The 72,089-nt window shown below is 53.0% G+C and overlaps 1 protein-coding gene across 3 annotated transcripts; it reads left to right on the top strand.

The window, feature by feature from the left end:
* The first annotated feature begins 14,771 nt into the window (after window positions 1–14,771).
* LOC133356662 (plasma membrane calcium-transporting ATPase 2-like) lies at window positions 14,772–64,574 on the top strand. Of its 3 annotated transcripts, none has more exons than XM_061574296.1 (22): window positions 14,772–15,225; window positions 15,464–15,661; window positions 20,681–20,938; window positions 21,665–21,790; window positions 25,245–25,379; window positions 26,797–26,847; window positions 30,328–30,504; window positions 31,536–31,750; window positions 32,119–32,241; window positions 33,359–33,478; window positions 34,061–34,302; window positions 36,112–36,346; window positions 36,604–36,783; window positions 37,515–37,602; window positions 37,906–38,012; window positions 39,376–39,567; window positions 40,049–40,262; window positions 41,843–42,054; window positions 42,688–42,795; window positions 43,150–43,326; window positions 53,558–53,677; window positions 55,845–64,574. In XM_061574296.1, the coding sequence occupies exons 1-22, from the start codon at window positions 15,015–15,017 to the stop codon at window positions 56,130–56,132; spliced, it is 3,777 nt and encodes a 1,258-aa protein (XP_061430280.1). In that variant the 5' UTR covers window positions 14,772–15,014; the 3' UTR covers window positions 56,133–64,574. The 3 variants fall into 3 exon arrangements, with proteins under 3 accessions (XP_061430280.1, XP_061430279.1, XP_061430278.1); XM_061574295.1 differs by having other exon boundaries at window positions 14,773–15,225; window positions 53,558–53,699; window positions 55,845–56,043; XM_061574294.1 differs by lacking the exon at window positions 53,558–53,677 and having other exon boundaries at window positions 14,775–15,225.
* The last annotated feature ends 7,515 nt before the right edge of the window (window positions 64,575–72,089 follow it).

The raw sequence follows: 72,089 nt of genomic DNA, 5'->3' as shown, positions 1-72,089 counted from the left end.
TGGCAGCGATTTCAGCCGCATCACTTCTACATAACAAAAGGCTCAGTCCCATTTGCACGCACCTTTACATCATCCGCATCTAGTTTACACAACAAAGGCTTATTCCTAACAGCGTGCTTCAGCCGCACCGAACCTCACAAAAATAATATTCAGGGCCTACCTTGGCTCCTCCCACCCTCAACCAGTATATATACAAGGATTGTTTGCTTGGAATTTCTCTCACTTGATACAGCTATTGTGCTGTGACGGTTCCACCTGAAGATGGAAGCTTGTGTTACCTCCGAAACGTCGTGATTTTTATTTTATTTTACTTTTATTAATTTTAATTTTTTACCTACGTAACTTTACCGAAAAAACCTAGGAACACATGATTCCATAATTAGTGTTTAATCTTAACTGTAAACTACTGGAACTAAATAAATGCATGTGCCCAGCTGAGACACCAAATAGTCCCCGCGAGTGTTCTCGGGTGCCACGAGGTCACCACGGGAACTGAAAGTTGCCCCATCGACGACGTCGGGGCAGCGCTGGGTACGAGACCGCCTGTCAACCACCACCGCCTGTGCCGTCCTCGAGGGAGGAGAGGAGGGAGGAGGAGGAAGGAGTAGGAGGGAGAAGGGAGAAGGGAGGAGGAGTAGGAGGAGGGAGGAGGAGGGAGTGGGAAGGAGGAGGCGCTCCCTAACGAGCACTTGGCCCGCAACACCCCGTGTATCCCAATCGTGGGGGGGGGGGGGGTCTTTTATCTTTTGTGTGCACATCAGTGGAGGAAGGGGAAGGAGTGGTGGGGGTGGCTGGGTGAGGGTTGCGCAAGTCGCATGGAAGACTTCACTCGTCCCACCGCCCCGCGTAGCCCCTCCTAGTGGACTCACGACGTCAAGTGATTGCGACACGAGGGGGGGGGGGGGGAGTGGGGGCTGGGGGGAGGTGTCTCTGTGTGTTACGTCACTTGGTGGCTGTGTAGGTATGGGGGGGCGGTGGTGGAACGGTTAGCGCGAGTCACCGTGTTCATAGCGTGCTGCGCTATGAACACGGTGACTCGCGTTCGATTCCCGCTCACGGCCAACACCGGTGACGATTATCTGAACCGGTCCTGGGCCTCCCATAGGTCGATTCAGCCTCAAACGAGTACCTGTTGCGGTGTATAAACATTGCCACTGGGGAGACAAAGGCAGTCGGGCGTGGCGCTGGCTACCCACCCCCTCGTGTGCCGTGCCAGCCTTTATAGGTGCTCGCTAACATAACTTGCCCCGACAGTCTGTTAATGCGATACACGGGGGCTCTTTGTGTAGGTATGCCACTGTGGGTGTGTGGGGGTGTGTAGGTATGACACTGGGGGTGTGTGTGTGGGTGTGGTATGTGTGGATGTGGGTGTGTGTGTGGATGTGGGTGTGGGTGTGTGTGTGGATGTGGGTGTGTGTGTGGATGTGGGTGTGGATGTGGTGTGTCGATGTGGGTGTGGTGTGTGGGTGTGGTGTGTGGGTGTGGGTGTGGTATGTATGGGTGTGGATGTGTGGGTGGGTGTTGGTGTGGTGTGTGGATGTGTGGGTGTGGTATGTGTGGATGTGTGTGGATATGTGTGTGTGTGGATGTGGGTGTGGGTGTCGATGTGGGTGTCGATGTGGATGTGGTATGTGTGTGGTGTTTGGGTGGGGTGTGTGGGGTGTGGGTGGGTGTGGTGTGGTGTGTGTGGATGTGGGTGTAGATGTGTGTGTGGATGTGGGTGTGGTGTGTGTGGGTTTGTGGTGTGTGGGTGTGGTATGTGTGGATGTGTGTGTGAAGCGGTTGCGCAGTGGTTAGCGCCCTGCACGACGAACCCAACAATCCGAGTAGATTGCCGCTCATGGCCGACACTAGTGGCAACTATCTAAGCCGGCCCTGGTCTTGGGCCTCCCTTAAGTCGGCTCTGCCTCAAATGAGTACCGAGTGCGGTGTGTGAACATCGTCACTGGGGAGACAAAGGCGGCCTGGCGTAGTGCTGGCCACCGACCCCTTCATGTGCCGTGCCGGCCTTCACAGGTGCCACTCGCTCACAGCAGTTGCCACAAAAGTTTTTTCGGCTTTAAGGGGGATCTTTGGTGGGATGTGTGTAGGGAATAGGTTCTGGGACTTCCCTAGGTCGACTCAGCGTCAAATGAGTACCTGGTGTCTTTGCATCACTAACTCAGCAGCGGTGTTGTGGGTGACTCAAACCCTGGTCGTGGGGGCAGGCTGAGGCTGACTCAGCCCATCATCCCTGCATAGGTGCTGCTCGCTAACAGTACTTGCCCCAAAAATATGTTGAGGCTATACGGTGGGTCTTTGTCTTTGCATTGGTGGCAGAGGGGGAGTGGTGACGCAATGGTTAGCACACTGCTTTTATTGATCGTATCTGAATCGGGGGGTATAGTAAACACCATATTTGGGGAGACAAAGGTGGCCGGGCTTGGTTCTAACCACAATGGCCCTTCGTTGGTGCTACTCGTGAGCAGCACTTGACCCAACAACGTGTGTAGGCTACACGGGGCGTCTTTGTCTGTGTGTCTTCCTAGGTTTATTGAAGTCTACACGGGATCGTTATCTGTGTAGGTTACGCTGTGTGTGTGTAGGTTGTGTGTAGACTGTGTGTGAGAGTTGTGTGTGTATGTTATGTGTAGGCTGTGTGTGTGAGAGTTGTGTGTGTAGGTTATGTGTAGGCTGTGTGTGTGAGTGAGAGTTGTGTGTGTGAGAGTTGTGTGTAGGCTGTGCGTGTGTGAGAGTTGTGTGTGTGTGTAGGTTGTGTGTAGGCTGTGTGTGTAGGGATTTTGTGTGTGTACGTGTTAGTCCATGTGTGTGAGTGCGTGTGGGGGGGGGAGCAGTTCGATTAACCCGAGTTCGATTTTCGATTACGGTGACGAATATCTGAACCGGTCTTCGGCCGACTCAATCCGCGTACCTGTGGTACTGGCCACTGCACTTTCCCCAACAGTCTTTAGAAGGCTACACGGGGGATCTTTGTCGTTATTGGTGTGTGGGGGGGTTGTGGTACGAGTGTGTGTGTGTATTGGTGTGTGAGTGTATCTGTGTGTGTGGGGGGGTTGTGGTATGGGAGTGTATGTGTGTGTATTGGGGCATGAGTGTATCTGTGTGTGTGGGGGTTGTGGTATGGGAGTGTATGTGTGTGTATTTGTGTGAGTGTATCTGTGTGTGGGGGGGGGGTTGTGATTTGAGAGTGTGTGTGTGTTGGTGTGTTGGTGTGTGAGTGTATCTCTGTGTGTGTGGATGTTGTGGCGTGTGAGTGTGTGTGTATTGGTGTATGAGTGTATCTCTGTGTGTGGATGTTGTAGTGTGTGTGTGGATGTTGTGGTGTGTGAGTGTGTGTGTATTGGTGTGTGAGTATATCTCTGTGTGTGGGGGTTGTGGTGTGTGTGTGTCTCTGTGTGGATGTTGTGGTGTGTGAGTGTGTGTGTCTTGGTGTGTGAGTGTGTGTGTATGTTGTGGTGTGTGAGTGTGTGTGTATGTCTTGGTGTGTGTGGATGTTGTGGTGTGTGAGTGTGTGTGTATCTCTGTGTGTGGATGTTGTGGTGTGTGAGTGTATCTCTGTGTGTGGATGTTGTGGTGTGTGAGTGTGTGTGTGTGTCTTGGTGTGTGAGTGTGTGTATGTCTTGGTGTGTGGATGTTGTGGTGTGTGAGTGTGTGTGTATTGGTGTGAGTATATCTCTGTGTGTGGGGGTTGCGGTGTGTGAGAGATTAGGAGACAGGGTTATGAGTGTGTGCATTGCGTGTGTGCTTACTGTACGAGTGACTGAGAGGTGAGTGTGTGTGTGTGCATACTGTCTGTTGAGTGTGTGTGTGAGTGCGACTGTGTATTTGCCTTTGTGTGCATGGGGAGCAGTGGTGTAGTGGTTAGCATGCTGCACAATGAACCGGGCGGCCCAAACCGGTCCTGAGACCAGGACCTCCGCTAGATCGACTCAGCTGCAAGTGAGAACTTTGTGCGGTGTGTAAACATCGCCACTGGGGAGACAAAGGCGGCCGCACATGGCGCTGACGACCCACCTCGTGTGCTCGCTAACAGCACATGCCCCAACAGTCTGTTAAGGCTATGATGGGATCTTTGTTTTGTGTGTGTGTACATTTAAGTGTACTTGTGTGTCTCTGTGTATTTGTTTAGCATTGTGCAACGAACAGCAATAAACAGCACTCTCTAAAGTGTCATTGAATAAGAGTTGGCACCGTTCTTGGGTTGAGCGAAGTTATTGGGAGGGACGAGGCAGAGAGAGGGGTGACCTCTGCAGTGCTGCGGGTGAGTGGTTGGGTGTGTGAGTGGGGCGTCACCCACCCACCTATTCACCCACCCACCCACCGACTCACCCACTCACTCACTCACCCACTCATCCACTCACGCGCCCACCCACCTACCCACTCATTCACTCACCCACCCACTCATCCACCCACCCACCCACTCACGTGCCCACCCACCTACCCACTCACCCACTCACTCACTCACCCACCCACCCATCCACTCACCCACCCATCCACTCACCCACCCACAAACCCATCCACCCACCCACTCACCCACTCACTCACTCACCCACTTACCCACTGAACTCATCCACTCACCCACCCACAAAACCATCCACCCACTCACTCACTCACAACTTACCCACCCACCCATCCACTTACCCATCCACTCACCCACTCACCCACCCACTCACTCACCTACCCACCCACCCACTCACCCACCCACCCACCCACCCACCCACCCACCAACTCACTCACTCACCCACTTACCCACCCATCCACTCACCCGCCCACTTACCCACCCACTCACCCACCCACTCACCCACCTACCCACCACCCACTCACTCACCTACCCACCCACCCACCCACTCACTCACTCACCTACCCACCCACTCACCAACTCACTCACCCACTCACTCACCCACTTACCCACCCATCCACTCATCCACCCACTAACCCATCCACTCACCCACCCACTTACCCACCCACTCACCCATCCACTCACTCACCCACCCACCTACCCACTCACCCACTCACTCACCCACTCACTCACCCACTTACCCACCCATCCACTCACCCACCCACTCACCCATCCACTCACTCACCCACCCACTCACTCACCTACCCACCCACTCACCTACCCACCAACTCACTCACCCACTCACTCACCCACTTACCCACCCATCCACTCACCCACCCACTAACCCATCCACCCATTTACTCACCCACCCACTTACCCACCCACCCACTCACCCACCTACCCACCACCCACTCACTCACCTACCCACCCACCCACCCACTCACTCACTCACCTACCCACCCACTCACCAACTCACTCACCCACTCACTCACCCACTTACCCACCCATCCACTCATCCACCCACTAACCCATCCACTCACCCACCCACTTACCCACCCACTCACCCATCCACTCACTCACCCACCCACCTACCCACTCACCCACTCACTCACCCACTCACTCACCCACTTACCCACCCATCCACTCACCCACCCACTCACCCATCCACTCACTCACCCACCCACTCACTCACCTACCCACCCACTCACCTACCCACCAACTCACTCACCCACTCACTCACCCACTTACCCACCCATCCACTCACCCACCCACTAACCCATCCACCCATTTACTCACCCACCCACTTACCCACCCACTCACCCACCCACTCACCCACCCACTCACCCACCCACTCATCCACCCACTCACCCACCCACCCACTCACGCAGCCAGCCACCCACTCACTCACCCAGGCACCCAACGACTTACCCACGCACCCAATCACCATGGGTTGGTTCGAGAGCGACCCTCACAGTAGATCGACGCGTATGTTGTGTACGTGCGACAATTCGTTTGGGCTCAGCCGGGTGGTGGAGGGCATAATGACATAGATTTGAAGAGCGGGTTTTGCGGAAATCCGGCTTCGCCCAAAAAGGGAAGGATCTGGAAATCTGGGCAGAACCAACTCGCGCCCTGCTGGTCAGTTACATGACCCATAGACTCGCACAGAGACCCGTAGACTAGCACAGAGACCCGTAGACTCGCACAGAGACCCGTAGACTCGCACAGAGACCCACACTCCACACACACACACACACCCACACATACCTACACACCCAGAATCAGATCCCCCGTGTATCCTGTGAGTGTGCAACACCTATGAGGGCAGGCATGGCGCACTGACAACTGCATTACCGCTCCCCGCGCCACACACACATTCCACACCCTAAACTAAACTATTTTTACGTCACCAGATAAGGCCTACCACTGAGCTATATGGCTTTTGTTCAGAAGCGACCTGGCTGCCATAAATGATAGTTCAGCGAAGTGGCTTATTATCATCACGTGGAATTTTATAGCACTTTTAGAACACTCACACTCCACACACTCCACATTGTACACCCTTTCACTCCACGCACACACTCCACACACCCACACTTCACACATTCCACACACCACGCACTCCATGCACAACAACAACAACCGCCATGACGTCACCACGACGCTTGTGCCAGGCTATGTGCACCTTGAAGCCATGTGAAGTGTCAAACGCCCGCTGGCAGGAGGTCACGGGGCAGACCCAGGTGCCACAGTCGACTGACTGAGATGACTGAGATGACTGGCTGATGCACCACCTGTGCCCCCTACTGTGCCAACTTGTTGTGCTTTAGCCACCTGGCGCTCCGCTCATTGTTGTGAGCGTCACTCCTCCGCCCTTCGTTGTTGTTGGAGGGCGACTGCCTCCAACTGCCCAGTAGCGTCCTTCACGAGCATCCTTCACAAAGGCCGATCTTGACATCGCTGGTACCAGTCATCGGCAAATCCACTCAGCTCCACGTCCTCCTCTACCACATTACTCCATCTCTTCTCTAGTCCGTGCCGCGCCCGTTTAGCCCCTTCGATCCGGCCGAAAAAAAGCTGTTTAGGCATACGGTGGCTGGGCATGCGGGCTACATGGCCCAGCCAATGCAGCCTTGCCTGCCGTAGGAGCTCACCGATGGGACTTTGTCCAGATCTTTCAAGGATGTGTGAGCTCCTCACACAATCCAGCCTAGTTAAACCCAGGATGGATCGTAGGCAGGCCAGCCTAAATGTTTCTAACCGGCGACGATGTTCCATTAGGGGGGTCCACATTTCGCAAGCGTAGAGAAGGGAGGGAATGTGGCCGAGAAGACCTGAAGCTTCGTGCGGAGCGACAGACCAGGTAGCTTCCACACAGCGTTACGCAACCGATGAAAAAATAATGCCGCTCGACTGATTCGGAGTGAGACCTCTGCTGTTAAAGCGGAGCCGTTCATGAGCACACTGCCCAGGTATGGGAAACTCTCCACTCTGTCCACAACTGTCCCATCACCAATTGAGAATTGTGGGGGTGGAGTGTCCGATGGTACAAAATACCCAGGCAGGTGCTTAGTTTTGGTGGGGCTGATGGTAAGGCCCCACCTCTTAGTGGCAAGCTCCAGGTTCAGTAGCAGTGCCTCCAACTCCTCCTCTGAGTGAGCATAAATAACCAGATCATGGGCATGGTTGAGCAATAGGGAGCCATCCCTTGACCGCACCTGGGCATCGATCAGCCTCCCATTGTATCTGTACCAGATGGAAATTCCTCCGGTACAGCTATTGAAGGCTTCATAAACTACGTGGCCAAAATAGATGTTAAATAATGTGGGAGCAAGAGGACATCCCTGTCGCACCCCAAGGTGTACAGGGAATGGCTCTGACTCCCGGGCACGTAGTTTTACCTGGGCCCGCTCAACATCATGAAGGTCCTTAATGATCATGAGCAGAGGGTCAGGGACTCTGAAAGCACGAAGAACAACCCAGAGCCCAGGCCTACTGATGGTTTCATAGGCCTTAACCAGGTCAATAAAACAGAGATGTAGATCTTGTTGGAATTCCCTACACCTTTGCTGTAGCAGACGGACAGAAAATATGGCATCTGTGCAGGACCGCCCCTTTCCTGAAACCGCATTGGGGTTCTGCAAGCCTCTCCTCAGCGTGCCTAGCAAGGCGATGTTGAATAATCCTTGCCAGGACCTTTCCCGGCACACTTAGGAGTGAGATGCCTCTGTAGTTGTTACAGTCTGTGCGGTCCCCCTTTGTAAAGAGGGGGACCACCAGGGCATCCTTCCAATCATGCGGAATCCGTCCAGTGGTCCAGACTGTTATGATGTCATGTAGGGCAGTCTGTGCACAAACGCCACCCTTCCTCAGCATTTCGCTTGGGAGATCATCTCTGTCTGGTGCCTTTCCTGGTCTCAGACTCTGGATTACCTTCAGTACTTCCTCAACAGATGGCACCTCAGCCATACATCCACACACTCCAACATGCTCCACACGCCCCCATACACCCCATGCACACGCATACCCACACACACCCACACACTCCACACACACCCACACACTCCACACATACCCACACACTCCACATACTCCACATACACAACCACACACTCGATACACCCACACACACTCCACCCACACACACTCCACCCACACACACTCCACACACTCCACACACACACTCACGTGTCCCCACATACACACACGGGTCCTCATACACACACGTGTCACCACACACTCCACACACTCACGTGTCACCACACACACTCACTCACGTGCCCTCACACACACTCACTCACGTGTCCTCACACACACTCACGTGTCCCCACACACTCGTTCTCTTTTATGGGCCAACTGCCGACGTGTGTGGTCACTGCCTGTCACCCCCCCACACCCCCCCCCCCTGTGAACCCGTGGGAGGGGGGAAGGTCGGGAGTGATAACAGCACTTGCCCTAAAAGTCAGGAATGGGCCCATCCATTTAGTAGGTACGCTAAAATCTATCAAAACTTGACCCCTCCCCCCCCTCCCTGTACGCACACGTACTTTTTACACCCCTCCCCCTGAATCCTATAGAACGGCCGATATTTAATCCACGCAGAAACGATGAAGGATTGATAATATTCACGTGTTTAAGCAAACAGTCCACCGTGGGACTAACTCATTTGAAGGGCAATGTCGACATTATTATCGAGGCTTCACCCCCCCCCCCACCCGTTTCCTATGTGTACGTACATTGTCAGTAGACCCCCATACGCAAGCGTACACATTTGGGTTAACCCCCCTCCTCCCCCCTCCATGCGTACTTACCAAAAGCTTTACAAGGGGAGGCTGATCGATGCCCGGGTGCGGTCAAGGGATGCCTCCCTATTGGTCAACCATGTTATGCATGCTGATTGTCTGGTGATTGCTGCTCACTCAGAGGAGGAGTTGGAGGCACTGCTGTTGAACCTGGAGCGTGCCACTCAGAGGTGGGGGCCTTACCATCAGCCTCTCCAAAACTAAGCACCTGCCTGGCTATTTTGAGTCACACAACACCTCGCCCCCTGCACTCCCCATTGGTGACGGGGCAGTTGGAGAGAGAGTGGAGAGGCTTCAGTACCGAGGCCGTGTGCTCATAACTAGCTCCGATTTTGCAGCCGCGATTTCACTGTCTCAGTCGAGCTGCATTATCTTTTCATTGGCTGCGTTTGGCTGTGTGGAAGCTGCCTGGTCCATCACTCCACATGAAGCTTCGAGTCTTCTCGGCCATAGTTATGCCCTCCCTTCTCTTTGGTTGTGAAACGTGGAGCCCTCTAGAGATACATCTGTGCCAGTTTGAAAGATTCATGGCTTGCCTGCCTACAGTTAATCTTGGGTTTAACCAGGCTGGATTTTTTGAGAAGCTCACAGATCCTTCAACATCTGGACAGAGTCCCATCGGTGAGCTCGTTCGGCAGACGAGGCTGCGTTGGTTGGGTCATATAGCCCGCATGACCAGCCACCGCATGCCCAAGCAACTCCTGTTTGGCCAGATAGAGGAGGCTAAACGGGCGTGGCACGGGCTGAAGAAGAGATGGGTTGATGCAGCACGGGAGGATGTGGAGCTGGGTGGACTTGCTGACGACTGGTACCGGCGATGTCAAGATCAGCCTATGTGGAGGCTCGAGAAGGACGCTGGGCAGTTGGAGGCAATCGCCCTTCACCAACAATGGAGGGCAGAGGAGCGACGCTCACAAAAACGGAGCGCCGGGTGGCTAAAATGCAGTTGGCACAGTGGGGGGCACAGGTGGTGCATCGGTCAGTCATCTCAGTCGGTTAATCCATGGCACCTCGGTCTATTCCATGACTTCCTGCCAGGTGTGCTCCGTGGCCTCGGAGCACACCTGGCCTGGCACAAGCGCTGTAGTGACATTACCGCCACTTAGTGGCGAATGGCGGTTGTTGTGTGTGTGTATCTGTGTGTGTATCTGTCTGTGTATCTGTGTATTTGTGTGTGTATATGTGTGTGTATCTGTCTGTATCTGTGTATATCTGTGTGTGTGTCTGTGTATCTGTCTGTGTGCGCAAAGATGAAATGCCCTTTTCATCTCCGCGCTGTTCCCTTTCCATGGCATTTATTTATTTATTCCACTGAATCGTTTTCTCCTGTTTCCTGCTGCTATCCACTGACCCACACACCTGCCTGCCTGCTTCTACGCACCTGAAGATAAACAGTTTTTTTTATTTTACCAGGTTAGGCCCACTGAGCTACGTAGCTCTTCTTCAGAAGCCACCCAGCTATCGCAAATGGTCGCTCAACAAAAGTGGCTTATCATCATCACCACGTGGACATTTATAGCAGCCAAATACTCCGCCCCCCACCTGCCCACCCACACACCAACCTACCTACCTACGTGCCTATCTACACACCTATCCACAGACCCACCCACCTGCACACACACTTCCCCACGGGCATGTCTGCCCACGTGCCTCCCGAGGTACTTGCCCGGCCCTGTCGCGTGGCACGTGAGCGGGGTGCGTGCTGGCCATGGAGGGCTCGAAGCGGCGGTTACCCGTGCCCCCCACGTGCTCCCCGTGCCCCCCACGTGCTCCCCGTGCCCCCCACGTGCCCCCCACGTGCCCCCTACGTGCCCCCCACGTGCCCCCCACGTGCTCCCCGTGCTCCCCATGACCCCCACGTGCCCCCACGTGCCCCCCCCCAAGTGCCATGCTGGGCACCCTCAGCTGATTGGGCACTGATTCAGCACTCGGGGCTCCTTACCAGGGCTCTGGGGGAGGGGCGGCGGGCAGTGACGGGGGGAGGGGTCGTAGTTGGGGTCTCTGACAGTATCCGTGTGTACCTCCACGCCTGCCTCCCTGCCTACCTGCCTACCTGCCTGCCTACCTGCCTACCTGTCTGATTACCTAGTCACACGCCTACCCACCTACATAGCGACTCACCCACCTATCCAATCGCGTACATACCACTCGCCTGGCTCCCCACCCTTCTAACCACTCACCCACCCATCCACCCGCCCTTCTCGCCCACCAATTCAATCACTTACCTACCCAATCCCCTATTTTAGCCCCCCCCCCCCCCCACTCGTGCCTGGTCGCCGTAGTGGCGGGGCTATTGCGCTGTAGAGAGCAAAGGTTGCTTGTCCAATGCAATGGCAAAGATCCCTCGTACAGCCTTTAACAGACTGTTGGGGCAAGTGCTGTGCGGAGCGAGTAGCAGCGGCCCATGAAGGCCGGCACGGCACACGAGGAGGGTTGATGGCCACCACCACGCCCCGACCGCCTTCGTCTGGCCAGTGTAGATATTTACAGCGCACCGCACCTGGTACTACTCATTTAAGGCTGAGTCGACCTAGGAGAGGCCCAGGGCCGGTTCAGGTAATTGTTAGCGGTGTTGACCGTGAGCGGAAATCGAACTCTGGTAGCCCGGTTCGTAGCACACGACACTAACCGCTGCGCCACCGCTCCCAGCACACGCGCACACACACACAGGTACACACACACAGGTACACACACACCCACACAGGTACACACACCCACACAGGTACACACACACGTACACACACACACAGGTACACACACACACAGGTACACACCCACACACACACACACAGGTACACACACACAGGTACACACACACACACACAGGTACACACACACACGTACAGACACCCACACATGTACACACACACACACACACGTACAGACACCCACACAGGTACACACACCAGCACGCAGGTACCCACACCCACACACGTACACACACCCACACACATGTACACACACCCACACACGTACACACACACACACAGGTACACACACCCACACACACAGGTGCACACACCCACACACACACAGGTACATACACACAGGTACACACACACAGGTACACACACACAGGTACACACACCCACAGGTACACACACCCACACAGGTACACACACCCACACAGGTACACACACACACACGTACACACACACGTATACACACACAGGTACACACACACAGGTGTGTGCAGGTGGGGGTGGGGGGATGGTGGCGGTTTGGGGGGGCGTGGCGTGGCGTGGCGGTTACATCATGGAAACTACACGCTTGTGTGTGTTTGTGTGTGCGCGCGCGCGTGTGTGTGTGCGCGCGTGTGGTGGTGGGGAGCGGTGGTGTAGCAGTTAGCGCTGCGCTCCGAACCCGACGGCTCGAGTTCAATTCCCGCTCACGGCCAACACCGGTGACGATTATCTGAACCGGTCACGGGCCTCCTCTCGGTCGACTCAGCCTCAATTGAGTACCTGGTGCGGTGTGTAAACATCGCCGCTGGGGAGACAAAGGCGGCCGGGCGTGGTGTTGGCCACCCACTCCATTGTGTGCCATGCCGGCCTTCATAGGTGCTCGCTAACAGCAATTTCCCTAACAGTCTGTTCAGGCTATACGGGGGATATTTTTCTTGTTGTTGTGCACATGTGTGCGTGTGTGGGCACTCGCTATGGTGGAAAGATGTTAACTACCTCGCTCGGTATACAGAAGGTCGTGGGTTCGATCCCGACCCTGACGCTTGTTGTCTATTTGGAGTTTGCGCGTCTCTCTCTCAGTGGTCACATGGATTTTTTTCTCCGGCTCCTCCGATTTTCCCCTGCACGTTTAGAAAGAACACCGACGCGTTTAGAGAGTGTGGCTTCTGCTATAAATTTCCACGTGATGAGAAGCCACTTCGTTGAGCTATAAATTTGTGGCCCGGTCGCTTCTGAACATGAGCTATATAGCTCCGTGAGCCTTACCTGGTAAAATAAAAAATAGTTTATTGTGCGTGTGTGCGTGTGTGTGTACGTATTTGGGGAGCGGTGGCACAATGGTTAGCACACTGCGCTACAAATCCGGTGGCACAAGTTCGATTCCTGCTCACGGCCAACACCGGTAAAGACTTCCTGAACCGGTCCTGGGCCTCCCCTAGGTCGACTCAGCCTTAAATGAGTACCTGGTGTGCGGTGTGTAAACATCGCCACTAGGGAGACAAAGGCGGTCGGGCGTGGTGCTGGCCACCCACCCCCTCGTGTACCGTTCCGGCCTTCATAGGTGCTCGCTAACAGCACTTGCCCCTACAGTCTGTTCAGGCTATACGGGGGATCTTTGTCTTTGTATGTGCACGTGTGTGTGTGTGTGTACGTGTGTGTATGTGCACGTGTGTGTGTGTGTACGTGTGTGTATGTACATGTGTGTGTGTGTGCATGCGCGCGTCTCCAATTTCCTTGCCACTGGTTCGGTCCGCGCCGGTTTTACCTCCTCAGCCACAGAGGCATCGCATATCACGGCCTGAGTGGGGGGGTCGTAGGGGGGGAGTTGAACCAAACGCCCCCGCCCTGTCTCTGTGTCCCTGTGTCTCTGTGTCCCTGTGTCTCTGTGGCACCGTGCCTCTGTGTCTCCGTGTCACTGTGTCTCTGTATCTCCGTGGCCCTGTGGCCCTGTGTCTTTGTGGCCCCGTGTCTCTGTGGCCCCGTGTCTTTGTGGCCCCGTGTCTTTGTGTCTCTGTGGCCCTGTGTCTCCATGTCCCTGTGTCTCTGTATCTCCGTGGCCCTGTGGCCCCGTGTCTTTGTGGCCCCGTGTCTCTGTGGCCCTGTGTCTCTGTGGCCCTGTGGCCCTGTGTCTTTGTGGCCCTGTGTCTCCATGGCCCCGTGTCTCTGTATCCCTGTGGCACCGTGTCTCTGTGGCTCCGTGTCTCTGTGGCCCTGTGTCTTTGTGGCCTCGTGTCTCTGTGTCTTTGTGTCTCCATGTCTCTGTGGCCCGTGTCTCTGTGTCTCTGTGGCCCTGTGTCTTTGTGGCCCCGTGTCTCTGTGGCCCTGTGTCTCCATGTCCCCTCTGTCCCGTATCTCCGTGTCTCCATGTCTTTGTGTTCCTGGCACTGCGAGAGATGGCGATGGCTCACGAATGCTTCATCCAGCAGTGGATTGATCCTGACTCGGCCTATCATCCATCGTTCCCTCTGGGGGTCGATAAAACGAGCACCACTTCGTGGAGAAGATTGACAACAACAACAGTGGTTGTCCTTTGAGTCAACTCGCCTCCACCATAGGAATGTGGAATTTCCAGTCGTGCCTGTAACCAGGAGATGGGCTTGCAAGCGGTTGATAGGTTAATGACCACCACGATGTTGTTGCACGTGTTCCGACCGTAGCGGTTAACTCGCTCCATTCTCCCCCCCACTCCGTCCACCCCCCCAGGGCCGCTGCGCTCGCCTCACGGGGCCCGACGATGGCCGCTCGCCCCTCGGCCGCCGAAGTTGCCCGCGGCTAGCGGCCGCGTCACTCGCCCGGCGTCGTTGCGCCACCGACTCCTGCTGCACCTCCTGCTCCTTGTGGCCTCATCAGCAGCAGCAGCAGCCAAGGGGGGAACAGCCAGGGGGGAGCACATAGGGGGAGCAGCAGGACGGAGGAGACGGGAGGAGGAGGGGGGGGAGGAGGAGGAGAGGAGGGGTGGGCGGGGGGGAGCAGGAGGGAGTAGAAGGGAGCAGGAGGGAGTAGGGTGGAAGAGCAGCAGCAGCTGCCAGCCCAGTTAGCCGCAGTTGGCAAATTCATTCCACGTCTACGTCCACCACCGCTGACTGCTGCGACTGGCCGGCGACGTGAGGCTGCGATCGGGAACGGGACGACGAGAGATCTACGGGAGCTCATCGATCGCTGGGGGCAGGCGACACCACGCCTGCCGACATGGCGGACGGGAACAGCACCACCGTGGACTTCCTGCCGAAGGGCGGGGGGGCGGCGCTGGGGCCGCCGGGGGGGGGGCCCTTTGGTTGCTCGCTGCAGGAGCTACGCGACCTCATGGAGGTGCGCGGCACGGAGGCCATCGCCAAGGTGGCGGAGGCCTACGGTGGCGTACACGGCCTGTGCCACAGGCTCGGCACCTCGCCCACCGACGGTGAGCGGGGGGAGGGGGGGAGGGAGGGGCGCGGGCCTTTGCTTACACGGGGGTGGGTGCGTGTGCAGCGTGTTGCGTGTAAAACGTGCGTGCGTGCATCCGGATGCTGCGTGTGCAGACTTGCACATGCGTGCACATGCCGTGCGTGCGCGTACTTGTGTACGTGCTTGTTGCGCGTACAGGTTGCGCGTACACGTGCGCGCGTGTACATGGTGCGCGTGCGTGCGTGCTTGGGCAGGGCTGAGTGGGAGCCAGGCGGACCTGGAGCAGCGGCGTGCGGTGTTCGGAGCGAACCTCATCCCCCCCAAGAAGCCCAAGTCGTTCCTGGCACTCGTGTGGGAGGCGCTGCAAGACGTGACGCTCATCATCCTTGAGGTGGCGGCCCTCGTGTCGCTGGGACTCTCCTTCTACCACCCGCCCGAGGGCAACGACGAGTGTGAGGGGGGGTACACGCGGGGGGGGGGTACACATGGGAGACACGGGGGAGACATGGGGACGCGGGGGAGACACGGGGACATGGGGGAGGATACACGGGGACATGTGGATGCAGGGGAACACGTGGGGACGCTTGCGCTCGGATAGAGATGTGATATCACCTGACCAATAACGCAGTAAGAGTATTCTTTGGTTCTTTCGGTAAAGTCACGACGATAAAAATATAATAAAAAATAAAGTTAATAAAAATAAAAAATAAATAAAAAATAATAAAAACAAAAAAACATTAATGTACTGGACAGTCTATAATGTAGACTTATACTGGTAGGAGCGAAGTGGACCAGACCACCAATAGATTAATGTGTCCGTCCGTCCGTCCGACTGTCCATCCGTCCATCCGTCCGTCCGTCCGTGTATCAACATCGCCCCCTACTGCAAACACTTGGCATGACCCTGTCCGACAAGATAGCCGCCCGCTCCCCCTGCGATCTGTGAATTAAACAAGATGGCCGTCGCTTCCGGCGCATCACGGCAAAACTTTAAACTTCGCTTCAAAATTACTTTACTGAAACGCAGCACGTTTTAAAAAAAAATTACTTTACTGAAACGCAGCACGTTTTTTTAACACAGAGACAAGAAACATTTATTAACACAGAGACGACATACATTTAATTGCCTTATTTGTGCACGAAAAGCACGGCGCGAGGCCTAGTGCGGCAGGCTTCGCGAGGCCTAGTGCGGCAGGCTTATTAACACAGAGATGAAACGCAGCACGTTTATTAAAAAAAAAAATTACTTTACTGAAACGCAGCACGTTTATTTAAAAAAAAATACTTTACTGATACGCAGCACGTTTTTTTTAACACAGAGACAAGAAACATTTATTAACACAGAGACGAGATACATTTAATCACCTTATTTGTGCACGAAAAGCATGGCGCGAGGCCTAGTGCAGCAGGCTTTGCGAGGTCTAGTGCGGCAGGCTTCGCGAGGCCTAGTGCAGAAGGTGGTGGTGGTGGGGTGGTGGTGGTGGGGTGGTGGTGGTGGGGGGTGGTGAGGGGTGGTGTTGAGGGTGGTGTTGGGGGGTCTTTAAATCTCACAGCGTTTCTTGTCAAAACAAACACTTTTAATTAACGTTACACTAGAATACAGTATTTTTTTCTTTAACTCCTCTATACCCGGTCGATATCCCTGTACCGGTACTAAGTATTATTCCTACCAGCCCACCCCGCAGGGTCCTGTTTATTGGTTCTTTCAGTAATAAAAATAAAATAAACAAAACCACGACGTTTCGATCGCAACACAAGTGTGCTGCATGCTGCTGACACACTGGGGCTACGCCCATCCCGAAACCTTTTCAACAGTTTGCCTTTAGAGGCTAACCCCCCTTTTCCTGATGACGACCGCTTGTGTTGCAATCAAAACGTCGTGGTTTTTGTTTTTTATTTAACATTTATTTTATTTTTATTACTGAAAGAACCAATAATAAGTCTACATGAAAACTCACTCAGCTTAATAACCAGGTTAAAGTCTACATTATAGACTGTCAGTACACTCACTCAGCTTAACAACCAGGTTAAAGTCTACATTATAGACTGCCAGTACACTCACTCAGCTTAATAACCAGGTTAAATACTACATTATAGACTGCCAGTACACTCACTCAGGTTAACAACCAAGTTAAAGTCTACATTATAGACTGCCAGTACACTCACTCAGCTTAATAACCAGGTTAAAGTCTACATTATAGACTGTCAGTACACTCACTCAGCCTAATAACCAGGTTAAAGTCTACATTATCGACTGCCAGTACACTCACTCAGCTTGACAACCAGGTTAAAGTCTACATTATCGACTGCCAGTACACTCACTCAGCTTAATAACCAGGCTACAGTCTACATTATAGACTGTCAATACACTCGCTCAGCTTAATAACCAGGCTACAGTCTACATTATCGACTGCCAGTACACTCACTCAGCTTAATAACCAGGCTACAGTCTACATTACAGACTGCCAGTACACTCACTCAGCTTAATAACCAGGCTACAGTCTACATTATCGACTGCCAGTACACTCACTCAGCTTAATAACCAGGCTACAGTCTACATTATAGACTGCCAGTACACTCACTCAGCTTAACAACCAGGTTAAAGTCTACATTATAGACTGCCAGTACACTCACTCAGCTTAACAACCAGGCTACAGTCTACATTATAGACTGCCAGTACACTCACTCAGTTTAATAACCAGGCTACAGTCTGCATTATAGACTGCCAGTACACTCACTCAACTTAATAACCAGGCTACAGTCTACATTATCGACTGCCTGTACACTCACCAGCTTAATAACCAGGCTACAGTCTACATTATAGACTGCCAGTATACTCACTCAGCTTAATAACCAGGCTACAGTCTACATTATCGACTGCCAGTACACTCACCAGCTTAATAACCAGGCTACAGTCTACATTATAGACTGCCAGTATACTCACTCAGCTTAACAACCAGGTTAAAGTCTACATTATATACTGTCAGTACACTCACTCAGCTTAACAACCAGGTTAAAGTCTACATTATAGACTGCCAGTACACTCAGCTTAACAACCAGGTTAAAGTCTACATTATAGACTGCCAGTACACTCACTCAGCTTAACAACCAGGCTACACTCTACATTATAGACTGCCAGTACACTCACTCAGCTTAATAACCAGGCTCCAGTCTACATTATAGACTGCCAGCACACTCACCAGCTTAATAACCAGGCTACAGTCTACATTATAGACTGTCAATACACTCACTCAGCTTAATAACCAGTTTAAAGCCTACATTATAGACTGCCAGTACACTCACTCAGCTTAACAACCAGGCTACAGTCTACATTATAGACTGCCAGTACACTCACTCAGCTTAATAACCAGGTTAAAGTCTACATTATAGACTGCCAGTACACTCACCCAGCTTAATAACCAGGCTACAGTCTACATTATCGACTGCCAGTACACTCACCAGCTTAATAACCAGGCTACAGTCTACATTATAGACTGCCAGTACACTCACTCAGCTTAATTATCAGGTTAAAGTCTACATTATCGACTGCCAGTACACTCACCAGCTTAATAACCAGGCTACAGTCTACATTATAGACTGCCAGTACACTCACTCAGCTTAATAACCAGGATACAGTCTACATTATAGACTGCCAGTACACTCAGCTTAATAACCAGGCTACAGTCTATATTATAGACTGTCAGTACACTCACCCAGCTTAATAACCAGGCTAAAGTCTGCATTATAGACTGTCAGTACACTCACCAGCTTAATAACCAGGCTACAGTCTACATTATTGACTGCCAGTACACTCACCAGCTTAATAACCTCGCTACAGTCTACATTATAGACTGCCAGTACACTCAGCTTAACAACCAGGTTAAAGTCTACATTATAGACTGCCAGTACACTCACTCAGCTTAACAACCAGGCTACACTCTACATTATAGACTGCCAGTACACTCACTCAGCTTAATAACCAGGCTCCAGTCTACATTATAGACTGCCAGCACACTCACCAGCTTAATAACCAGGCTACAGTCTACATTATAGACTGTCAATACACTCACTCAGCTTAATAACCAGTTTAAAGCCTACATTATAGACTGCCAGTACACTCACTCAGCTTAACAACCAGGCTACAGTCTACATTATAGACTGCCAGTACACTCACTCAGCTTAATAACCAGGTTAAAGTCTACATTATAGACTGCCAGTACACTCACCCAGCTTAATAACCAGGCTACAGTCTACATTATCGACTGCCAGTACACTCACCAGCTTAATAACCAGGCTACAGTCTACATTATAGACTGCCAGTACACTCACTCAGCTTAATTATCAGGTTAAAGTCTACATTATCGACTGCCAGTACACTCACCAGCTTAATAACCAGGCTACAGTCTACATTATAGACTGCCAGTACACTCAGCTTAATAACCAGGCTACAGTCTATATTATAGACTGTCAGTACACTCACCCAGCTTAATAACCAGGCTAAAGTCTGCATTATAGACTGTCAGTACACTCACCAGCTTAATAACCAGGCTACAGTCTACATTATTGACTGCCAGTACACTCACCAGCTTAATAACCTCGCTACAGTCTACATTATCGACTGCCAGTACACTCGCCAGCTTAATAACCAGGCTACAGTCTACATTATAGACTGCCAGTACACTCACCAGCTTAATAACCAGGTTAAAGTCTACATTAGTATTTTTCTTGTTTATTCTTTTTATTTGATTTCTATTAACTTATTTTGGTATTATTATTATTATTATTTTTCTATCTACGAGACTTTACCGAAAGAACCAAAGAATATTAATTCCTGCAGTCACGAAAGTTTTAAGTCAAAATGTAACGCAGTAAAAGGTGCAGTAAAGTATCTACCAGGACGGGATGGGACACGGGGCGGGGGGGCAGGTGGGGGGGACACTGACGTCACTGGGACAACGATGGAGACCCGGAGAGATGGGGACGTGGAGACGTGGGGTTGCGGGGACATGAGGACATGGGGAGACATGAGGGGAGACGAAAGCGGAGACGGGAGGGGGGAGGGGATGATGGGAGGGGTGACGGGAGGGGGACAGTGACGAGGGGAGACGTTTGAAGGCGGCGGTGGCTTTGAAGTGGCAGCTGCAGTAAAGGGAGGCGCCGAGTCGTCGGCCGTTAGCGCACGGGGTGAGCTCGGGACTGGTACGGGGCCATGACGGGGGTGGGGACGGCTCTGTTAATAACCGTGGTGGTGTTTGTGTCCGTGTGTTTGTCTGTGTATGTCCTTGTTTCTGTGTGTCCCCTTGTGTCTCGGTGCCTCCCCATGTGCCCCCCCCCATGTCTCCCCCCGGGCGTCCCCCCGTGTGTGTGTCCCCCGTGTGTCCCCCCCCTTCCCCGTATCACCCCGTCCCCGTGCGTGTCCCACTGTCCCCATGTCTCCCCTTTTCTCCCCGTCTCTGTGTCCCCGTGCGCAGCGTGCGGGAATGCGGCGGGCAGCGGCGGCGAGGAGGGCGAGGCGGAGGCCGGCTGGATCGAAGGAGCGGCCATCCTCCTCTCCGTCATCGTCGTGGTGCTTGTCACGGCCTTCAACGACTGGAGCAAGGAGCGACAATTCCGAGGCCTGCAGAACCGCATTGAGCAGGAGCAGAAGTTCACCGTTATCCGCCAGGGCCAGGTCATCCAGATCCCCGTGGCTGACATTGTGGTGGGGGATGTGGCACAGGTCAAGTACGGTGAGAGGGGGCGGGTGTAGGGTTGGGGGGGGTGCGGCGGTCACTTCACCACCGCAGTCACCGCCACCACCACCATCATCATCATTATCAACAACATAATGACCATCATCATCACCACCACCAACATCATTGCTACCATCAGCACCACCATCACTACTACCACCATCACCTTCACCACCACCCTCGCCACCACCATCATCATTGCTACCAACACCATCACCACCAACATAATTTCTACCTTCCATCGTCACCATCGCAACCATCGCAACTATCACAAAAACCACAACCATCACCACTACCATCACCACTACCATCAACCATGACCATCGTCATCACTACTCCTACAACCACCACCACCACGATCTGGACATCTGTGAAAAAGAGCTTAATAGCTCATCGTTTTTCATCCAGCCAAAATAAAGATTATGATATTGATTTTGATCATCGCAGCCACAACCACCACCATCGCTGCCACCACCACCACCATCGCTGCCACCATGATCATTACCACCACCATCGCTACCACCATCGTTGCTACCACCCATCGTTGCTACCACCATCCACACCATCATTGGTACCAATACCATTATCACCACCAACACCCACCATCATCATCATCGCTACCAACACCATCGCCATAGCGACCACCACCACCATCTCATTAATGCCACCACTAACGTTACCTCCTCCCCACTCCGGTGCTATACCTGTTGCCGTGGTTGCTAGGCGACCTGCTCCCGGCTGACGGCGTGGTCATCCAGAGCAACGACTTGAAGATCGATGAGAGTTCTCTCACCGGGGAGTCGGACCACGTGCGCAAGGCCGTCGACCGCGACCCCATGCTGCTCTCTGGTATGCACACACACACGGAGACCAGCACTGGCGAGACTTGGACACACAGACACACACACCCACACTGGGGAGACTCACAGACAACAACAACCGCCATTCGCCACTAAATGGTGGTGACGTCACCACGACACTTGTAGCCAGGCCATATGCACCTTGAAGCCACGTGAAGTGTCGAACGCCGACTGGCAGGAGGTCACGGGGCAGACCCAGGTGCCACGGGTCGACTGACTGAGATGACCGAGATGACTGGCTGATGCACCACCTGTGCCGCCTACTGTGCCAACTTGCTGTGCTTTAACCACCCGGCGCTCCGCTCATTGTTGTGAGCGTCGCTCCTCCGCCCTCCGTTGTTGTTGGAGGGCGATTGCCTCCAACTGCCCAGTAGCGTTCTTCACGAGCCTCCTCCACAGAGGCCGATCTTGACACCGCTGGTACTGGTCATCGGAAAGTCCACTTAGCTCCACGTCCTCCTGCACCACACCATCTCTTCTCTAGCCCATGCTGCGCCCGTTTAGCCCCCTCGATCCGGCCGGACAAAAGCTATTTTGGCATGCGGTGGCTAGGCATGCGGGCTACATGACCCAGCCAACACAGCCTTGCCTGCTGCACACAATCCAGCCTGGTTAATTCTAGATTTTAAGCTTTCGTGACTGAAAGGATTCATACTCTTAGGTTTGGTTAAACCCAGGATGGATCGTAGGCAGGCCAGCCTAAATTTTTCTAACTGGTGAATATGTTCCATTAGGGGGGTCCACGTTTCGCAAGCGTAGAGAAGGGAGGGAATGTCCGTTGCCGAAAAGACCTAAAGCTTCGTGCGGAGTGATAGACCAGGTAGCTTCCACATAGCGTTACGCAACAGATGAAAAGATAATGCCTCTCGACTGATTTGGAGTGAGACCTATGGAGCCGGTCATGAGCACACCGCCAAGGTATGGGAAACTCTCCACTCTCTTCACAACTGCCCCATCACCAATTGGGAGTTGTGGGGGTGGAGTGTCCGATGGTACAAAATGCGCAGGCAGATGCTTAGTTTTGGTGAGACTGATGGTAAGGCCCCACCTCTTAGTGGTACGCTTCAGGTTCAGCAGCAGCGCCTCCAACTCCTCCTCTGAGTGAGCGGCAATTACCAGATCATCGGCATACATAACGTGGTTGAGCAATAGGGAGCCATCCCTTGACCGCACCCGGGCATCGATCAGCCTCCCATTATATCTATACCAGATGGAAATTCCTCCGGTACAGCCATCAAAGTCTTAACGAACTACGTGGTCGAAAAAGATGTAAAGTAATGTGGGAGCCAGAGGACATCCCTGTCACTCCCCAAGGTGAACAGGGAATGGCTCCAACTCCCGGCCAGGTAGTTTTTAGCCGAGCCCGCTCATGATCATTAAGGAAGGTCCTTAATGATCATGAGCAGAGGGTCAGGGACTCCGAAAGCACGAAGAATAACCCAGAGCCCAGGCCTACTGATGGTATCATAGGCCTTGACCAGGTCAATAAAGCAGAGATGTAGGTCTTTTTGCAATTTTCTACACCTCTGTTGTAGGAGACGGACGGAAAATATGGCATATGTGCAGGACCGTCCTTTCCTGAAACCGCATTAGGGCTCCGCAAGCCTCTCCTCAGCGTGCCTGGCAGGGCGATGTTGAATAATCCTTGCCAGGACCTTTCCCGGCACACTGAGGAGTGAGATTCCCCTGTAGTTGTTACAGTCTGTGCAGTTCCCCTTCTTAAAGAGGGGGACCACCAGGGCATCCTTCCAGTCCTGCGGAACCCGTCCAGTGGTCCAGACTGTTGTTATGATGTCATGTAGGGCATTTTGTGCACAAACGCCACCCTCCCTCAGCATTTCGCTTGGGAGATCATCTCTGCGCGGTGCCTTTCCTGGTCTCAGACTCTGGATCGCCTTTAGTACTTCCTCAACAGATGGCATCTCAGCCAGCCCCTCACAGGAGGTGACTTCTTCAAATATTTGAGACACCGCTGCCTCAGCAGGGTCATCCCCACTTGGTCCCACGATGTTTTCTATGCCGAGTGATTTCCCCTCCCCCAGGACTTTATGGAAATGCTCAGCAAATCTGCAAACCTGTTCCTGGGGGTCGGATATTGGATCACCGTTTTTCCCCTAGTGATGGTAATAGGTGTGATGCTGCAGGTTACTTTTTTGATGGAGTTAAATAAAGATTTGTGATCGCTGGCCATTGAGGCAGACTCCATCTCCTCAGCAACCCGCGACCACCACTTAACCTTGCAGCGCCTCACGTCTCTCCGAACCTCCTCATTCTCTGACGTTGGATGCTGTAGACTATGCGAGTGGGCCTGTCGCTTTTTCTCAGCCAGCCTGAATGAACACCTCCTCTGTCAGCCAGGATCTCTGGGGGGGTCTGGACAGTGTACCCAAAGCAGCCATTGCAGCTGCATGAGCCACAGTCCTAAACCTCGCCCATTTCCCCTCGACATTTGGAGGAGTGGGGGATGATGCCAACCCCAGCCGCAAGCGATGATTCAATTCTTGCTTGCAACTTTCATCAGCTAGCTGAGACCAGGCCACTAAGGGTTTGAATGGGGTCCTGGGTGTCCACCCACCACCGGAATGGAAGAATGGCAGGCGCATCTTACAGATGACAAGTCGATGGTCAGTGGGCAGATCAGCTCCACGGTAGGTCCCGGTGTCAAGGACATGGGTCCGCATCCGCTGTGTAGTCCAGTATACGTTCACGCTTGGACCCGGCATGCATCCATGATGTTGTGTGGATGCGCCGATGCAGGAACAGTGTGTTGGTAATTACAAGCACATGGGCTACATAAAAATATTGCAGCCTCCTACCGTTGGTATTGAGCTGATGTGGCCCATGCCTTCTGATTACTCCAGACCAGGTGCCAGCATCATGACCAACTCGGACATTGAAGTCGCCCAACAGGATGACTTTATCCCGAGGGGCCACTTTAGCTAGCACCTGTGACAAGAGGTCATTAAAGCCATCTGACTCTCATCAACCTTGCCTGCATCCCTCCACGTATGTTCGTCTTCGGTAGGGGCATAGGTAACCACAACCACAACTCCTCGATTCCGGTTTAAGGGAAGGCGAGCCCAAAGTAGTCTGGGACTTGCCGCTTCCCACACCTCACCGCCTCGCTCCCACGCCCCCTTCACTCAAACACACAGACACCGACACACGCACACAGAGATCTACACTGAGACCCGCACAGGGACCCGTAGACTCACACAGAGACCAGTAGACTCACACTGACCTCTTTATATGTGTACGCATCGCGTTGACTGGGACGTGCCGAGCGCTCCTCTCGCCCGGCGGGGCTGGGCAAGTGCTGCCCCCTGCCGTATGTGCGACGTCACCCGACGAAGGCGAGACGACGTTTGTGGTGACCTCGGAGGTTGCTCCGCGGTGTCCAAGGTGACGAGGTAACAACGTCACGGTGACTGCCGGCCCCGCAGGCACGCACGTGATGGAGGGGTCGGGCAAGATGCTGGTGTCGGCCGTGGGCGTCAACTCCCAGACTGGCATCATATTCACGCTGCTGGGCGCCAGCAGCGAGGAGGAGAGCAAGAGCAAGGAGAAGGACAAGAAGGGTGGGCACAGGGGATGTGGGCACGGGGGGGGGGCACCATGCACGCCTCCACTACACACCACCACGACACACCACCACACACACCACCACGCACCACCACACCCCACCACACACCACTACACACCACTACACACCACTACACACCACCACACACCACGACACACCACCACACACCACCACACCACCACACACCACCACAAACCATCACACACACCACCACACACACCACCACGCCACCACCACGCCACCACCACGCCACCACACGCCACCACACGCCACCACACGCCACCACACGCCACCACACGCCACCACACGCCACCACACGCCACCACACATCACCACACACCACGACACACCACCACACACCACCAGACTTCGCTACACGCCGCCATACACCACCACACACCACCACACACCACCACACACCACCACACACCACCACAGACCACTACACACCACCAGACTTCACTACACGCCGCCACAAGCCGCCACATGCCGCCACACGCCGCCACAGACCACTATACACCACCACACACCACCACACACCACCACACACCACCACAGATCACTACACACCACCACAGATCACTACACACCACCACAGATCACTACACACCACCACAGATTACTACACACCACCACAGATCACCACACACCACCACAGATCACTACACACCACCACAGATCACCACACACCACCACAGATCACTACACACCACCACACACCACCACACACCACCACACACCACCACAGATCACCACACACCACCACAGATCACCACACACCACCACAGATCACTACACACCACCAGACTTCACGACACACCACCAGACTTCACGACACACCACCACACACCACCACACACCACCACACACCACCACACACCACCACAGATCACTACACACCACCAGACTTCACGACACACCGCCACACACCACCACACACCACCACACACCGCCACACACCACCACACACCACGACACACCACGACACACCACTACACACCACTACACACCACCACACACCGCCACACACCGCCACACACCGCCACACACCACGACACACCACGACACACCACGACACACCACTACACACCACTACACACCACCACACACCACTATACACCACTATACATAGGAGCACTGCACATGGCACCACTACACACCGCATCTAGCCTGGCAAAAGCGGTGACATCAGCTCCACTTAGTGCTAATCAGCGGTTGTGGGCGTGTGTATGGGGGTTCATGTGTGCGTGCCTCTGTAGGGTGCGCAGTAGCAAAGCGGTTAGCGAACTATACTGTGGCCCGAGTTCGATTCGCGCTCACAGCCAATATATAAACGCTACCATGATCCCCACACATCCTCCCACCCTCTCCTCTTGACCTTGATCTCCATATCCTAACCCTCTGTCCTCCAGGCAAGAAGCAGGATGCATCAGCTGCAGCGGCCGAGGCAGGCCGCATCAAAGGTACTCACACCCCTGTCGCACTACTGGTAGCGAGCAGCGCTCGTAAAGGCCGGCACGGCACACAAGGGGCTGGATGGGCAGCACCACACCCGACCGCCTTTGTCTCCCCAGTCGCGATGTTTACACGCTGCAACAGGTACACATTTTAGGCTTAGTCGACCTTGGGGAGGCCCAGGACCAGTTCAGATAATCGTCACTGGTGTTGGCCGTGAGCGGGATTCGAGCTTGGGTTGCGGGTTTGTAGCGCAACGCGCTACCCGCTACACCACCACATCTACACTACCACTTCTACACCACCACTTCTACACCACCACTTCCACACTACCACTTCCACACTACCACTTCCACACTACCACTTCTACACCACCACTTCTACACTACCACTTCTACGCTACCACTTCTACACCACCACTTCCACACTACCACTTCCACACTACCACTTCCACACTGCCACTTCTACACCACCACTTCTACACTACCACTTCTACGCTACCACTTCTACACCACCACTTCTACACTACCACTTCTACGCTACCACTTCTACGCTACCACTTCTACGCTACCACTTCTACACCGCCACTTCTACGCTACCACTTCTACACCACCACTTCTACACTACCACTTCTACACCACCACTTCCACACTACCACTTCCACACTACCACTTCCACACTGCCACTTCTACACCACCACTTCTACGCTACCACTTCTACACCGCCACTTCTACACTACCACTTCTACACTACCACTTCTACACCGCCACTTCTACACCACCACTTCTACACTACCACTTCTACACCGCCACTTCTACACTACCACTTCTACACTACCACTTCTACACTACCACTTCCACACTACCACTTCCACACTACCACTTCCACACTACCACTTCCACACTACCACTTCTACACCACCACTTCTACACTACCACTTCTACACCGCCACTTCTACACTACCACTTCTACACTACCACTTCTACACTACCACTTCTACACTACCACTTCCACACTACCACTTCCACACTACCACTTCCACACTACCACTTCCACACTACCACTTCCACACTGCCACTTCTACACCACCACTTCTACACTACCACTTCCACACTACCACTTCCACACTACCACTTCCACACTACCACTTCCACACTACCACTTCCACACTACCACTTCCACACTGCCACTTCTACACCACCACTTCTACACTACCACTTCTACACTACCACTTCCACACTACCACTTCCACACCGCCACTTCTACACTACCACTTCCACACTGCCACTTCTACACCACCACTTCTACACCGCCACTTCTACACCGCCACTTCTACACCACCACTTCTACACTACCACTTCTACACCACCACTTCCACACTACCACTTCCACACTACCACTTCCACACTGCCACTTCCACACTGCCACTTCTACACTACCACTTCCACACTACCACTTCCACACTGCCACTTCTACACCACCACTTCTACACTGCCACTTCTACACCACCACTTCTACACCGCCACTTCTACACTACCACTTCTACACTACCACTTCTACACCACCACTTCTACACTACCACTTCCACACTACCACTTCCACACTACCACTTCCACACTACCACTTCCACACTACCACTTCCACACTACCACTTCCACACTGCCACTTCTACACCACCACTTCTACACTGCCACTTCTACACCACCACTTCTACACCACCACTTCTACACTACCACTTCCACACTACCACTTCCACACTACCACTTCCACACTACCACTTCCACACTACCACTTCCACACTACCACTTCCACACTGCCACTTCTACGCCGCCACTTCTACGCCGCCACTTCTACGCCGCCACTTCTACACTACCACTTCTACACTACCACTTCTACACTACCACTTCTACACTACCACTTCTACACCGCCACTTCTACACCGCCACTTCTACACCGCCACTTCGACACCACCACTTCTACACTACCACTTCTACACTACCACTTCTACACTACACTTCTACACCACCACTTCTACACCACCACTTCTACACCGCCACTTCTACACCGCCACTTCTACACCGCCACTTCTACACCGCCACTTCTACACTGCCACTTCTAAACTACCACTTCTACACTACCACTTCTACACCACCACTTCTACACCGCCACTTCTACACCACCACTTCTACACCGCCACTTCTACACTACCACTTCTACACCGCCACTTCTACACCGCCACTTCTACACCGCCACTTCTACACCGCCACTTCTACACTACCACTTCTACACCGCCACTTCTACACTGCCACTTCTACACTACCACTTCTACACTGCCACTTCTACACCGCCACTTCTACACCGCCACTTCTACACTGCCACTTCTACACTACCACTTCTACACTACCACTTCTACACCACCACTTCTACACCACCACTTCTACACTACCACTTCTACACTACCACTTTTACACTGCCACTTCTACACTACCACTTCTACACTACCACTTCTACACCGCCACTTCTACACCGCCACTTCTACACTGCCACTTCTACACTACCACTTCTACACTACCACTTCTACACCACCACTTCTACACCGCCACTTCTACACCGCCACTTCTACACTACCACTTTTACACCGCCACTTCTACACCGCCACTTCTACACCACCACTTCTACACCGCCACTTCTACACTACCACTTCTACACTACCACTTCTACACCGCCACTTCTACACCGCCACTTCTACACCGCCACTTCTACACCGCCACTTCTACACCGCCACTTCTACACTACCACTTCTACACCGCCACTTCTACACTACCACTTCTACACTACCACTTCTACACCACCACTTCTACACTACCACTTCTACACCACCACTTCTACACCACCACTTCTACACTACCACTTCTACACCGCCACTTCTACACCACCACTTCCACACTACCACTTCCACACTGCCACTTCTACACCGCCACTTCCACACCACCACTTCTACACCGCCACTTCTACACCACCACTTCTACACCACCACTTCTACACTACCACTTCTACACCACCACTTCTACACAACCACTTCTACACCACCACTTCTACACTACCACTTCTACACTGCCACTTCTACACCACCACTTCTACACAACCACTTCTACACCACCACTTCTACACTACCACTTCTACACTGCCACTTCTACACCACCACTTCTACACTACCACTTCTACACTACCACTTCTACACTACCACTTCTACACTGCCACTTCTACACCACCACTTTTACACTACCACTTCCCAGTAACTTTCCAACCAGCACCACGGTAATTCACTCAGCATCACCACGGTAACTCACTCAGCATCACCACGGTAATTCACTCAGCATCACCATGGTAACTCACTCAGCATCACCACGGTAACTCACTGGCCAGTACCACGGTAACCGACCGGCACCGCGGTAACCGACCGTCACTCACCGAGCGGGGCTGTGCAGGCAGGGCGGACGGCGTGGACGGCATGGAGATGGAGATGGAGCCGCTGAAGGGGGCGGAGAAGGGGGAGGGGGAGGGGGAGGAGGCGGCTCGCAAGAAGAAGCCATCGCCACCCAAGAAGGAGAAGTCGGTGCTGCAGGGGAAGCTCACCAAGCTCGCGGTGCAGATTGGCAAGGCCGGTGAGATCGGGGGGGAAGGGGGAGGCTGGGCGATATGGAGAGAGACTGGGAGAGATGGAGAGGGATGGGGGGATTTGGAGATTTACTGGGGGAGATGGGGAGAGATGGAGGGAGATGTAGAGAGACCAGGAGAAATTGTGAGATACTGGAAGAGACTGTGAGAGACTGTGAGAGATGGGGGGAGATGGGGAGGAGATGTAGAGAGACCAGGAGAGATTGTGAGAGACTGTGAGAGACTGTGAGAGATGGGGGGAGATGTAGAGAGACCAGGAGAAATTGTGAGATACTGGAAGAGACTGTGAGAGACTTACAGATGGGGGGAGATGGGGGAGATGTAGAGAGACCAGGAGAGATTGTGAGAGACTGTGAGAGATGGGGGAGGGGGGAGATGTCGAGAGACCAGGAGAGATTGTGAGATACTGGAAGAGACTGTGAGAGACTGAGAGATGGGGGGGGGGGAGATGGAGGGAGATGTAGAGAGATCAGGAGAGATTGTGAGATACTGGAAGAGACTGTGAGAGACTGTGAGAGATGGGGGGGGGGGGGAGATGGAGGGAGATGTAGAGAGATCAGGAGAGATTGTGAGATACTGGAAGAGACTGTGAGAGACTGTGAGAGATGGGGGGAGATGTAGAGAGACCGGGAGAGATGGGGGGAGGGGGTAGGGGCGATAGAGAGAAGTCGGTGCTGCAGGGGAAGCTCACCAAGCTCGCGGTACAGATCGGCCGGGGGGAGAGACAAGGAGACGTGGAGAGAGACTGGTGGAGATGGAGGAAGATGGGCGGGAGATGGGGGGAGTTGGAGGGAGGCAGGGGGGAGAGGGGTTGGGGAGAGGGGTTGGGGAGAGGGGGGAGATGGGGGGGGAGAGGGGAGTAGGGGGAGATGCCCGCCACAGTGAGCGGTGCGTTGGAGCCACGGGTGACTTGCCGGGGGCTGTGCGACGGCTGCGTCGTGAACCGCTCCCCACCGCCACGTAACCCCCCGACCCCCCACCACCGACCCCCACCACCGACCCCCACCACCGCACGCAGGTCTGGTGATGTCGGCCATCACCGTGGTGATCCTGGTGCTCTACTTCGTGATCGACACCTTCTGGGTGCAGGGCCTGCCCTGGCTGGCCGAGTGCACGCCGGTCTACGTGCAGTACTTCGTCAAGTTCTTCATCATCGGCGTCACCGTGCTCGTCGTGGCCGTGCCCGAGGGGCTGCCCCTTGCTGTCACCATTGCCCTCGCCTACTCCGTCAAGGTGCATTGTGGGAACCCGCAAAATATTGGGGGTGGGGGGGGGGGGGTTTGGCGCTCGTGGTAAGGTGCATTGTGGGAGACGGAGAGGGGGCGGCATTGAGGTGCGTGGTGGGAGACGGGGTGCCGTACGCGTTGAGGTGTATTGTGGGAGACAGAGAGGGGGGTGGCGGTGCTAGCGGTGAGGTGCATTGTGGGAGAGGGAGGGCTGCTCTAGCGGTGAGGTGCATTGTGGGAGAGGGAGGGCTGCTCTAGCGGTGAGGTGTATTGTGGGAGGATGTGAGGGGAAGGTATGAGTGGGCCGTTCTCTGCGCATCGCCGTGACGACCGTCCCGTTTGCGCTGCTGCTCCTCCGCGTTGCTGTAACGACAGAAAATGATGAAGGACAACAACCTGGTGCGGCACCTGGACGCGTGCGAGACGATGGGCAATGCCACGGCCATTTGCTCTGACAAGACGGGGACGCTCACCACCAACCGCATGACGGCCGTGCAGGTCAGCCGCTAACCACCTCGTTCACCACCAAGCTCGTCACCACCACGCTCACCACCACGCTCATCACCACCACCACGCTCACCACCACCACCACGCTCACCACCACCACGCTTACCACCACGCTCACCACCACCACACTCACCACTAATCATAGGATGGCCATGCAGGCGAGCCTCGCTGACCACTATGCTCACCAATAACAACGACCGCCATGAAGTGATGGTGACGTCGCTACGGCGCTTGCGCCAGGCTGAGGCTATGTGACGTGTCGAAAGCTCACTGGCAGAAGGTCACGGGACAGACCCAGGTGCCATGGGTTGACTGACTGAGATGACTGGAAAATGCACCAGCGGTGCCCCCTACTGTGGCAACTGCATTTTATCCAGCCTGCGCTCCGCTCGTTGTTGTGAACGTCGCTCCTTTACCCTCCGCTGTTGCTGGAGGTCGACTGCCTTCAACTGCCCAGTAGCGTCCTTCACGAGCCTCCTCCATAGAGGCCAATCTTTACACCGCTGGTACCAGCCATCGGCAAGTCCACTCAGCTCCACATCCTCCTGTACCGCATCACTCCATCTCTTCTCGAGATCATGCCATGCCCATTTAGCTCCCTCTATCCAGCCAAACAGAAGCTGCTTGGGCATGCGGGCTACATGACCCAGCCAACGCAGCATCGTCTACCAGGGTAGCTTACTGATGGAGCTGTAAGCTCCTCACACAATCCAATTTGGTTAAACCTAGGATGGATCATAGGCAGACCAGCCTGAAGGTTTCAAACCAGCGCAGATGTCCCTTTAGGGGGTACCACGTTTTGCACGCATAGAGAAGGGAGGGGCATGACTGTGACCGAGAAGACACGAAGCTTTGTGCGGAACGACAGACCAGGCAGCTTCCACATAGCAGCGTTATGCAGCCGATTAACAAATAATGCCGCTCGACTGATTCAGAGTGAGACCTTGGCTGCCAAACCGGAGCTGGTCATAAGCACGTTGCCCAGGTACCGAAGCTTCTCCACTCTCTCCACAACTGCGCCATAACTCGTACATGTGGGCGTGCTTGTGTGTGTGTGTACGTGTCTGTGCGTGCTTGTGTGTGTGTACGTGTCTGTACGTGCGTGCAGCTGTTTATTGGGGGCAAGCACCACAAGAAGATCCCCGCTGCGGAGGAGGTGGCGGCGTCCACGCTGGACACGCTGACCACCGGCGTGGCCGTCAACTCGGCCTACACCACCAAGATCCTGGTGCTGTTGCTGCTGCTGCCCCTCGCTCGCTCACTCCACCTCCACATCCCTCATTCACTCACTCACTCACTCCCTCACGCATTCACTTGCTCGCTCACTTGCTCACTCACTCCATTTCTCACTCACTCACTCACTCCCGACATCACTCCCTCACTCACTCAGTTACTCACTCCATCCCTCACTCGCTCACTTGCTCACTCACTCCATGCCTCACCTACTCACTCACTCCCTCGCTCACTCCCTCACTCACTCACTCCCTCCCGACATCACTCCCTCCCGACATCACTCTCTCACTCACTCAGTTACTCCCTCACTCACTCACTCCCACATTCACTCACTCCCACATTCACTCGCTCCCTCCCGACATCACTCCCTCCTGACATCACTCCCTCACGCACTCAGTTACTCCCTCACTCCGTCACTCACTCCATCCCTCACTCGCTCACTTGCTCACTCACTCCATGCCTCACTCACTCCCTCACTCACTCTGTATGACAACACCCACCCATTTTTCCATCGCTTCGACTCCCTCCATCCAATCTCCCCTCCTTCACTCTCCCCCAAATCCCTCTCCCCCCTCAGCCCCCCGAGCGCGAGGGGGGGCTGCCGCGTCAGGTGGGGAACAAGACGGAGTGCTCGCTGCTGGGGCTGCTGCTGGAGCTGAAGCGAGACTACCAGGCAGTGCGGGATGAGGTGACGGAGGAGCACCTCTTCAAGGTCTACACCTTCAACTCGGCGCGCAAGTCCATGAGCACCGTCCTGCGCACGCCCGAAGGGGGATACCGTCTCTACAGCAAGGGGGCTTCCGAGATCCTCCTCAAGAAGTGAGCCTCCTCCTGCTCCTGCTCCTCCTCCTGCTGCTGCTCTTCACACCTCCTCCACACACCCCCACCATCACCCACGCCTTCTCTATCAGCGTCTAATACAGCGGTTCCCAACAGGGTTGCGATTTCCGCATGGAAAATGCGGAAGGAGGGTTCAAATTTTCCCGCATTTTTGCTAAAGTCAACCGCAAACGGTGGAAAGACTACTCCTATGACCGCGCGCTTTTAACAACACGTTAATGCGTTCTATTGGAAAGGATACATGCAAGGCTCAGCATCACGTAGGGCTTTGAGTTACTGATTGGAATGAATATATGATTTCCGCATTTCCGCACAAGAACCACATACTTTATTCAAATGCGGAGCCGTGATTACGAGCACATGTACTTTCACTTCTTCGCATTCTTCCAGCGCTTCATGTCGTCTTCGGCGTGAAAGATGCTGAGTTTTGGCTTGTCGCGGGCGCAAACTATAAGCGCGTTCAACTGCTTGCACGAGAGGAGCAACCACTCCTCGGGCTTGATGTTGTTTTGCAGAGAGAAAGCCCTCTCGCAGCCGACCGACCTGTGCGCCAAAGTTTTAATCGTTAGCAGTAAAGTGTATATATTCGCAGGAGGTATAAAGTAGCTACGACAGAGGCAAATGAGCGTACGCTGGACGAGGATATTACCTGAGCGGAAACGCGTGTGTATCCGAGCGTATCGAAAACAGCGTGGGTATCTGAGCGCTTGGCCAAAATTACCAGTGGATTTCCCAACGCGCTGCAATCTGAGCGACGATGAATAGTTTTGCATATCGACAGAATATGAATAAAGAAAATGCTACAGTTTTTTTGTTTTTCCTTTGTCGCTACGAGTACTGCGAGGGCTCCGAATGGCAGACGCTAGGAGACATCATGGGGCTGGGCAAAAGGGCCTGAGCACAGCGCCGGGGGTTGCGTCGATCCGGAAAGATGCAACCGTAGGGATTCCTATCGGCGACAAACATGTCAACGGTGGCGTCGTGTACTTGTGGCAAGTGTGCTTCATCGACGGCATCGACAAGTACTTCGACGCACAAGAGCTCGCGGCTCTCATTGATTTTTTCACAGTTCGTGCGCACCAACAACGCTGTCTGAATGCAGGAATCCATAGTTCATATATACATATCGTTTTTTCCAGAAGTCAGCAGAGCCAAATGGGCATACGCAAGATATGTGCGCCAACCGCGCGAGTACGGCACCGAGAAAGGCGGGAATCGAAGTCACGATTTGCGGAAGTCTTCACAGGAATCACCGCAAATTGCGGAAATTTGTGCGGAAGAGGGTCACAGAAACTACCGCAAAATGCGGTCGAAAACAGCATGTTTGCGGAAATTGGTGCGGAAATCGCAACCCTGGTTCCCAAACATTTTTGGCACCAGGGACCGGTTTCGTGGAAGACATTTTTTTCATGGACCCGGGGGGGGGGGGTCATCATTGGGTCTTTCCCCCTTTTCAAAGAAGCTCTCCAGCGACGTTTGTTTTTTACTCATTTTGGCTCGGGGTTAGCAGCTTGTGGGCTCACCAAAACGGTGACGGAGACAAGTGCGCAGTGCGGGAAGGAGGCCCGGACGGAAGTGGTGAATAATGAAACAATAGAGGGGGCGGGGGCCACAATCGGACTCGGCGCTCGCCTCCTGCCGTGTGGCCAGGTTCCTAACAGGCCGCGGGCCGGTACCGGTGCTCGGCAAGATGCACGCAGATTGCCATCATCGCGCTCCCATCACCATCGCCTCCACCGTCACCTAACCACTCTCCCCCGTTTCCTCTCGGCGGCGGTGCCCGGCTAGGTGCACGCAGATCCTGGACGCGAGTGGCTCCCCGGGCCCGTTCAAGGCGCGCGAGCGTGAGGAGATGGCTCGCCGCGTCATCGAGCCCATGGCCAACGACGGCCTGCGCACCATCTGCCTGGCGCTCCGTGACTTCCCGCAGGGTACCGAGCCCAGCTGGGAAGACGAGGCGTCCATCGTCTGCGAGCTCACCTGCGTGGCCGTCGTCGGCATCGAGGACCCCGTGCGCCCGGAGGTGACTGCCGCAGAAGCCGCCGCAACCCCCACCTCTCCGCGACCCGCCCATTGTCGACCATCCCCACACACCCTACCGCCCGCTCGCCCGCTCCACCCGCTCGCTCGCCCGCCCATCCGCTCGCCCATCCACCCTCTCGCCTACCCACCCGCCCACTCGCACACCCACCTGCCCACCCACTAAGTCTCGCTCGCCCACCCACCCGCTGATCCGCTTACCGATCCACCGACCCACCTGCCCCCTCCGTCCCATGCCAGGTGCCGGACGCGATCCGGATGTGCCAGCGTGCGGGCATCACGGTGCGCATGGTGACGGGCGACAACATCAACACGGCGCGCGCCATCGCCATCAAGTGCGGCATCTTGGCGCCCGGCGAGGACTTCCTGTGTATCGAGGGCAAGGACTTCAACCGGCGAATCCGCAACGAACGCGGGGAGGTGGGCGGGGGGGCGGGGGGTGGGGGGTAAGGCTGAAGGGCGGGCAGGGGGGGGAGACAGGAGCTCGCTGGGGTGCTAGGGGTGGTGTATGACGAGCAGGCCGGATTGTGTGAGGAGCTCACAGATCCTTGAAAGATCTGGACACTGTCCCATCGGTGAGCTCCTCCGGCAGACGAGGCTGCGTTGGCTGGGTCACGGAGCCCACATGCCCAGTCAGGCGAGTTGATGCCAAGTAGCTATTGTTTGGCCGGATAGAGGGGGCTAAACGGGCGTGACACAGCCTAGAGAAGAGATGGAGCTGATGTGGTACAGGAGGATGTGGTTTTGAGTGGACTTGCCGATGACCGGTATCAGCAGTGTCAAGATCGGCCTCTGTGGAGGAGGAGGAGGCTCATGAAGGACGCTATCGGGTAGTTGGAGGCAGTCGCCCTCTAGCAACAATGGAGAGCGGAGGAGTGGCGCTCGCAACAACGAGCGGAGCGCCGGGTGGCTAAGATGCGGCAAGTTGACACAGTAGGGGGCACAGGTGGTGCATCGGTCAGTCATCTCAGTCGGTTAACCCATAGCACCTGGGTCTGCCCCGTGACCTCCTGCGAGCGAGCCTTCGACACTTCATGTGGCCTCAAGGTGCTCCTAGCATAATCGAATGGCGGCTGCTGTGAGCGTGAGGGTGTGGGGTGCCCCAACAGACTGTGAAGTCCATACGGGGGATCTTTGTCTTTGTGTCTCAGATTGAACAGGAGCGATTGGACAAGGTGTGGCCCAAGTTGCGCGTTCTGGCGCGGTCCTCGCCCACGGACAAACACACACTCGTCAAGGGTACGCAGCTACACACACACACACACACGGCTACACACACACGGCTACACACACACGGCTACACACACGCGGCGACACACAGCTACACACACACAGCTACACACACAGACTCACACACACAGCTACACACACACACAGCTACACACACACAGCTACACACACACACAGCTACACACACACAGCTACACACACAGCTACACACACAGACTCACACACACAGCTGTCCGTTATACTCACGCTGTGTGTAGCGCTGATGCGGTTGTGTTGGCACCGGTTATGGTGGTGCGGTTGCCGTGGCGACAGGGATCATCGACAGCCAGACCGCGGAGCAGCGCCAGGTGGTGGCGGTGACCGGGGATGGCACCAACGACGGCCCCGCACTCAAGAAGGCCGACGTCGGCTTCGCCATGGTGACCACTGCACACACGCACATACATACACACAGATACACAACAACGACAACCGCCATTCGCAACTAAGTGGCAGTGACGTCACCACGCCCGCTGGCAGGAGGTCACGGGGCAGACCCAGATGCAATGGGTCGACTGACTGAGATGATTGGCCGATGCACCACCTGTGCCCCCTACTGTGCCAACTTGCCGTACACACACTTACACACGCACACCGCACAACCGCACCCCACACCCACACCACACCCACCCCTGCACACCCACACCGCACACCCACACCATACCACACCCCGCTTACCCACACGGCACCACCACCACACAAACACCGCACCGCCCATTGATCCACTCACTCATTTGTAATGCGAGCAAGGAAAGAGGGGGCGGAGTCTGGGTCACGTGAGGAGAAGGAGGAGTCAGGGTCACGTGAGATAGAGGATTTAGGGGGAGAACCGGAAGCGATCTGGGAGTTGGGAAGGAGCGGAAATAGGGGGAGGCCACGCTGGGCAGTGGCGAGAGGGTGGCGCCATTTGCCACGTGGTGGGAGGCCACGGCACCGTCGGCCAGCGGTGTACGTGGGGCACAGCAGAGCTAGTGGGATAGAGTTAGTGGAGTCGAGCTAGGGGAGGAGAGCTAGTGGAGTGTGGGAAGCTAGCCGGGCGTAAAGAGCTAGCAGAGTTTCCGGGGCACACGGAGCAGCGGTGTGGCTGCAGAGCGGAGCAGCGGTGTGGCTGCAGAGTGCACGGTGGAGGAGGTGCGGGTCTGAGCGAGGACGCCGCAGGGGCGAGAGAGACATGAACCTGAATAAAGGACAACGGAGACCTACACCGTCTGAAGAGTCCTTTATTACACATTCACCCACTCATTAACTTGCTCACTCACATGTCTGTATACAAACTCGCTCACTTGCTCATGCACTCACTCACTCACCCACTCACGCACACACTCACTCAATCACCCACTCACTCAATAGCCTACTCGGTCATCCACTGACTCATTCACCCATTTACCCAATGAATCACGTACCATGCTCACTCCCTCATTTATAAACAACCTCACTCTCCCTTTCGCTCACTCGCATGTCTGTCTACCAACTCACTCGCTTGCTCAATCATTCACGCAATCGCCCACTCAATCACCCCCTCGCTCGCGCTCTTACCCACCCACTCACTCACTCACTCGCTCATCTACTCACTCACCCACTCACTCGCCCACCCACCCACTCACTTGCTCCCTCTCACCCATTCACCTGCTCGCCCACTCACTCACTCACGCATCCACTCGCTCACCCATTCGCTCGCCTACTGACCCACTCATCCACTCACTTGTTCGTTCTCACCCACTCGCCGGCCCGCCCACTCCGCAGGGCATCGCGGGCACGGATGTGGCCAAGGAGGCGTCGGACATCATCCTGACGGACGACAACTTCAGCTCTATCGTGAAGGCGGTGATGTGGGGGCGCAACGTCTACGACAGCATCTCCAAGTTCCTGCAGTTCCAGCTCACGGTCAACGTGGTGGCCGTCATCGTCGCCTTCACCGGGGCCTGCATCACGCAGGTGGGGGCGGGGGGGGGGGGGCTCCGTGCTGCACTCACGACAACTGCTGCTACTGCTGCTAAAGAGACCACTGCTGCGGCTGCTACAGACTCCTACTGCTGCTGCAGATACCACGACTACTGCTACTACAGATACTACTACTACTGTTGTGACTGCTACAGATACCACGACAACTCCTGCTACAGGGACTACTACTACTGCTGCTTCTGCTACAGATACCATCCTGCTACAGAGACTACTACTGCTACAGATACCACTGCTGCTACTGCTACAGATACTACTACTCCTGCTGCTACAGATACCACTACTTCTGCTGCTACAGAGACTACTACTACTACTACTGCTGCTACAGATACTACTACTTCTGCTGCTACAGATACTACTTCTGCTGCTAATACCGCTGCTGCTGCAACTTGTACCCCCCTCTCTGCTCTCTGCCCACTGCCCCTCTCCCCCCCACCGTCCCGGTGTGCGTGCCCAGGACTCCCCGCTAAAGGCGGTGCAGATGCTGTGGGTGAACCTCATCATGGACACGCTGGCATCGTTAGCGCTCGCCACGGAGCCGCCCACCGAGGCGCTGCTCCTGCGCCGGCCGTACGGCCGCAACAAGCCGCTCATCTCGCGCACCATGATGAAGAACATCCTGGGCCACGCCGTTTACCAGCTCACCGTCATCTTCACGCTGCTCTTTGCCGGTGAGGCGGCCAGGCCTGGAGAGAGCGGTGGCAATAGTAGAGGCAGTAGTAGTTTTAGCAGTGGTAGTAGTAGCGGTAGTAGCGGTAGTAGTCGCGGTAGTAGCAGTTGTAGCGGTGGTAGTAGTAGCGGTAGTAGCAGCGGTAGTAGTAGCGGTTGTAGTAGTAGTTGTAGCAGTGGTAGTAGTAGTTGCAGTAGTTGTAGCAGTGGTAGTAGTAGTTGCAGTAGTTGTTGTAGCAGTGGTAGTAGTAGTTGCAGTAGTTGTAGTAGCAGTGGTAGTAGTAGCGGTAGTAGCAGTAGTAGTAGTAGCGGTTGTAGTAGTAGTTGCAGTAGTAGATGTAGCAGTGGTAGTAGTAGTTGCAGTAGTTGTTGTAGCAGTGGTAGTAGTAGTTGCAGTAGTTGTAGTAGCAGTGGTAGTAGTAGCGGTAGTAGCAGTAGTAGTAGTAGCGGTTGTAGTAGTAGTTGCAGTAGTAGATGTAGCAGTGGTAGTAGTAGTTGCAGTAGTTGTTGTAGCAGTGGTAGTAGTTGTAGTAGCAGTGATAGTAGTAGCGGTAGTAGTAGCGGTAGTAGCAGTTGTAGCAGTGGTAGTAGTAGCGGTAGTAGCAGTTGTAGCAGTGGTATTAGTAGCGGTAGTAGCATTGGTAGTAGTCGCGGTTGTAGTAGTAGTAGCGGTGGTAGTAGCAGTTGTAGTAGCAGTGGTAGTAGCAGTTGTAGCGGTGGTAGAAGCAGTTCTAGTCGTAGCGATAGTAGTAGTAGCGGTGGTAGTAGTCGCTGTAGTAGCAGCAGTAGCAGCAGTAGCAGTAACGGTGGTAGCAGCAATAGTAGTAATAGTGGCAGTCGTAGTAGTAGCTGTATTGGCAGTAGTAGTAATATCAGTCGTAGTAGTGACAGTAGCAGTCGTAGTAGTAGTGTCGGCAGTAGTAGTGGTGGTAGTAGTAGAGGCGGTAGTTGTAGCAATAGTAGCAGCGGTCGTAGTAATGGTGGTAGCGCTAGTAGTAGTAGCGGCAGTAGTAGTAGTGGCGGTAGGAGTAGAAGTGGCGGTCGTAGTAGTAGCGGCAGTAGTAGTAGCGCCAATAGTAGCAGTAGTAGGAGCGGTAGTAGTAGCGGCAGTAGTAGTAGCGGCAATGGTAGCAGTAGTAGTAGCGGCAGTAGTAGTAGCGGTAGTAGGAGCGGTAGTAGTAGCGACAATAGTAGTAGAAGTAGCGGCAGTAGTAGCATCGGTAGTAGTACTAGTAGAGTAGTGGGTTGGGGGAGAGAGTGGGTTGGGGGGAGAGAGTGGGGGGGGGGGGTGAGAGTGGGGGGGGGGGCAGAGTGTGGGGGGGGTGAGTGTGGGGGGGGGCAGAGTGTGGGGGCGGGCAGAGTGTGGGGGGGGTGAGAGTGGGGGGAGGGCAGAGTGTGGGGGGGGGTGAGTGTGGGGGGGGTGAGAGTGGGGGGGGTGAGAGTGTGGGGGGGGGCAGAGTGGGGGGTGGGTGAGTGTGGTAGCAGCAGAGCAGACGGAGCGACTTCTGGCCACGCGAGGGTCCACGACCGTCACTCGTCCCCCGTGGCAACCTCCCCCCCCCCCCCCCCGCGTGCCCCCCAGGCGAGTTGATAATGGACGTGGACAACGGGCGCAACGCCCCGCTGCACGCGCCGCCCTCGGAGCACTACACCGTGGTGTTCAACACTTTCGTCATGATGCAGCTCTTCAACGAAATCAACGCGCGCAAGATCCACGGCGAGCGCAACGTCTTCCACGGAGTCTTCCGCAACCCCATCTTCTGCTCCATCGTGCTGGGGACATTCATCCTGCAGGTAGACGCCCCCTGTAGGGGGGTTGGGGGGGGGGGTCGGGGAGGGGGTGGGCCCGAGGGGGAGTGTCGGGGTACCCCCCTCCTCCCGTCTCCACCCTTACAAAAGTTCGGCTGGTGGAAGGGCCTGGCCCCGGTTAACGCTGCGGGGGCGCCACGCTAGGAGATGTTGACTTCCTCGCCTGGTAGGCAGGAGGTCGTGGGTTCGATCTCCGACCGTGACGATGCCCGTTTTATATTTGGAGTTTGCATCTTTCTCTCTCTCTCTCATCATCATCATGGTGGCTAGGAGATGTCGACTTTCTCGCCTGGTAGGCAGGAGGTCGTGGGTTCGATCCCGACCCTCACGCCTGCTGCCGTATATTTGGAGTTTGCGTCTCTCTCCCTGTGATCGCGTGTATTTCTCTCTGGGTCCTCTGGTTTTTCACTCCACATTTAGAATCAACATCAAGCGTTTCGAGTATTTGGCTAACCGCTATACATGTCACCGTGATGATAATGATGAAGATGATAAACCAGCGCTTCATTCACCTGTCATTTGTGATAGCCAGGTCGCTTCTGAACAAGAGCTACGCAGCAGCTCATTTGTGTTGTGGTTATTTTAACACTTGTGTTGGTGGTTGTGGCAATTGTGCAGATAATGATCGTGCAGTTTGGGGGGAAGCCGTTTAGCTGCACGGGCCTGTCGCTGGAGCACTGGCTCTGGTGCGTCTTCCTGGGCCTCGGGGAGCTGCTCTGGGGACAGGTGAGCTCTGCACGCCGCCTCCCCCCCTCGACTCCCCGTGTCTCTCCGTGTGTCTCTCCGTGTGTCTCTCCGCGTGTCTCCCCGCGTGTCTCTCCGTGTGTCTCCCCGCGTGTCTCTCTCCGTGTCTCTCCGCGTGTCTCTCCGCGTGTCTCCCCCGTGTCTCTCCGTGTCTCTCCACGTGTCTCACCGCGTCTCTCCTCGTGCGTCTCCCCATGACTTCCCGTGCCTCCCAATATCTCCCCATATCTCCCTCATCCCCTCCCCCTCGGTCCTCCAATTCCTCTCTACTACCCTCTCCACCACTACTCCCCACCCATGTAGTCCACTCTGTGCATCTCCCCCATGGTGGTACAGCTGATCGCGTCGGTCCCGTCTCACCGCCTCAAGTTCCTGCGCGAGGCTGGTAAGGGCTCCACGGAGGAGGAGCAGCGGCCGGGAGAGGAGGATGAGGAGGAGATCGACCACGCGGAGCGCGAGCTGCGGCGCGGACAGATCCTCTGGTTCCGTGGCCTCAACCGCATCCAGACTCAGGTGCTGTGTGGGTGTGTGCATGTGTGCACCTGTGTACTCGCGTACGCTTACGCGTGTGTGTGTGTACGCGTGTATGCTAGTATGTACTGGTGTACACACGCGTGTGTGTATACGTGTGTGTGTGTGTGTGTTCACTTGCATGTGTATACATGTGTATACACGTGTATATACTTGCGTGTCTGTACACGTGTATACGTGTGTGTACATGTATGTATGTTTAACTTCTTTCGCACCATACGTAGCCAACTGTACTAATCGGAGGTGCAATTATCACGGTTCTATCCAAGTGCGGTCACTTGGATACAAACACAACCACCACCTCCTTGGTGGTGCCGTGGCTGTGAGTAATGACGTTGGGGGGTGGGGGGGTGATACCAATCAGCTGTTCCCCACATGGCGCTCACAGCCGCCACGGTGGCCAATGGGGGCTCTGGGTTCAAGTTCAAGTTAATTTATTAGGTATAGCCCTGTGAGCCATTCGGCTCTTGAATCGGGTGCAACCGCAACAAACAAAAACAAAAACACGAACAAAAAACATCTTAAAGTGAATATGTAACTGAGTGCAAACAGAAAATCCAAGAAAAGACAGTAAAATATTGCAGCAAAAGCACCGTACACAAAAATGTGCAAAAATCCCAGTGGGATGCAAGTCAAACAACAACAACCACAAGACAACTTAGATTAATGCCATCATTCTAACTCTGTACTACAACAAACAAATAAGGCCAAACCAAAAAACTTATCGAAAATCGCCAAAATAAAGCCATAAAAGCAATGAAACAGTGGTCATAGGAACTGTGACCGAATTTTCACAATAAACGACGTCAACAACATGTACTACCAAACTCTGCAGCCATAGCTAGCTGCATGAGTCACTCCACAACAGTAGGAGCATCAGTCTGAGTATCAACATTTTTCAATGCACCTTTAAGATCAGCACACTAAATCAAAACACAGATACTTTGCAGCGATCATCCGGAGCGAAACATTGTATTTTAGGCCACTAAATTGCAGTGGCAGCTAGGGGTGTACAACTCCTCTAGAGCAGTTTTGAGTGAAGATCTGATAGGTAGTGATTCAAGTTGCAGTTTATTGGCAATAACATTCCAGACCCTGGGGGCATCAATAGCAAAGGCCCGTCAGTATTTGTACGGCAATAGGGAATGTGAAGCTGGTAAATGAGCGAATACCTTAAGTCAAGTTTGTTCTTTGAAACAGAGAGGAGATCCAGCAGGTAATTTGTGGATTTTTTTGTAAGTACATCATGAATATATAAGATCTGATGCACAAGCCGTCGAACATTGAGAGATGTTAAGTTTGACCCAATGTAGAGATCACAGTGGTGAGTCCTATATGGGCAGTTCAATGCAAATCTTAAGGCCAAGTGATACATTGAGTCAAGCTTCTTCAGTACAGTACTTGGGGCTGATTTATACACGATGTCACAGTAATCAAGTAGAGGCAGTATGGTAGCTTTTATCAATTCCAAATGGAACATAGGGGGGAAGCAGTGCTTGTGTCGATACAGAAAACCAATTTTTATTTTTGTCTTTTTAATAATATAATCAATGTGATCTTCAAATTTCAGTTTTGAATCAAGAATGACCCCAAGATACTTATAGATCTTGACTTGCTCTATTTGATAATTATTTAAGGAATGTAATTGGGGAAAAATAGCTTCCTGCTTTAGTCCTGGTGAGAAGCATCGCACCTTGGTTTTGGAGGTATTCAGGACTAGTTTAAGAGCAACTAGCTGATGTTGTAGTTTGTTGAAATCACCCTGGAGCTTAGCAATCACGTCATCCGGAGAGCGGCCAGCAGTAATCAGTATCGTGTCATCTGCAAAAAAGATTTACCCTGGAATGATCCAGGTCAGTGCCCAATTCATTGACATAAAGAGAGAACAAGAGGGGGCCGAGGATTGAACCCTGTGGAACCCCTTTTGTTATCTTAACACTGTTTGACCTCCAACCATCTGTGAGTACAGTTTGGGTGCAAAAAGAAAGGTAATTTTTTAACCATTCTACTGCGTGTTTGGAGAAACGGAGGCAACTTAGTTTACTAAGCAGGGTGTTGTGGTCGACTGTATCAAAGGCTTTGGACAAGTCAAGAAAAAGACTGGCGCAGTACTGCTTATTATCAAGGCTACTGTAAATGTGATTCAGAGAGTCTAATGCAGCAGATGTGGTGCTGTATTTTTTTCGGAACCCAGATTGTTTTCGATGTAATAGATTGTTGTCGGACAGGAAACTGCTAATTTGGTAGTTCAATAATTTTTCAAAAAGTTTCATCAACGGGGACTAAATTGAGATAGGTCGGTAGTTATTTGGATCATCTTTAGGGCCCCCTTTGTGAAGTGGACGAACATATGAATATTTCCATTCTAGAGGTATTGATGCTTCTTTGATGGACAGGTTGAAAATTTGGGCTATAGGTTTGTATATTAGGTGACCAACAGTTAGCAGAGCAAAGACGGGAATACTATCTGCTCCGGTAGAGGAGGACCCTTTGAGGTAGGACAGTTGTTTCAGAACATTACTTTCGTGGATTGGCTGGAAACTAAATTCGTTTAATGTTTGGACAGGGGTGTAGGAAATTGCATGCGCAGGGGTGACTCCCAATACATTATCAAAAAGGTCACCAGCTTCAGAAAAATGAAGGTTAAAATTGTCAACTATTTTTTGGGGCTCTGAAAAATATTCCCCATTTCGGTTAAGCTAAACGGGCAGATTATCTGTGTTAGATGCCTTTTCGATACTTTTGATTGTTTTCTAGAAGATCCTGGCATTTCCATGTGATTCCAGGAGAGTGGAGGAAAAGTAGGCATTTCTTGCATGCCATATTTTTTGACGCATCTATTCCTTAAAATCCTGTATTTTAGCCAGTCATGGACCAAATGACTTTTCTGAGCACATGCCCAAGCCTTGTCCCTAGTTTTCATGAGCTTAGTAATCAAGGGATCAAACCATGGTGGACGGTTGCCTTTAGTTTTAAATCTAAGCAACGGAGCATGTTTGTTAAGAATTTGGAGAAACGTGTACCTCAAAGTCTCCCAAGCCGTAGTCAGGTTTGGGATATCACAGACCTTGTCAATATCCGAGTGAAGCACATCATTAGTAAATGCCTGAATGCTGAAGTGTCTCATGGAGTGCTTCTCAACCAATTTAGGGGGGGCTTTGGGTCTGGCTGATGATCTCACCCCAAATATGAAGGAGTGATCACTAAGGTTATTACCCATAATACCAGTCAGCGTGAAATTGTGAGGGGCATTTGTTAATAGGACGTCAAGCAGAGATGACTGTCCCGGGTTTTTTAGGTTGGGTCTTGTGGGGACATTTATTAATTGAAACAGGTTAAATTCATGTGCAAAATTTGTGGCCACGGCCGGCGGGTTTAGCCAATTCCAATTGAGATCACCCATTAAAATGATTTCACCTTTAGGAAGGCCCCCAAGAAGCTCCCTCAGTGCGTTCCCAGCTTCAACATTCTTACCACTAGGCGGTCTATAGCAGCACACTACCAATATCTGTTGATTTTTAGGGAGAGTGATTCTGAGAGCCAGACCTTCAAAGCAATATTTCTTTAACAAGGAATGAGCTGGTGAACATGCAATAGTACTACGAACATATATGGCAATTCCACCCCCTGTAGGCCCTCGGTCAAGTCGAAAAAGGTTGTAGTTGTCAATCGTAATCTGCAAGTCATTGACGGCTGGAGTGAGAAATGTTTCTGTAAGGCAGAAAATGTCCGGGTCCAGATTTGCCACTTCTAGTTTTAGTTGACTTAATTTAATCACAAGCCCTCGGATGTTGACGTGTAGAACACCAACACCTTTTCTGCCAGAAAAATCTACCGAATTAAATGAGTTATTTACATTTGGACCAGGGTGAAGCTCAATACCTCCCAGAAATAAGAAAAGTAGAATTAATAGTTTGCACAAGTATTTTCTGTGAATGGATGGAGAGCGACGAACCTTGGACGAATAGCAGCTGTTTACGTATGGTGACATTTTTAAGAGCAGAATGAAGTTAGGAAGGAGTGCTGGTGAAGTAATAGGACAGAGATAGGGTTTAAAAGGATACAATGATGGAGTGTAGAAGTGGCTATAAGCTGTTTCACTAGCAGGTGTAGTGGCAAATGGAGCATCAACTATGGACTCGAAATAACGAGGGCTGCCAGTGGTGGAGTTGTGTTTGGCACTAGATATGGCCGGGAGGGACAGAAGTAAAATACACAGCAGAACTGCCATCTTTAAAATAACAAAGAACCACAACAGTTAAACACACACGTGAAAACGTACAGGTAGGCCGAGCGCGAGTAATGTCATGCCGCACTCGTCGCACATGTACGGCTTCTCGCCCGTTTAACGAGCGCCCTCCACGTAGGCCTCCACGTAGGCCTCGACGTAGACCCCGACGTATGCCTCGACGTAGGCCCACACGTAGGCCTCCTCGAAGTAGGCCTCCTCGAAATAGGCCTCCTTGAAGTAGGCCTCCTCGAAGTAGGCCTCCTCGAAATAGGCCTCGAAGCAGGCCTCGACGCAGGCCTCGACGCAGGCCCCGACGTGGTTTGGGTGGCTGTTGTTGGTGTGGGTGGCTGCGGTCGTTGTTGTTGTTGTGGTGGTGTGGGTGGTTGTGGTTAGTGCTGCTGCGGTGGTGGCCGTGGTTGTGGTGGTGGTCCCCGCGCTCAGCCTGGTGCCCCTGAGCCGCGTGTGTGCACACACACTCACCACACGCAGACACACTCACCACGCGTACACACATTCACCACACGTACACACACTCACCACACATACACACACTCACCACACGTACACACACCCACCACATGTACACACACCCACCACACGTACACACACCCATCACCTACGCCGTCAACACCGCTGGGTGACACACACACGCGCACCACGCACGCTCCCCACCACACACAGGACAACAGCGTTCTCAACAACAACAGCGATCTAAAAAAAAAATCACGTCTCCCTCTTACACACGGCCCACCCTCACACACGTCTCCACTCTCACACACACTCACAGGAGCCGGGGGGCTGGTTACCCTCTCCACCTTCAACTCAATCATCAAACACCCACATGTTTTTTATACAGTCTCTGCGCACGCGCGCTTGCCAGGGATTTGGCTCTCAAGCGGTGGGGTTCAAGTTGAAGATTTTTTGCCAGCCAGCACGCCCTAAGCCACGCGGTGGGAATAGGTTGTTCCTTTTTCACGTCCATCACCTTTAAATTAGTAAAATTAGCGTTTTTTTTATTTTGTATAATTTAATTATTTAGTTTATCTGTTATTTATTTACTTCCCTTCGCCGCGCGCTGGGTGACAACGCAGCCAGCTGCACTTGCGCACAATGCCCACTCGCTTACCCCTAGCAATCCACACGCACCATCGCCCAAGGTAAGTCGCACACTTTTGTATTATATGCATTTCTATAAGCCGTAAATCGCACGCATTAGTCTTATAAGCATTTATCTAATTACACTTTGCACTGCTCACATGGGTTGCCCCTAGCAACGCACACACGATCGGCACTAATATTCATTTACCTTACACATGCAGCAAAAACACACGAAACACGTACATTCTTCACTGTGCGATGTCCTCTTCTCCCCACTCCACCCCAATGATACCCCAAATGCGTCCTGAAACTACTATAGAGCCCCTACATATAATTATTATAGCGCTTACATGCCATTATTGTCGCGTGGCCGGGGCGAGCGGCCCAGCCCCCAGCCTGCCAAGGTCACACCTCGGCGGGCTGGGAAATCTAGGCGAGGTCAGAGGCTCTGCACGGGACTAGGCCTCACCACGGCACTTTGTCTGCTTACTACTTTGTGCTATAGATTCGATATATATACAGTCAGTATGTACTACTGTAGTGCTAGCAGGTACCACCACAGTCACTATGTCAATGTGTGTGTGTGGTGTGCGTGTGTAGACAACTACAATTTTTTAATTAGGTTACTTATTTTCACAATTATAATGCCTGCATCTAAGTCCATGTGTGCGTGTGGGTCGATGTGTCTGTGGGTGTCAGTCAATGTGTGTGTGTGTCAGTCCATGTGTCTGTGTGTCAGACTCGATATGTATGTGTGTTTGTGTCAGTCGGTGTGTGTGTGTGTGTGTTAGTCGCTGTGTGTGCGTGGGTCCATTTCTTTGTGTGTGTGTTTTGGTCCATGTGTGCGTGTCTGTACATACATGTGTGTGTGTCAGTCCATGTGTGTGTGGCTCTTTGTGCGTGTGTGAGTCCATGTATGTTTGTGTGGGAGTCTATGTGTGTACGGCAATGTGTGTGTGTGTGTGTGAGAGTCCATGTGTGTGTGTGCGTCGATATATGTGTGTGTGAGTCTATGTATGTGTGTGCGTGGCTCCATGTGTGTGTCTAAGTCCCTGTGTGTGTGTGTCTTAGTTGATATGTGTGTCTTTGTAAGTCCATATGTGTGTTTGTGTAGGTCAATGTGTGTGTGAGTCTATGTACCATCTGACACTCCACCCCCAAAACTCCCAATTGGTGATGGGGCAGTTGTGGAGAGCGTGGAGAGTTTCCCATACCTTGGAAGTGTGCTACTGACCGGCTCCGGTTTAACAGCAGACATCTCACTCTGAATCAGTCGAGCCGCATTATCTTTTCATCGGTTACGTAACGCTGTGTGGAAGCTACCTGGTCTATCACTCCGCACGAAGCTTCAGGTCTTCTCGGCCACGGTCATTCTCTCCCTTCTCTACGCTTGCGAAACTTGGACCCCCCTAATGGAACATCTTCGCCGGTTAGAAACATTTAGGCTGGCCTGCCTACGATCCATCTTGGGTTTAACCAGGCTGCATTGTGTGAGGAGCTCATAAATCCTTGAAAGATGTGGACAAAGTCCCGTCGGTGAGCTCCTCCGGCAGGCAAGGCTGCGTTGGCTGAGTCATGTAGCCCGCATGCCCAGCCACCGCATGCCTAAACAGCTTTTGTTCGGCCGGATCGAGGGGGCTAAACGGACGCAGCACGGGCTAGAGAAGAGATGAAGTGATGTGGTACAGGAGGACTTGGAGCTGAGTGGACTTGCCGATGACTGGTACCAGCCATGTCAACATCGGCCTCTGTGGAGGAGGTTCTTGAAGGACGCTACTGGGCAGTTGGAGGCAGTCGCCCTCCAGCAACAGCGGAGGGCAAAGGAGCGACGTTCACAACAACGAGCGGAGCGCAAGAGTGGCTAATACGCAGTTGGCACAGTGGGAGATTACAGTGGGGAGCACAGGTGGTGCATTGGCCAGTCATCAACCAATGGTACCTGGGTCTATCACTCACACACTCACTATCACTCACTCACTATCACTCACTCTCTATCACTCACTATCACTCACACACTCACTCACACACTCACATACTCACACACTCACTATTAGTCACAGTATCACTCACATTCAATATCACTCACTATCACTCACACACTCACTTACACTCACACACTATCAGTCACAGTATCACTCACATTCAATATCACTCACACACTCACTATCACTCACACACTCACTATCACTCACACACTATCACTCACACTATCACTCACACACTCACATACTCACACACTCACTATTAGTCACAGTATCACTCACATTCAATATCACTCAATATCACTCACACACTCACTATCACTCACACACTCACTATCACTCACACACTATCACTCACACTATCACTCACACTATCACTCACACACTCACTCACACATTAACTATCACACACACACTATCACTCACACACTCACACACTCACTCACACACTCACTATCACTCACACGCTCACTATCACTCACATTCAATATCACTCACACACTCACTATCACCCACCGACCCACACACTCACTCACACACTCACACTCGCTATCACTCACACACCCACCCACACACTAACTCACACACTCACGATCACTTTCACACTCACTATCACTCACTATCACTCACACTCGCTATCACTCACACACTCACTATGACTCAAAGACAAAGATCCCCCCTATAGCCTTAACAGATTGTTGGGGCAAGTGCTGTGAGCGAGCACCTATGAAGGCCGCCACAGCAAACGAGGGGGTGGGTGGCCAACACCACGCCCGGCCGCCTTTGTCTCCCCAGTGGCGATGCTTACACACCACACCAGGTACTCATTTAAGGCTGAGTCGACCTAGGGGAGGCTCAGAACCGGTTCAGATAATCGTTACCGGTGTTGGCCGCGAGCGGGAATCGAACCCGGGTCGTCGGGTTCGTAGCACAGCGTAGCGCTAACCGCTACACCACCACTCCCCACTCTCTCACACACTCTCACGTGAGTGTGTATGTTGAACTGTATGTTGAACTTCTTTCACACCGTACCTAGCCAATCGACCCCACCCCCCTCGAGCTTCTCTACTCGTGCTGCCCTGAAGCCTTCTCTTTGCTGCTTGTCGGAAACGGAGGCCATGATGCCATGCCCGTCGTCATGGAAACGCAACTCCTGTCTCTGTGGCAACACTGCTGCCCCCCTTAGGCCTCATCCTCCGCTAGGCCGATGCGGCCATTTTTGTCTTGCCCCCCCCCTCCCACCTTCCCCCCCCCCTCCCACCTTCCCCCCCCCCCCTCCACCGTCCCCCCTCCACCGTCCCCCCCCCCCCCCCATGTGTTGGGGTTGCTGCGATGACACTGAGACAGGTCGTACAATGTCATGACCGTGGGCACCGTCATTCACTCACCCACTCAGCCACTGACTCACCCAATCACCCACCCACCGACTCACTCACCCACTCACTCACCCACTCAGCCACTTACTCACCCAATCATTCACCCACCCACTCACTCACCCAGTCACTCATTCACCAACTCACTCACCCACTCACTCATTCACTCACCCACTCAGCCACTTACTCACCCAACCACTCACCCAACCACTCACCCAACCACTCACCCAACCACTCACCCAATCACTAACCCACCCACTCACTCACCCACTCACTTACCCACTCACCCACTCACTTACTCACCCACTCACTCACCTACTCAGCCACTTACCCAATCACTCAGCCAATCACTCACCCACCCACTCACTCACCCACTCACCCACTCACTCACCCACCCACTCACTCACCCACCCACTCACTCACTCACCCACTCAGCCACTTACCCAATCACTCAGCCAATCACCCATCCACCCACTCACTCACTCAATCACCCACCCACTCACTCACTTGACTCTCACAGCCAAATTCGGCAGTCAGCTGTGGACTCCCGCATGTCACGACGGTTGATGCTCTAGACAAGCGGTGGTGGATGTGAGATGTTAACTCTCTCGCCTGGTGTACAGGAGGTCATGGGTTAAATTCCGACCCTGATGCCTGCTGTATATTTGGAGTTTGCATCTCTCCCCCCGGTTTATTTATCCTCCACATTGAGAATCACCATTGCGAGGTTTAGAGAGTATTCGTCTCCTGCTATAAATTCCCACGTGATGACGAGCCGCTCCGTCAGAGCTGTCGCTTGCGAGTGGCTGGGGTCGCTTATGAAAATAAAATAACAAAGAGCTACCTAGCAGCTAAGTTGGGGGCCTTAACTGGTAGAGTAAAAAAAATAGTTTAAATAGTCACGTAGAAGTGAAGTAATAAAATAATAAAAATAAAACATAATAAAATAAAATAATTCTCACGACGTTTCGGCTACAACGCAAGCAGCCGTCTTCAGGTGAAGAATGAGACAATGCCAAGCTAGGGGCTTATATATAAGCTGCGTTGGAGGTGGAAGAAAGAGCGCCTATATATAAGCTCCTAGCTTGGCATTGTCTCATTCTTCACCTGAAGACGGCTGCTTGCGTTGTAGCCGAAACGTCGTGAGAATTATTTTATTTTATTATGTTTTATTTTTATTATTTTATTACTTCCCTTCTACGTGACTTTACCAAAAGAACCAAGAAGATGAATCCCTGCAGTCACGAAAGCTTTAAATCGAAATTTAGTTTAAATAGCTTTAAAGTGGGACGAGCCTCATGATACAAAACTTTTGGGATATTTGGCGCAGTGCAGAGCGAGGGCGGAAGCATGGGACTTACCACGAGAGCGGTCGGCCAGACGATCGTCACAGCAACCCCGGCTCCTCCCCGCCGCTGACCCCCACTCCTCCCCCCCGTCCTGCCCCACTCTCTCCCGATGGCCCCCCTTTCTCCGGTACCCCCCTCTGCTATCGCTGCTGCTGTCCGCCCCCCCCCTCTCCGGCCCAGATGGGGGTGGTGACGGCGTTTCAGGGCGGACCCCCTTTCCAGGGGACCCTGCGGAGGCAGGCGACGGTGGCGTGTCACTACTCGCGCACGCACGACGCGGGCGGCTCCACCCCACACCACCCGCTCCTCTCCTCCGGGGGGTGTGAGTGCTTCCTCTCGCTTCCTCCTTGCTTCTCCGTCTTTGCCGTTTGTGGACGCTCTGCCTGTCGCGCTCCCTGGGTCATCCCCTCACTCTCCGTCTCACTGCATCTCGCTCCCCCCTCGCTCCCCCCTCGCTCCCCCCTCGCTCCCCCCTCGTTACCCCCTCGCTACCCCCTCGCTTGCCTCGTGCTCTCTAGGGACCTCCCCTCACTCTCGCTCCCTCTGGCCCCAACCATCGAGTGCTGATTCACCTCGCTTCCACTCGATTCACCTCGCTTCCACTCCACTCCCACCGTCCCCCTCCTCTCACAGCGCCTCCCTCCCCTGCCAACCTCCCATCATGCCCCTCCCTCCCCACACCCTCGTGCCTCCCTCCCCACACCCTCGTGCCTCCCTCTTCCTCCTCTTCTCCTCCCCCCAATGCGTCAATCGCCTTCCTCCTTCCTCAGTTTGAGTTCCCCTCGTTCCGACAGACATCTCGGGACGTTTGCACGGAGTCCGATCTCTCTCTCTCTCTCTCTGTCTCATTCTCTCTCCTGCAGCAGTGGAGCAAGCATGATGCAATCATCGTATCTGTGTGTAGGGTGGATTGTGTGTGCGTCACTGTGTGTTGCCATTGCATGTGTGTGCATGCGTGCGTGTGTGCGTGTGCATGCGTGTGTGCGTGTTGTTTAGCTCTTGCACTTTTTGTTTTGTGTTTTGTTTTACCATCACTCGCATCACTCGCACCACTCGCACATCACTCGCACATCACTCACACATCACTCACACATCACTCACATCACCACCAACACTCATACATCACCACCATCATCACCACCATCACCACCATCACTTGCACATCACTCACACATCACCACCAACACTCACACATGACCACCATCACCACCATCATCACTCACATCACCACCACCATCACTCACACATCACTCGCATCACCACCATCATCACTCACATCACCACCACCATCACTCACACATCACTCGCATCACCACCAACACTCGTACATCACCACCATCATCACTCACATCGCCACCACTACCATCACCACCATCACTCACACATCACCACCAACACTCACACATCACCACCAACACTCACACATCACCACCAACACTCACACATCACCACCAACACTCACACATCACCACCAACACTCACACATCACCACCATCACTACTATCACTCACATCGCCACCACTACCATCACCACCATCGCGCTGGTTTTGGTTGGCATGAATTGGTGTACGAGTCATGCATTACCACGAACCATGACCCCTAACCTTACCTGTGCATAATCCACAATCCCTAACCTCTAACTGATAACCCCAATTCCAAACCCATAACCCATACCCGCTTACCATAAACCAAACCCACGATCCCGAACTGTAATCCCTTTACAACCCTATACACGCGTTACCCACAACCCCCTGATCCGTGACGCTACCTACCATGGTCACTCTGGTCTCTAAACTGACCCCTGACCCCTAAACCCTGGCACTATTAACACTAACTTTAACACTAACCCTGAACCCGTGACCCTAACCCTGAACCCGTGACCCTAACCATGAACCACTAACCCTGAACTCGTGACCCTAACCCTGAACCCGTGACCCTAACCATGAACCCCTAACACTAAACCTGAACCCTTAACACTAACCATTAACCCTTAACTTGAACCCCTAACACTAACCCTAAACCCCAAACACTAACCATTAACCCTTAACCTGAACCCCTAACACTAACCCTGAACCCGTGACCCTAACCCTGAACCCGTGACCCTAACGATGAACCCCTAACACTAACCTTGAACCCTTAACACTAACCCTGAACCCCAAACACTAACCTTGAACCCATAACACTAACCCCATACTCCTATAACCCTTAACATTAATCTCTACCCCCTAACACGAATCCCATTAACTCCTAACTCCTTAATCATTAAACCCAACACTTCCCCGCTATCTCCCTAAACCTTAACCCATAACCCCAAACCTCTACAAGTCCACCCCTAAACCCCACAAACCCCTCCTCCGTCCCCTTCACAACCGCACCTCCACAATGTCTTAACCGCCACTCCATCGTGCTGCCCCCCCCCCCCCCCGTGTCCCCACCCCCCCCCCCATGTCCCCTACCCGCCGTGCAGATCCGCGTAGTCAAAGCATTTCGTAGCTCACTGTACGAGGACGTGGGGCGGCCCGAGACGCGCGGCTCCATCGACGACTTCATGCCCCACCCCGACTTCGACATCATGGCCGACATCCCCTCCATCGACGGCTCGGACGCCGACGAGGACGCGGAGCCGACGGCGCGCCACCACCACCACAACCACCACGACGCCGCCGGGGACGGTGGCGGCGCCAGCAACGGAGTCACCGTCGCTCCCGGCTCGGGCCAGCCGGCACCGCTGGCCACCAGCGAGTCATTCTCGTGAGGTCCGCCCGGCGTCGGCCTAACCCCGTCCGGCCCCTGCCGCCGCAGACCGCCGTCGCCGCACGCCCACCGTATCGGCGGCTGTCCGGCGCAGCGGCCACGCGGCGACAGAACGTTCTCAAGGTCGCCGGCACGGCCGGGCGACGACGGCTGCGTGGCCCTATACCTTTGACCCCTCAGCCCCCCTCCCGCACACCCCCAAAGGGTGTCGGTGGGGGCTATGGGGTCACCACGGCGGGGTCACCACGGCGGGGTCACGGTTGAGTTTGGCCGAGCGGGCGAGCGGCCGGGTCGGTCACGGTCGCCATGGTGGTCATGTTCGGTGGGCGCCCCTCCCCCCCTCCCACCCCCTTCCCCCCCATCCCTCCTTCCACTGCTCCATTCCCCCCCACTGTGGTAAGACGACGAGGACGAGGAGGATGATGATGGTGATGGTGACAATGACGACCACGACGGTGACTATGATGATGACGACGACGACGACGACGATGATGATGATGGTGGTGGTACCTTCAAACCGTGAGCGGCCCCCCCTTTGTTAGTTCTGCGGCCGCTGGAGGTGGCGAGCGTCCCCCCCAGGTTGGGCTCCTCGCGTGTCCAGGTGTCCTGCAGCCGCCAGGGGGCGCAACAGACGCAGACTCCACACCCCAAACTTCCCCCCCCCCCTCAAGCCCTAACATCCCCTACGTCCCCTATAGCCCCTACGTCCACTACACGGCCTACACTCACGAACCCCTAACCCTAATTGCCACCCCTAACCCTAATTGCCACCCTTAACCCTAATTGCCACCCCTAACCCTAATTGCCACCCCTAATCCTAATTGCCACCCCTATTCCTAATTGCCACCCCTATCCCTAATTGCCACCCCTAACCCTAATTGCCACCCCTAACCCTAATTGCCACCCCTAACCCTAATTGCCACCCTTAACCCTAATTGCCACCCCAAACTCTAATTGCCCCCCTTAACCCTAATTGCCACCCTTAACCCTAATTGCCACCCCTACACCCCTAACCATAATTGCCACCCCTAACCCTAATTTCCACCCCTAATCCTAATTGCCACCCCTAATCCTAATTGCCACCCCTAATCCTAATTGCCACCCCTAACCCTAATTGCCACCACTAAGCAGGGGGCGGGGGGGCAGCCCTGTGGGGACCTGCAGGTTGGGGCGGCCGTGGTCTGGGTACGATCGCCCCTGAGCTCTGAGCTGTGGAGTGAGAGTTCGACACAGGCACCTGGTGCACAGGGGCGTGCATGCGTCGCACTCACAGGATATGCAGTATATGTGTGTGTGTGTACCCACTGTGTGTGTGTACCCTGTGTGTGTGCATACCCACTGTGTGTGTGTGTACCCTGTGTGTGTACCCACTGTGTGTGTGCGTACCCAGTGTGTGTGTGCGTACCCAGTGTGTGTGTGTACCCACTGTGTGTGTGTGATGTGGTAGTTTAGTCCCACCTTGGTTAGGGGTTAGAGTTGGGGCTTAGGGGTTGGGGGTTAGAGTTGGTGCTTAGAGGTTGGGGGTTAGAGTTGGGGCTTAGGGGTTGGGGGTTAGAGTTGGGGGCATTTGGCGTCTCTCTGGGGTCCCTGGTCCCCTTGGCAACGCCACGCAAGGCTCTGGTGGGGGCCCCTCATGGCCCCCACTCGCATTCAGCCGCCAGATTGTCATCCATACACACCACACACACCGCACCCCACACACACCACACCGCACATACCACACACCCCACACACCACACACACCACACACACCACACATACGCACACCACACACACCACACACACCACACGCCAAACACCGCACACACGACAGGACATTTGCTCGTGTGATTGGTCGAGGCGGCCACGCTCATGCCGCTGCTTGCTGCATGCCGGCCCGAGTCTCCGTGTCACTCCAATCCTGACACCACGCGCAGTCGTCTGCCTGCTGCCTGTGCGCTGCTCCATGCCCCGCGTCTCCCCCCTCACGTCCCCTCCCCCCGACGTCTCCCCCATCTCCCCCCGCCGTGTGCTCATCAACCACGCGACACCTGGCGACCTTAACAAGGGAAACATCTCGAGCGACGTTTCAGGCAATGTTCTTTCTCCATGGCACGGGGGGGGGGGGAGCAGTGTCCATGGACACGGTGGCGGCCGAGTGTCGTTGGCCGTGCTTTGTGCATCGTCGCCACCGCCACCATCACCGTCTATGACGACGATGACGACAAGAAGTTATTAATTATAATAAACTTCAACAGCGACGACGATAACAATGAAGTTATTAATTATAATAAACTTCAACAGCGATGACGATAACAATGAAGTTATTAATTATAATAAACTTCAACAGCGATGACGATATGACGCCTTTGTTTGACCAACTTCGTCTCCCAGAGTGCACGTGGGCAGCTCAGATCGGCTTGCAGAGTAGGGGGTGGCAACCACCGACGCTGACCGGCAACGGGGTCTTAGTGCGCTCACATGGCAGTCGCCTCGGACGAGATGTCCGAGGCGACTCATCCAGCAGTGGATGAGCGGAGCCCTACACGGTCCGAGGGGCCCTACGCGGGGGTTGGTGGCCAGCGACACACACACACAGGGACACACACGGACGGACACACACACACGGGCGGACACACACAGGTACACACCCAACCCCCTTGCTGTACTTCCACCACCCGTCAACCATGCACGCTGGGACACTGCAGGGCGCTGTTGCCGCTGGTGTTGTCTCTGCTCTCCACTGTTCTGGTTTTGTTTGAATTCTTCGCTTCATCTCACTGATTGGTGGACTCACTGATTGGTGGACTCACTGAGTGGTGGACTCACTGGTTGGTGGACTCACTGGTTGGTGGGCTCACTGATTGGCGAGTGCGCTAATTGGCTAATTTATCTGATCGATTACAAAAGCACGAATCCATAGAGGTCCAGTGGTGGATATTCCACATTCCTATGACGGGGCCGAGTAAGTCTCTATTTAACTCGCCTATACATACACACACACAAAGTGGTACTCATGTTATCGACCCTGAGAAGGAGGGCAGGATGATGGGCTGAAGCACCCAGCCGCCGGCTGTAGGTGCGGCTGTAACGCTACAAATACACTCGTACAAGGACTCACAAAACACTCACAAACACTCCCACCAAGACAAAGACGCTCACAAACACTCCCACAAAGACACGCGCAAACAAAGATCCCCCGTATAGCCTGTAACAGACTGTTAGGGCAAGTGCTGTTAGCGAGCACCCTTGAAGGCCGGCACGGCACACGAGGGGGTTGGGTGGCCAATACCACGCCCGGTCGCCTTTATCTCCCTAGTGGCGATGTTTAGTACCTGATACTCATTTGAGGCTGAGTCGACCTAGGGGAGGTTCTCAGGAACGATTCAGATAATCGTCACTAGTGGTGGTCGTGAGCAGGAATCGAACTCGGGTCGCCGGGTTCATTAGCGCAGTGCGCGCTCACCGCTACACTACCGCTCCACTCACACACTGACACACACACACACTGACACACACACACTGACACACACACACTGACACACACACACTGACACACATACTGACATACACACACACACTGACACATACTGACACACTGACACATACACACTGACATACACACACTGACATACACACATACTGACACACACTGACACATACACACACTGACACACACACACTGACATACACACACTGACACACACACACTGACACACACACACTGACACACACACTGACACTGACACTCACTGACACACACACTGACACTGACACTCACTGACACTCACTGACACTCACTGACACACTGACACTCACACATTGACACGCACACACTGACACACATTGACACACACTGACACATTGACACACACTGACACACACATTGACACACACATTGACACACACACTGACACACTGACACACACTGACACACACTGACACTGACATACATTAACACACACACTGACACACATTAACACACACACTGACACACACACACTGACACGCACACTGACACACACCCGCCCAGTCCCCTGCCTGGAGTGTTCCGCGTGACGGGGTTTGATCCCCAATTGGGGTGGGGCTCCTTTCGCTTCTGTTTGCCTTTTGCTTGTTAACGTTTTAACACGTTTTTAATTATTATTATGATTATTATTATAATGTTTATGATGATGTTGATGATGTTCGAGTTTTTTCGGGTGGGGGGTTTTTTTGACTTTGAGAAATAAATGACAACAAAAAATTCAAACTTAGAAGAAAAAATATATTGTTACGGAAAATGTTGTAACGATTACGAGAGAGGGTGGACGAGGGGGTGGAGCCGAGTAGTCGGGGTCGCCTCCCAGCTGGTGGACTATTTTAAACGTGGTGTGGACAACAACAACCAGGTAGAGCAACGGGTACACGACGACACTCGCAAACGGACGAATTGAGACGACGCAAATCAGTCAACAAAGACAAGTCAACAAAAACGAGTCAACCGAGGAGACAAATAGACACGTCAACAAAGACGAGCAAACAGACAAGTAAACAAAGACGAGTCAACATAAACAAGTCGGACCGGTAAACAGGCGTCAACACGCTGGGATCTGCGTGTTCCTCAGACGCCGTTCCAAGAACATGTGGTCGTGCGTCACGTGGTCGTGCATCACGTGACCTCCAGGCCTTGTTGGGCCCCACGTGGTGATGACGATGACGACCACGATGATGGAAGGGGATGAGTTCACCACGTGGCCCGGGTGTGGGGAGGGGGACCCCCACACTGGAAACCTGGGGGCCTGCCGCTGCTGTTCCTGGGGGTGTGCAGCCGCTCCCCCCCCATGTTGCGTTCAAAGGGACATCGTCTTGACTCTACGACGGGGATTGCAAGGGGATGTGTGGACCCCCCCTATGTGGTCCTCAAGTGGGATGCCAAGGGAATGAGGGTGTCACTAGAGGGGACCTCAAAGCATCTCCCAGATATCCAGGGGGTGGGTTCCAAAGGGATGGACACGTCCATCAAGGGGATTCTGAAGGGACTCTTGGATTGACCAGGGACTAGACAGGAACCGGAACTGGTCCCCCTCAGCCTGGGTGGAGGGGAGGGGGGTGTTCGGGGTATCTCCTTTATCCCCTCTAACCCCCCACTGGTGTTTGCTTTCCGAATCGGCTCGTAGGCGAAATTAGATCCAGTTCGACTCCGATGTTAATTCTCCCGAATCCGATTCCATTCTACCCCCCCACCCTTCTACTCCAATTTAAAATTGGACTCTGACCCCCCCACGACCCCCCCCCCCACGACCCCTCCCCGAGCCCCGATGGAGTTTCGAGTCCAGTTTTCGAATTCCTTCATATGGTCGCGGTGCTGCGGCGTTGTATGAGAAAGGGGGACTGAGAGGGGGGAAGAGAGGGGGGGGGGGAAGAGGGTGGGGGGAGTCGCTCCTCGGGGTGCTGGCAGAGGAACCTCACTCAGTCGGATGGAAGTGAAAATAGTGAACGGGGGTTGGGGTGGTGGGAACGATTCAGGTAATCGTCTCACCTCCCCCCCCTTCCTTTCTGGACGATGTCCGCCACTCTGTGAGTAGAGACAGGGGGGGCGAGTAGAGACGGGGGGGGGGGTGTCGCTTCATCGGTGCTCTCCCTGCCATTTGGCCTCGCCGAGTCGATCGCGGATTCGTGGTCGGTGTTTCGATCAACGCGGCAATTTGTCGCGGACTGGCGACTTATAATTAACTAATTAACGAATTAATGATTCGCCGGCTTCGCTTGGATTGGCCAATTGCGAGTGGCTGGACCCCGTGCGGTGCTGGTGCGCCTAGATCCACTTCGTGGGGAAATCCGTGCAGGCGAATAACGCTGCCGGAAACGCGGTCTGGGTTGTGATGGTGGGTGGGGGGGTGTTTATGTAATGAACTCTGACTTATTGGCCACTCGTGTGACACGTGGAATCACCAGCATGGCTTAATTGTGACGTCACTCATCTCGCGAATCGGCGTGCACGGCCCCACTGTGTGACGTCGCTTCCCCACCGACCGCCACCGTCACGCCACGTGTTGCCTCGTTATGATTTGTGAGTGTTTTGTCGCGTGTACATCGGTTGGTTGGTTTGTTTGTTTTGCTTCGGGTGTTCGTTTCTTTCTCTCGGCAGAGTGTTCACCGAATTAATCTCGACCGACTGTCACGCCTGAGCTGCGTGACTCCTCACGTGGTCGTCGTCGTTGTTGTTGTTACTGCTGTTGTTGCGGGGCTATGGGAGGGGGGAATTCATTGTTGGGGAACCGAGCGAAGTGGCGGTGTCTTGCTGTGCTCTCTCGGTGTGCCCATCACGACTATGCAAATTGCTTCCGTCACACAGCCCGTATCTCACCACCATCATCATCAGCAGTAGAACCACACAGCCCGTGTCTCATCATCATCAGAAGTAGAACCACACAGCCCGTGTCTCATCATCAGCATCAGCAGTAGAACCACACAGCCCGTGTCTCATCATCATCATCAGCAGTAGCACTATACAGCCCGTGTCTCATCATCAGCAGCAGTAGAACCACACAGCCCGTGTCTCATCATCAGTAGCAGTAGAACCACACAGCCCGTGTCTCATCATCAGCATCAGCAGTAGAACCACAGCCCGTGTCTCATCATCATCAGCAGCAGTAGAACCACACAGCCCGTGTCTCATCATCAGCAGTAGAACCACACAGCCCGTGTCTCATCATCATCATCAGCAGTAGAACCACACAGCCCGTGCCTCATCATCATCATCATCAGCAGTAGAACCACACAGCCCGTGTCTCATCATCATCAGCAGTAGAACCACACAGCCCGTGTCTCATCATCATCAGCAGTAGAACCACACAGCCCGTGGCTCATCATCATCATCAGCAGTAGAACCACACAGCCCGTGTCTCATCATCATCAGCAGTAGAACCACACAGCCCGTGTCTCTTCATCATCAGCAGTAGATCCACACAGCCCGTGCCTCATCATCATCATCAGCAGTAGAACCACACAGCACGTGTCTCATCAGCAGTAGCACTACACAGCCCGTGTCTCATCATCATCAGCAGTAGAACCACACAGCCCGTGTCTCATCATCAGCATCAGCAGTAGAACCACACAGCCCGTGCCTCATCATCATCAGCAGTAGAACCACACAGCCCGTGTCTCATCATCATCAGCAGTAGAACCACACAGCCCGTGTATCATCATCATCAGTAGTAGAACCACACAGCCCATGTTTCATCATCAGCAGCAGTAGAACCACACAGCACGTGTCTCATCATCATCAGCAGTAGAACCACACAGCCCGTGTCTCATCATCATCATCAGCAGTAGAACCACACAGCCCGTGTCTCACCATCACCATCACCACCACCATTATCATCACCGCCACCATCAGCATCACCACCACCATCATCAGTATCGGCAGCAGCTCTGTGCGGAGTCCGCTGAGTCCCTGCATCGTCTCCGAGTCGTCTCCGGGTGTATTGAGGTCTTGGTTCAGGGACCGCCGAGAACCCAGAGACTCCTGCAGACGTCCCTCGTCTAACGCTTCCCCCCCCCATTCCCCCTCTCTCCCCCCATAGCGCAAATCCGCAGTTAAGCGATTAATATTTTAGGAGCAGACTTCACACTTGCGATTACGTGTTTCCACAGTTACGTGCTCAAGACAAAAAAAAATCAAGAAAAACTAAAAACATTCGTTCGTTTCCTTCGTTTCGTTCATTTTTTAGTCCAGATCTCCCTTTCCCTGGCGACAGACTCTAGCACTATTGCACTCTACACTACTACACACTACTAGACACTACTATACACTATCTACTACTATACACTACTACACACTACTACTATACATTAATATACACGACTACTATACATTACTATACACTACTACTATACATTACTATACACTACTGTACACTACTATATACTATACACTATCTACTACTATACACTACTATACACTACTACTATACACTACTATACATTACTAAACACTACTATACACTCATATACACTACTACACACTACTACACAGGGGCGGTTTCTTCATTAGGGCGATTGGGCGACGCACCACCAATGTCATTCAACCACAGAGTCACGCTAGCCGTCACTGTGCCTCTGTATAAAGTCCAATCAGCGTCATGTCACGTTCTGTGGAGTACCGCCTCTTTTTGGGCGATTTCACTCCGGCTGAGAATCGCCCCGAGTGGCCCCATAGACTTACATTCAAAGATGTTTTTTTTCGAACGGGGGCGCTGCCATGCATTCTCTATGGCTTCCGGGAGGGCTCGCCCTAACGTGCTTACTTCATCATACGTAAGCACGTTTCATCCAACAATATAATTTGTCGCCACCTAGTGGAATCTTTAATAAAAGAAACTTGAGTGGATTTAATTAATAGTGAGTATAGAAACAAACAAGATGTATTGTAAGAGTCACTTTATTTTTCATTAATATTAAAGAAGTAAAGTTGCCTTTACATGCTTAAGCTGTTAATTTATCCATTGCATGGGTGGACCTTAACAATCATCCAGACATTTGCCCCCCCTGAGAGATTTAGCAGGAGCCGCCACTGCTACTACACACTACTAGACACTATATACTACTACACACTACTACACACTTCTAAACACTACTATTATACACTACTAAACACTACTATACACTACTATACATTACTATACACTACTATACATTACCAGATCTGACCACGTGTTGATCGTCTCCACCCCTTTTAATACGCGGGTCACGTGGTACCTTTCCACCAATCCTGGTTAACCTCTGGAATCTTCTTGACTCCATCGTATGCTCCCGGGACCACGCCCCTGACTCGTCACCCCATTGGCTGTGGCTAAAGCCAGCAGAACCAATCCTCTACTTACAGATGTCACCTTCCCATTACGTCAGGGCCACGCCCCTAGACTTCCCCCCATTGGCTATGGGCCAGGACCGGCAGAGCCAATCATCATAACGAGGTGTGATCCATCAGCAACCCGGATATATCCTCACATTACATATACACTACTATACATTACTACACACTACTAAACACTACTATCTACTACTATACACTACTACACATTACTAAACACTACTATACACTACTACACATTACTATACACTACTATACACCATCTACTATCCACTACTATACACGACTATACACTCCTATTCACTACTACACTTTACTAAACACGACGATACACTACTATACACTACTGTACACTACTATACACTATCTACTACATTGTTGGGGTCACAAAAAGGATCTCCAAATCTTGATAAAACACAAGATCCAGGCCCGATTCAACACCGTACATAAAATCCGTAATCTGGTCCCGTCTGTAAAAGATGTGGTTCTAGACATACAGTACCATGGCGTCTACAAACTAAGTTTCCTCTGTGGTAGCAGTTACATTGGAGAAACCAAACGACATGTCTCGGACCGCATCCGTGAACATAAAGCAGACTTGAAACACGGTAGGACAAACACCTCATCCGTGGCAGATCACTGTTACAATTCAGTGAGCTCACATGATATTGACTTCTCCAAGACAGAGGTTCTCTGCAAGCCATCTGGCTACCATGAGAGATTCGTTCATGAGGCGATCCACATATACAAACACAGACAATTTCAACCGAGAAGATGGATTCTGGCTTAGCAATCATTGGAAGGACGTAATAAACCATTTCGGATCTTAACTGATTGTGTTCACGTTTATGGTGACTTTCAGACCGCGTTCCACTCACTGGCATTGTATTCTCCGCAGCTTAATACAATGTACAAAGTAATATATAGTATCGTAATTGTATAGTTAATATACAGCAGTGTGATATACATTAGGGTGGGTAGAATAATACATAGGTTTATAGCAATACAGTATGTAATTTAATGTTGGGTTTGTCTATGGCAGTATATAGTACGGTGTAGACTCGTGTGATGTAAGAGAAAAAGTTTAGATGGAAGCATATTATATTTTTACGACGTAGAATTGTAATGTATTACTTACTGTTAGTAACTCAGCTTATTGTAGAGTATATTTAGTATACTGATGATACTATGTACTTTATACTTTAGTTGTTTACGTGGTGGTTTTAGTTACTGCAGCTACATACTAATAACACTTCTTCCCTTTATTAATGCTACCCCTATCCCCTCCCTTTGATGCTGCGAATCCTGCATAATGCACGGGCATAATTAGTACTAATCACATACCTGCATTTCCCATAAATATGCTAAATTCCTCTTGATATGCAAATTATTTTGTCAAGGCGCCCTTTCCCCCCCTTCCAACCCAGCTTATATATATATGCTCCAAGCACATGTGCTGTTTCATTCAGACACTGTCGCCTCGACAGACCTGGTTTTCACCTGTGGACGGCTGCTTGCGTTGTGGCCGAAACGTGAGAATTATTTTTTTATGTTTTATTTTATTATTTTATTACTTTTCTTCTACGTGACTTTACCGAAAGAACCAAGAAGATGAATCCCTGCAGTCACGAAAGCTTTAAATCGAAATGATACCACTCACTGTTGGCGCCTGGAATGTGCGCACTTTGATGGACACATTTGGATAAAAAAAGACCTGAGAGACGCACCGCCCTGGTGGGCAGAGAGCTAGCCAGATACAATGTGGATGTTGCTGCCCTTAGTGAGACCCGACTGGCCAATACTGGACAGGTGACTGAAGTGGGTGCAGGTTACACATTCTTCTGGAGCGGACGAGGCCAGGAGGAGAGACGTGATGCTGGTGTTGGTTTTGCAGTAAAAAACACCTGGTCAACTAACTGGCAAGCCAACCCAAGGGTTTAAACGACCGTTTAATGACCTTAAAGCTCCATCTATTGGGTAAAAAGGAGGCCACCATCATCATTGCCTATGCCCCTACCATGACCAACTCCGACGAGATCAAAACCAAGTTTTATGATGACCTGGAAGTCATTATTGCTGCCACAGCCAGCTCGGACAAACTCCTGATACTTGGTGACTTCAACACCAGAGTTGGAAGTGACCATCAATTATGGAATGGAGTCATAGGTGCACATGGCATTGGAAAATGTAACAGCAATGCAGGTCTTCTACTACTGGTATGTTGGCCAGCGTCAGAGACCAGCAAGAACTCCCTGATCCATTCCCAATCACAAACGGGGTGAAGCAAGGCTGCGTTTTAGCACCAATGCTCTTCAGCATGGTGTTTTCTGCCATGCTGCAAGACTCCTTCCAGAACCACAACACTGGGATTAGCTTCATCTACCGTTTGACGGTGGCTATTCAATCTGCGGAGGATGCAAGCCAAAACTAGTTGGAGGAAGTCACTGTTCGAGAATTGTTTTTGCTGATGACTGTGCTCTGGCTGCTGGCTCAAATAAAGATCTACAGGACAATATGGACCACTTCTCCTTGGCTTGTAACAACTTCGGCCTAACAATCAGCACAAAGAAGACTGAAGTCCTATACCAACCTGCTCCTGGAAAACCCTACACTGAGCTCACCATCTTTGTGAATGGGCAAAAGCTTTCAGCCATTGACAAGTTTACTTACCTTGGTAGTACTCTGTCTCGCACTGTGCACATAGATGATGAAGTTAACATTAGGATAGTCAGGGGCAGTGTCGCCAGAGAGAGACAGACTGCGACACACAGAGACACACAGAGACACACAGAGAGAGACAGACTGAGACACACAGAGACAGACTGAGACACACAGAGACAGACAGAGAGACAGACTGAGACACACAGAGACAGACTGAGACACACAGAGACAGACAGAGAGAGACAGACTGAAACACACAGAGACACACAGAGACAGACAGAGAGAGACAGACTGAGACAGAGAGAGACAGACTGCGACACACAGAGACACACAGAGACAGACAGAGAGAGACAGACTGAGACACACAGAGACACACAGAGAGAGACACAGAGACAGAGAGAGAGAGAGAGACTGATACACACAGAGACAGACTGAGACACAGAGACAGACACAGAAAGACAGACTGAGACACACAGAGACAGAAAGAGAGAGACAGATTGAGACACACAAGAGACAGACAGAGAAAGACAGACAGAGACAGACTGAGACACACAGAGACAGACAGAGAAAGACACACAGAGACAGATAGGTTGAGACACACAGAGACAGAGAAAACAGACAGACTGAGACACACAGAGACACACAGAGACAGACAGAAAGAGACAGACAGAGACAGACAGAAAGAGACAGACAGAAAGACAAACAGAGACAGACTGAGACACACAGAGACACACAGAGACAGACAGAGAGAGAGACAGACTGAGACACACAGAGACAGACTGAGACACACAGAGACAGACAGAGAAAGACAGAGACACACAGAGATAGACAGAGAGAGACAGACTGAGACACACAGAGACAGACAGAGAAAGACAGAGAGAGACACACAGAGACAGACAGAGAGACAGACAGAGGCACAGAGAGAGAGAGACAGACTGAGACACACAGAGACACACAGAGACAGACAGAGAGAGAGACACACAGAGACAGACCGACAGAGAGAGACAGACTGACAGAGAGAGACAGACTGACAGAGAGAGACAGACTGGCTTTAACGACGCTGCTGCTGCTGCGTTTGGCAGTGGTGCACAGAGCACAGCAAAACGTCGCCTCACAACACGCGCCGTGTCCAACAACAACAGCGACAGCGACAACAACAACAGCGACAGTGACAACAACAACAACAGCCACAGCGACAACAACAACAGCCACAGCGACAACAACAACAACAGCCACAACGACAACAACAACAGCCACAGCGACAACAACAACAACAGCCAGAGCGACAACAACAACAACAGCCACAGCGACAACAACAACAACAGCCACAGCGACAACAACAACAACAGCCACAGCGACAACAACAACAGTCACAGCGACAACAACAACAACACAGCCACAGCGACAACAACAACAACAGCCACAGCGCACACAACAGCCACAGCCCGCGACAACAACAACAACAGCCACAGCGACAACAACAAACAGCCCAGCGTAACAACTAACAGCCCACAGCTGAACAACAACAACAGCAACAGCCGACAACAACAGCCACAGCGACCACAGCAAACAACAGCCACAACACCACAGCCACAGCGACACAACACAACCACACAACAACATGCCCACAGCGACAGACAACACAACAGCCAGCGACACAACACACGCCACAACGCAACAACAGCCACAGCGAACAACAACAGCAACAACAGCCACAACACAGCCACAGCGACAACAACAACAACAGCCACAACACCAACAGCCACAGCGACAAAAACAACAACAGCGACAACAACAAAACACCGCCGTAAGCTTAAGAAGGAGAACAAGACGAACACATATCTCGTCGTCAACGTTTCGGGCAACAGTCCTTCTTGACAGCACGTGGACTGAGATACCCGTAGAGAGAGAGGGGGAGCGTAACGAGAGTTGGAGGTGACAATTTATTGAAACATGTTCTCTGATTACACCGATTTCTGTTTAAAATTGTTACGTAATTACCGAAACAAAGTTCCTCTGACTATTACAGCCATTATCCACTCTCTCTCCTGACCAGTCTATGTGCCTACGAAGATGGGCCACTACCCGAAACGTTGCCTGTTGTACATTTTCTAGTGCAGAGGGATCTGTTCGACAAAGAGCCTCAGGTGTTGATGTGCATTGTGAGATTACACGATCTCAATGCGTGACGTCGCGTCCCTGACTCAGCTGATCCTTCCATCTCCTCTCTGCAGCAAGTGGGCAGCACAGCAAGTAGACTCGTGACACGTGCTGCATCACTTCGTATAGAGCGCGGTGCGGCGATTGCTATTTGACCATACTTCACCACGCGAATCAGTGCAGGTTAGCCAAGGTGGAGAGCCCTGCCAACGATAAACATCGAATGTCGCCCCAACGTTCAGTTCCAACGTTATGCCAACGGTTCCGGGCCGCGTGCCAGCGACGTTTGGTCCAACGTTTTAAATCACAAGTTGGACCTTCCCCGGTTGTAGAGGCGTGCGAGCGCGGCGATGGAGGAGACATCGGCAGACAGAGTCGAGGCCAAATAACGACGACCGCGAGGCCACGCGGGCGATGATGTCGGCGAAGTCCTTGCTCGGTGCCCGATGACGATCACATGGGGGGTGGGGGGGGCATGGGGGGCTCTTGGCACAGGGGACGGTAAACAGCGGGACGCGTCGAAGGTTGGAAGAGAGATCATTCGGCCGATCGGCCATGGGTTCACTGACTGAGATGGCTGGCAGATGCACCAACTGTGCCCCCTGCTGTGACAACTTGCTGCGCTTTAGCTGCCCGGCGCTCCGCTCGTTTTGTTGTGAGCGTCGGAGGCCACCATCGAGGCGTGCGGCACACCGTGGCCACGCTCTTGTGAGGGAGGCCACGGGGATCGTTTTTTTCCCCGTCCTCCGCGAGTGGCGACGCGGAGTAAGGGAGCACTAAAAATACCCCAACAAAAATTAAACAAACACGATTTGTTGTTCTTGTTACCAGGAGCTACACAGCTCGTGTTTTTAAAGAAGCGACCTGGCTATTACAAACGATACTGCGACAAAGTGGCGGTTCGTCATCGTCATCACGTGGGAATTTAAAACCCCACAGCCGAATACTCTGAAGGCGCGGTGAAGTTGGTTCTAAATGTGGAGGGAGAATCCGGAGAGACACCGAAAACACCACATACACAGCAGCAGCATGCGTCAGGGTCTGGATCAAACCCACGCCCTCCTGTGTACCAGGCGAGGTAGTCAACATCTCCGAGCCGACGCGGCGTCCCAGGACTGGTTGCGAAGCGCTGCAACAAGCGCCGGACGCGCTACGAAGAAGGTTGGGCTGACGTTGGCATCTTCACTGGGTCACCAGCGCCCTGCAATCAATATTGGCCGTGGTCTATCGGCTGCTGGATGGTGTAACTCCCATCCCAAGCCGGGCTCGCCCCTCTAATGGTCAGCATCATCATAATAGTTTGCATAACTGGCTACCGATAACCGGTTATCCATAACTGGTTAATGAAAATCGGTTACCGATGCTCGATAACTGGGCATCCGGGCGGCGGCGGTGGCAATGTAGCTGACTTTAATCATCCAGCACTGTTATGGAGGCATAGGCCGCAACGAGGGTTGGCGGATCACATACAGATGGGTCGCTGTGAAACTCCCTTCCCCTGTTCCATCTCACTTCCTCCTACAGCAGGAGAGTATGTGGGATAAGCTCCATCTGTTCCATCTCACTCCCTCCTACAGCGGAGTGTGTGGACTAATCTCCATCTGTACCATCTCACTCCCTCTTACAGCAGAATGTATGTGTAATAACAGCCATAGAGGGTTCACGTGGGGATTGGCTTGGCGGTCCTGCTTTGCAGCCAATAAGGGTTGAGACAGGGAGCATGGCCTCTGCGTGGTCACGGCATGTTAGCAGGGGTGATTGGCCTGGCCATTCGGGGCCCCAGCTAATGGGGAGCCGGATCAGAGGCGTGGTCCCGGGATTGACAGGGAACCATCGAGAACGGTCAATGCTGTCTATAGAGGATTGGCTGGGGGTACCACGTGACGAAGGGATTAAGAGAGAGAGAGAACGATCGAGAGCAGACTGGGGAACGACAAGAGCAAGAGTTACGCGCGTACGGGGGCTCTGGGTGCCACATGCGCGGTGGGGACTTGGTGTGAAGTCTGCCCTCTCTCCGTTGTCTGCCAGCAACGGAGAGTGTGTGAGTAAAGTGTATTTGTGGAAATAAAAAGGACTGATTCCGAAGCCGTCTCAAGAAGGTTTATTACACTTGTGTCAGAAGTGCTTCTGCGACTGTTTGGACGATCGTCAAGATGTCCAAGCACCCCAGAAAAAAGAACCTGCCCGTGCCTCCATCGGAGGAAGAGGTCGAGACGGATGAAGATGAGCTGTTGGGAGCTACAGCCCCTATGCCGCCTGCTGATAATACTCTCCTCGACGCCTCTCAGCGTCGACCGGGGG

The sequence above is a fragment of the Lethenteron reissneri genome, chromosome 55, assembly GCF_015708825.2.
Source record: "Lethenteron reissneri isolate LAM-NWPU_2019-01 chromosome 55, ASM1570882v1, whole genome shotgun sequence".
Classification (NCBI taxonomy): Eukaryota; Metazoa; Chordata; class Hyperoartia; order Petromyzontiformes; family Petromyzontidae; genus Lethenteron; species Lethenteron reissneri.
The sequence above is the reverse complement of the archived record's forward strand: the minus strand, read 5'-3'. Positions and strand labels throughout refer to the sequence as shown.

What these genes read in the sequence shown, in the direction of transcription:
- LOC133356662 (XM_061574296.1), top strand. Translation starts at nt 15,015, where the DNA reads ATGGCGGACGGGAACAGCACCACCGTGGACTTCCTGCCGAAGGGCGGG. An exon ending in CAAGGAGAAGGACAAGAAGG is followed by an intron (nt 25,380 to 26,796) that starts GTGGGCACAGGG and finishes TCTGTCCTCCAG; the next exon opens with GCAAGAAGCAGGATGCATCA. An exon ending in TGGGGACATTCATCCTGCAG is followed by an intron (nt 42,055 to 42,687) that starts GTAGACGCCCCC and finishes GCAATTGTGCAG; the next exon opens with ATAATGATCGTGCAGTTTGG.